Here is a 70,761-nt window from a genome sequence, read left to right on the forward strand (position 1 = left end):
CAGTCTCAGCTCTCTCAGCCTTTTCTCATAGGAGAGATGCCCCAGTCTCCTAATCAGAACAGCTCTTTTCCAGAGCTGCCTTACTGAAGAACAGGACTCAGCACTGCAGATACATCCCACTAGGGCAGACCAGAGGTGAAGGAACACCTCCCAGGACCTGATGAAACCCAGGAGGTTGTTGTGTCCAGACTTTCACCCTGTCTTCAGGGACCTGGACCTCCTGAAGGCAAATCTTATCTGTGCAAATTGAGGCAAAGGCAGCATTGTGCATCTTGGCCATTTTTGTGTCATTTGTCCTGTTCAACACAGGGCCCTTCCTGCTGAGACACATGTAGAAGCCATTCTGGTGGCCTTTCATGTCCCTTAACAGAATCAAGTCCTGGTAGACTTTGCCTTTTCTAATGGTATTCTTGCATGCTCAGACAGCATCTCTGTATTCCTCACAGGTTACCTATCCCTACTCCCACCTCTTGTAATGCTTCCTCTATATGACAGTGTTTTTTGAGGAACTCATTGTCCATGAAGATCTCCTGCCACCTTTGGCTCTCTGCAAGTTAGGATGGACTGATCTTAAGCTTCAAGGAGGGAGTCCTTGAAAAATTAGTAAACTCACTTGGACCTCTCTTCTCTGCAGGCCCATCTTCTATGGGATTCATCTCAGTAGGTCCCTGAGCAGGCCTTTTACCACGAAAAGTGTGAGAATTTCCCTCATAATGTTGTTATCTTAGCACTTTCTTGTTTGGGTGCATATGCTCAAGGTTCCCTTCAGTCCTGCACTGCTGGTTCCAGTCAAAAGTGTGCTTTGGCTATTTCAGCCAACAGGATTTAAGCATCTGAGAACCCCATTGGTACAAACTCTTCCAGACACCCTCTGGACAGAACTGGTGTCAGCCCCTGACAGATTGTCCTAAGAATCCGTATGCAAGATACTGCAGCCATTGACCCAGGCTCAAAGATCTTCAGCACAATATCCTCACCTTTCCTTTCCTTTTGACTCCTCTCAGCTCTAGCCCCAAGGCAAAGCTACAGAGGAAGCAGTACGGGAGCAAAGAGAGAAAATGAGCCTTATACAAAAGTTTTAAATATGCACAATTTCTTACAAATTTACTTAATAAAGCTTGTTCATATCCCTAAGTTGACATGCTTCAGGTGGCTTTTTGGCAGCTGATCAGCCTTTGAATGTCATCTACTTGAAGTGCTGTGTTTTGAACTGTAATTTGGAGGCACCCTTAATTTTTTTGCTGCCTGGAGTAGGTACAATTTTTCCACATGTATTCTCTACTGCTATGTGGTGCCAAGACACCTGTTTTGCTCATGTTGCTGAAGAAAACAAAGATTTAGAAAAATGCATTGAGCAAAGCAAGTAGTGTCTGTATCTGTGCTCGTTGAAGGTTCATCATCTTCTGAGAAACCAGGCTACAAGAGGGGAAGGAAGTAGCTCTCCTGTGCCAGGTCATGCTCTAACTAGAGCTGCTGAGAATTTTTATTGTAAAGGTCAGGGTCATAGATTAAATTTGTAATTGTCAATTCATTGAAAATAAAGGACAAAGCAAATTGTCAAAAAGGACAAGCAAATTGTCTAAGCAAATGTTTCAACTTGATGTGTGTGTGGGACAAAAGTGCTAAAATTGTCAAAGTTTTATTTTGATATTTTTAAATAATAAATTGTGAGACTTAGCTTTATTATGATTTTTAATTGCAAACATTGGAATTAACGCCAATAAAGAGATAGTGAAATAGTAAGAATAAAACTAAACAATTGAAGATGATCTGAATGGAATGCTTGTAATTGCTCTATCTGTGATTTTTTTTAGAGGGGGGGAAAGCAGGGAGGGAATTCTGCCCACAAGAACAGGTCATTGTTTTTTCCCCCTTATTTGGGATGCTATTTTTTTTTTTTCATATGGCTCCAAACCATTTTCTCCTTCACTGTGAGGCTGAATATATATCCAGGGGTGCTACAGTGGGCACTTCAATAACAACAGAGAGTTCTGGCATGGCTAGTATACTCTCTTACTGTGAAAAAACCAAACCAAATCAATCCCAACTCCGAACAATTAAACCTGGGAAGGTCAAAGAACCAGAGTAGTTTAAGGGAGTGAGCTCCCTCCTTTTATGTATAAGGTATTGGACACCCTTTAAGCAATATATTACTGACATCCTTATGAGACCAAAGCAAGCCCCTGGACTATAACTATCCATTTCATGGCATTTATCTTATCAAGTGAAGTGACCAATAATACTAGAAACAAAACCCCCTATGGACATAGTTTTACTGTTAGTGTTACATACATTAGATACTGTCTTAGTTTTAGATACATTAGCACCAATCAGAGACACTCCAAGAGATACAGCTTTTTTTCCTCTTATTATTTAACTAATTTACATATATTATAAAAAGATTTTTTTCTAATGAAATGATTTAATAATTCATCAGTTTTCACATACAGCTTCTTTAAAAAGTCTGTTCTACGGTGACATTTCAGTTAGCACTGATTTTTTCACAATAAAATTATTTCACAGTAAGTACAATATTTAGAAGAACCCAAACCTGCAGAAAGTGCTAGCCCCCAGAAATAACCCTAAAAACATCAAGTGCACTGTACTTGAGATTTTAACTTCTGTGCTACCTCTAAAGTAATTGTACATACATTTCTTCATTGTTTTCAATACATCTGAACAATTTTGGTTTTTTGCTCCATTTTATCACTACACACCACATCCCTATTTTCTCTATCTCTCCTCTAGGTCTGGATTGGTGGAGTTTTTTTCATTCTGTTAGTTTTAATTTATACCTTCTGTATCTATGAGCAATCCCTCTAATGTAAGGAAAGGTCATAATTTAGTCCCTGGACAGTAAAAAATATTGAAAAATGAAAGATGTTAAAGGTTTATTGTATAAAAAAGTATATAGTCTTCTTTCAGCATTTCACTTTTTTTCAAACCATGTAATTTTTATTTGTCTTTTATTACAATATGTCAAAGGTTACACACACTGTATTTCTTTAGTTTGCTGCTACCCCTGTGTTCCCTGAGGGAAAATTTGCACTCATTTCACAAAAGCAGAAGTAAATACAAACCAGAAACCTATGAGAGCTGTTCACTCAGCTCTATGGGGGGATTTGCATGATTTGCCATGTGTTAGCTCAGCAGAACTTTCTATGCTGCCTGTGGCACTGTTTCTAAACTATGACTTGCTTGCTGGGATGATGTGTTTTCCTTTATAAAACAAATAGCTCCTCAAAAAGTAAACAATACATGGAAAAACTAACCAGCTCTGTGGTGTGTCATTCATTGTCTGGCCATGTAATTTGGAATAATCATCCAGTGAGAGTTGAAAGAATTGCTTTTAGCCACACAAAAGCAATCTCATCTTGTTAAAGGAATACTCTGGACTCTCTGGTTTCACTGTGTACTGATAAACCTAGTAGGTCCACACAGGTTTGAGATTACTGAGGAAAAGGCATCTCTTTGTGACACTTGCAGTTTTTGCTCTGTAAATAGCTCAGTGAGTGTTCTCATTTCCAGTGACTGATGATAACTTCCATGGTGATTGCAGTTCAGCCAGCTACCAGAGACACAAGCACACAAGGAGCACTCATATCATCCATTCCTGTGACTCAGTGCCCACATCTGCCAACAGATTTCAGGAGAGGGTAACCTTGGACAATTGGTCCTTTGGAAAACACTCAGAGAGAGTTGTTCTGAAATCTGCCATGACCAGAAGAGAATGTGTAGTTGTAGTTTTTCATATATTGCAGGTCTGCAGTGCTGAGCAGGACATGAATCCTGTAAAACTGAGCCTTTGTTAGGTGCCAAGCCTGTGCCTACTAGTCTGAAGGGGTGTCTAGGTGTTCAGGTAATCACATCCAGGTTCATACTAAGGACCTTCTGCATTTTTCAAGTAGTACAAAAGAGAATGAAAGAAGTTTTAATGGTCAATGAATCACCCGCCACAGTGGAGTTCTTGATTTGAAGTAAGCATACTAAGCTCCATGACCAACACGTTTTTCTAAGCTAAGGCAGTGCTGCTTTAGCTTGGCTGCAGCCTGAATGAGCACAAGCACGCTGAATGCTGTGCTTAGCAGGACCGAGCCTGGATCCCAGTGTCAAACCCATCTGTTGCAACAGGCTGTTACAGAAATACTGGTTTAACCTCCTGCAATAGAATCAGTGCTTGACCTTCTTTAGGGCCCTCCATGTACCAGCCCAGAGCTGTGCTCTGTCCCTGGGTGCCCTCCAGGCTCCTGGAGACAGCCTCTGCTGGAGCCCCCCTCCACAGGCAAGGACTGAGTCAGTGATGCAAGCTCTCGGGGGCAGGATGCAAAGGGAGCATTCCTGATCAGTGCTAGGCACTGAGGCAGAGCTCAGATTCCTGCTGTTGTGTAGCTCCATGTGTAAGACACTCAACTGGCACGTGAGGGACCTCATTCAAACTCTTCTGCTGATTTGGAGCAGCAATTTGACCTCAAGTCACTGTCCCCAGAAGACATATCCCAGCTTCTATGCCATAGGGTAGTTGTCCTAGTGTCTCTGTCAAGGCTCTTTGTGCCAGCTGGGAGAAAACAATGGCTCTCTGTGCACCCAGTGACCACACCTGAATGTTTCTTACACACATGTTCTCAGTCTTTTAAAAAAGCTTAAAGATGTAATATTAAAAAAAAAAAAAAAAAAACAAAAAAACAAAAAAAAAAACAAAAAACCAAGAACACATTTACAAGGAAAATGTTTCTATGTCAATATCTAAGGTATTCTCTGGCGATTTTATTCCCATTCTGCAAAAAATGGCTTTAGTTTGATGTTCTGTGCAATTCCAAGGCAGTACTTCAACTATCCAGACAGACTGAAACCACAAGTTACAGAGCATGCTCATGGAAAACACACAAAAAGCAAAGAAAAATATATCAGCCATTAAAACTCAAGTTTTACTAAAGTTTTTGTAATTTTCATGACTGTACAAATGTTAGGATGAGTTGAACCATTTGACAGCAAAACAACTGAAACAATAAAGTTTGAGTGTGCATACAATTCAGGTAAGAAGTAAGTTTGTTTTCTCCTCTTACCACACATCTGTGATGGCAGGTGCCATGTGGAAGCAAGAGCTGTGTCCTTATATTCTGTTTTTTGTCCCTTTCTAGCTGTTCACAGAAACTGCTTCTTATTGAAAAATGTTTCCATACCCGTTGTTCTTCAAAAACTGCTAAAAAGCCCTTGGTTAAGGACTTTGGTTTTATTTTGTCTTATGAGAAGGGGCTGACTTGACTAATTCAAACCCCCAAAAGACATTTCTGAATTCTGGTTGGAAAGCATTTCCCTCCAATCTAGAGGTATGTTTCCAGCTTAGACATGTTTACACTTGTGCCCAGTCTTTACCTGTGGCTGTTGACTACCTTATACTCTCTACTCCACACTGCTGGCTTCTGCATGTCTCATTTCTCCTGTGCCCCTTCACAGGGGTCACTGGGTGTCACCTCAGGGTTCAGCATGTCACCAGGTGGCAGATGTCAGAATGACAAGCAAGGCGAGCCACTGCCTTGTGACTCACTTATTTACAGCGGATTGCCACTTTAGCTGATTGAATAAAGGGAACGCCTGCAATGGCACGTAATTGTTGTTGCAATAATAGCAATCGACTGCTCATTTTTACCGCATGCCTGCTGTACTTCTCTGCCCTCTTCATATTCCCAAGCACCAAACACCTCGGATAAATAAGACATTAGTATCCAGTTTTAAAAGGGTTGCAAGTGGGGGTACAGGTATTTTAATTTTAGAGTCATGTGGCATCCCCACCTCTGTTTCTCCCTAATTCCTGTCACTCAGACTATGCTGTGCAGTCCTTGTCCTGGATCCTTCTTTTTCTTCCTTACAGCTTTGTGGTTTCAAACTATTTAAAATTGAATGATATAAAGAAGCCCACCTTCAAAAAGTCAGTGTGCTGGGTAATAGGAGGACATCCTTAAGTTCTCTCCATAAACTTCTGTCTTGCAGATGGGATTTATTTGCCACAAAGACATCTGCTTTTTGGGGCTGAGATTTTACTGCCAAACACCGGAACAAAGCTGGTGTGGGACCATACGGAATAGAATCCTTTATAGTTTCCTTGTTCTTAATATAGAAAGTGTTGCAGATACTTGGCAGATCCACTACTTTTTTTTTTTCTTTCTGTTGTCATTTTCATTATTTAAATAGATACATTCAGGCTGCAGATTGCTTTGACAAGTAGATGGAAGAATTTGGTAAATTCCAAAGAACACACATTAGGTATTTGGCAGTATATCCTCAGCAAACAGCTCTAATGCCATCACACCCTGTGTCTGGCCATCCCACCTGATTGTATTTGGAATCACTGGCTCCTTCCAGCCAAGGGGAGCTGAAAGTCTCAAAGACATTTACATTTAGTGTAGATCACAGATGTCTTCTCCAAGTGTGCTCCATGCTATTACTCAAGACCATGGGCATGGGAGTGAAACTCTAGAAAGGAATCCGTTTTAGGAATGGCATTGTTTGGAGCTCAAAGTCAGGCATGACAGGCACTTGCAGGAAACCAAGTCTCTGGCAAGGCAAAATAGGAGGGTTGGAGCTGTTGCTGCCTTTGGCCGTTCATCCCAGCCAAGGCAAAAACGGTCGAAACTGCTGAACCACCGCGGTGCCCAGCTTGGTTTTTCAAGGTAAGCTAGCACTGACTGTGGTTTTGTGGCACCTGCGGCCTCTGTGAATGCACTTTACCTGCCCGACTAACTTCTATTTATGCTCAGGTGCCTTCAGGAGCCCCCCGAGTCCAGGCTTAGGGCAGCACCGAAGCACTGGGGGTACGTCGCACCCTGACCGGCGGGCGGCTCCGCCCTCGCCCCGCTCCTGCCGGGGCAGCACCGGGCGGCTTGGCCGGCGGCGAGGGGCCCGTTCCCCCATTCCCCCGGGCCCGCGGGCGGCCGGTACGTGAGCGGGCGCGCGTCCGGGGGGTGGCACGGGCGCGTGCCCGGGGGAGGTGGCACGGGCGCGTGCCCGGGGGTGCCAGAGCGGGCGGCTCCGCGCGCGCCGCCGCTCGGGCCCAACGGCCCTGGGCCAACGGCCGGCGCGCGCTCCCGGGGCGGGCGGGCGGCGCGAGGGCGCGCGCACGCGTTGCCATGAGACGCGGGCGGCGGGGGAGGGGGGTTACGTGGTGACGTTAATTCTATATGAGCGCGAGCGGCGGGAGCGCGGGTCCTTTCACCGCCGGCCGCGCGGCGCCTCCGCCTCGCTGCTCCTGAGTCACCGCCGCCCGCCGGCCGCGCAGGTACCGCCGGAGCGCGGCTGCCGCCGCCGCCCCGGGCTGGGGGGCACGGGGGGCGCCCGGGGGGCGCTGGGCCCCCCCGCTCTCTCGCGGGGAGGCCGTGGATGCCGGCCCGGCCTAGCGGGGCCCCTGGGCTGGCGGGACGCGGGGGGCCGGCGGTGCCCGTGCCACACCGGGTACCGGCCCGCGGGGCGGCCACGCCGCTGCTCGCCCCCCGGGCCCGCAGCGAGCAGCGCTGCCCGCCGCCTCCCGCGCGTCCCTCCGCTGCGCCCCGCGGAGCGCCCGGGCCGCGCTAGGCCGGGGCCCGTGGCGTGGCCGGCGCTGGGGGGAGGCGGGTCGGCCCCGCAACACGTGGGCGCCCGAGCGGGGCCGCGCCCGGCGCGGCCGGGGACCGGGAGGGCGGCGGGGCCGGAAAGCGGCGCGGGGAGGAGCGGGTGAGCGTCCGGCCGGGCGCGGGGAAGGCGCGGGAGGGGCTCGGTGCCGGAGCGGCGCGGGGCCCCGCGCGGTGAGTGCGCACATGGCGGAGCGGAGCGGCGATGGCAGCGCGCCGTGGCCTTGTGCCGCCTCCCGCGCCTTGTTCCCGCTCCGAGCGGAGCCGCGGCGGGGTGTGCTGTGCTCTTCTGCTGGCAGGGGGACCCAGAGATTCAGCCAGCGGACGGGCTGCTCCCTGCCTCGGGGTACTGTGGTGTCCGGGAGCTCAACATGTCGCTTCTCCGGGCGCCTGTTAGCTGGTATCACCCTGAATAGTGTCCCCAAGGAAGGCTGAGACACTACCTGGAGGATTTAGTAATTACAAGTGGATCTACTATCTTGTGTTCAGCATTCATTTAGATGTATAAAACATACTGTATTCCATATTGAATGTTTAGGGGCCTTACACTATCAATACTTGTGAGACTTTCAATATTGGCTGAAAAACCGACATCGTCTGCTTGCAGAAAAAAACGCAAATCCTTTTTGAAGCAACTGAGATAGTAATAACGCAGCAGCACCTTCCACATTTTATCTCCAAGCTCTGCAGTTAGGTATATGTTTGAAGTCTTGTTGAGATACACTTTGAGTGTATCTCACTCTAGTGAGAGCATTTCATGTTCTACCTCACTTGTGGAGGGTAAGAGAAGTGGGCACAGTGTCTGCAAGGTATGACAAATACTCTCCTTTGCTCAGCACGTCTTGGGATTTTAACATCTGCTGGTAGATGCTACATTAATCAGGCAGGAGATAGTGCCTGATAATTTTAATTACAGTCATGAAATGAAACTTGAGGGAAGAGTTAAGGCCTAAGGCTGTGAACTGCTGAAGGTAGTTTTTGACAAACATTTTGGTAGCTTTTTAGCAGCCTTCCTGCTGAGCCCATTTTACAGTGATACTCTTTAAAGAATGAGAGAATCACTGTACTTTGATTGAAGCAACCTGAGTGGTTTCCAGTCTCTTGCAAATCCAGAAACTATACTAATCCTTAGAGGAACATAGCATTTAAAATATACATACATGGAAATCTAAGTGACTTGGATGCTTCTGTACCAGACAAAAGTTAAGGCCGCTCAGGCTTTGAGTACCTGAAACATTGATAGAAGGGCTTAGAACAGGCCACTGACACCTGAGCTTGTGTGTGTCCCGTGAGAGTGATACATGTTAGCAGTGTTACTGCCCTCCACTTTTTCTGTGCTTTGTGACAAGTCTTGGATGTCGTGTACTCTTGGTTTCTGAGGCCGGAATGTTCGTCCTGTGCACAGGTGGTAGATTGGTGCTTTTCAGAGCTCCTGGTCTTTCTCTGCCTTGGACAGACTAGGGAGTGAATGTTGGGAGCATGCAGAAGTTCTGTGCTGCATCTGTGCTGCCAGCCCAGTGTTTCAAAGTGCCCGATCTGCTGCAGCTCTGCCTGTTTACATCTACACAGCAGTGCTCCCACCATCCTGGTGCATCATCTATCCCCTGCCTCACTCAGAAACTATTCCTGGAAGCAGCTGGGGGACTTGTTATGCTTACTAAACACCCTGGAAAGGGGTGGTGTGGTTTTTTCCTTAGCTTTGAGCATGTGTGCACAAGCGAAACTGAAACCAAGGTGGTGTGGGCATGGTGTTATAAACCTCGGTTAACAGGGTTTTCACAACCCTGAGTGAGACCTGGATCTTCCAGGCTGAGGCCGTGTCCTCTAATAGAGAACTCCACATCTATGAGGAAACTTTGGCTTACCCTGTACATTTGATAAAAACCTCTTTATTCACTAGGCTCCTAAAAGTTAAAACAATGGTAACAAGAAGAGCTTGAGTCATCATGGCAGAAATTGTATTCCTTCAGGGAGTAAAATAATTTGAGGATATTAATTTCAATAGTGAAAAATTTTAGGGCGGGAAATAAGACAAGAATCTTCTATTTTGAATTTTTGTTCTATCCTTTGGTGGAAGCCAGTTTATTCCAGTAGAACATCAGGTATTATGAACATGTCTCTTCACCTTTTTGCTAATGTAGTTGTAATGCAGTTCATATTGAGGTTCTTGTGAAACAGCTGCAAACATGGCACATCTCTAACTAAGGATCTGATTCTAAAGGAAACTGCAGGAATTGGACAGGTTACAGAAAATGGAGATGCAGGTGTTCTTTCAATGCCTGTTTGTTTTTCTGCGTCCCTATACATTCAGTGCAACTTAAGCTCTGGGATTTTCCATGAGCTGGGAGTGCTTTGGTATTTGTGAGGTACAAATAGCCATTTACACAGAAGTCAGAACTTTGCAAACAGAAGCAAGGCTTTTTAATTTGGTTTTATTTTAGTACAGCTGAGGAGTCTTCTCAACTGCTCTGGGCAACTGCATTGCTTTGAGCTTCTCCTTAGGGAGGTGGCTAGTAAATAACAGAGTGGAACTTCTTAGTACGTGTTTAATCCAAGGAGGGGTTGTGATGAGGGGTTTAATACTTATAGGTCAGTTTTCATTTGTAAATTACTTGGCATTCAGAAGTGATTATAATTAGAGCTAATTCAATCTAGCTGATTCTCACTCAGCTCAGAGGTTAGTGCATTTCCTCATCACCCAACATTGTTAATCTGGAGAGTAGGTCTGGTGTCATAATGTATTTGTCTAGAAAACCAGACATGCCTGGAAGGCATCACAGAAGTTGCTTGGGGATTCATTTGATGACCTTCTGAAAAATTAAACTATTTAGAAGCAACGTGTGAGGGCTTTGAGGGCTTCCTACACTAAATTATTATATTATTTTCTGAATCAGCAAAGTTAATGTAGAAGTAAAAATCCTAATTATTGATATACTTGTGTATTTAGCCATAACTTTTGACCTTAAGTTTTCAGGAAGACTTGACATATTGCAGATTAAATCTTCAGTTGCAGTCAATTAAAAAAGTTTTCTGATTTACCTTTGATACTTCAGAATTACTTAAAAATATAAATATTTAAAGATATGAACTTCCTGAAAGATTAATATTTTAAATGAATTTGCATCATCTGCTTAAATGAAGACATTATCTGCATCCTAACTACTTGTCAAAGGTTAAGCTGCAGGTCTTTCCTAGATAGAAAGCTGTTTAAATTTTTAGTACTGGAAAATATGATGCATTTGGGGGCTATGTGCTTAAATGTACATCTGCACAGACATGACTTGCAATGGTGATGTCTCAGTTTAAATCTTAACTTGCCACAATGAATAGACAGTTTGCACATCTACTGTTTCACCTTGTCATTGACAACTATAGAAGAAAGTACTACCAGTTGCTCCTTGGTAGATTTTTATGTTCAATGAAAGCCAATTTTAGATACAAAAGCTGGGTTTTGGATGTACCTATATCTTTGAAGCATTCAATTGATGGGTTTATGTTTATTCTTTTAAAAACTGCCACTACCAAATAACAAACAAGCAATGAGGAAACCTTCACCCAAAACATGAGAGATACTAGAATTAACTGAGTGTTGGAGATTGTGGTTATGAGGTTTGGCAAAGTGGGTGCTTGAAATCTGGAATGGACAAATCCCTAGACTTTTAAGACCCAGGATAGAAACATAAATGTTATCTTTTCTGACCATCTGCACTACAATTGGTTCAATCCACTACTTTATTTAGTTATTGTTTAATATGCAGTGTTTCAAAGAAGAGAGAAGCAGTTCTTTCAGATTTGTTGTGGGATGACTTGCCCACGAGGGAAAGTTTTGGTTTAGTTCAGGCCCTTGTTAAACCTGATAGACATTGAAAAGTCAAGTTGAGGAACACAGGGAGGGTACATGAAAAAAAGTTGTTCATAATGAAACCAAGTTTGAATCAGTTCTTTTTGAACTTCTTGTTAATGTACGTATTTTTGTCATTTCTTGTTGCTCTTCACTCAAATGCTATTAATACAAAATGTGAACAGCTTCTGTTGCTCAGGTATTTATGTTGCTAGGCCCTTAACTGAGCTAGTTCCTCTCTTCCGTGTTGAGCAGTGGATACAGTATTTTCATTAAGGATACATTACTGAAGTGCTGGGTGATCATATTTTGTAATTGTGTGTTTTAGTCACCATGGATTCATTTCAGATCTTGCCACTTTTGCATGTTGAGAAGAAGTCTTCAGTGGACTGCATGTCATTATATATGTCTTTACATAGTAGGTTTTTGATCTTTTGAATTCTAAAGCAGTTGGAATTGCATCTTTTTATTTGTTCTTTTAGATTTAAATACTATTTATTTTGCCTCACTTGACTCACCCTTTTAAGCAGTAGTTAAATCATGATACTACAGTTTTGGAAAGAACTCATCTTTGAATGCAAGTATCAACTGGTATAGTGCTTTATGCTGTTTCTTGTGTGTGCAGGGTGGCTTTATCAGATGCATACTTGCTATGTTTGAGCTGGGGAGATATTCATGACACAGCCTCTTGATTCTTTAACCACCATCTTCAGTGTTTTGGAGGTACCACATACCTCCGTATTGCTGCTGAAGGCAAGATTGAGTGAAATTCACAAGAGAGTATTTCTGAAGATAACTTTGTAAACAGCGCTCAAGTTCCATGATTCAAGTTTTCAGTAGCCCTACCACATGTTTGCAATTGCTTTTTAAATGGCACCTGTATTCATTTGAAAGTGACTGGCTGAAACCATAACCATGGGCATTCCTCTGTTGAGTCTCTACTGCCAATTGTAACATCTCATCCCAATAGCCTCCAAAATGTGTTAAAGTTCTGATTGTGTTCTTTTTTAGTGCACACTAACTTGTTAGTTGAAAACTGTGTACTTTGAAGTTGGTGGTCTAGTAGTGGCCTGGCTTCCATAGGAAAAATACTAAACAGAAGCTAACAAAGAAGTTGCTAAATACATTTAGGAATTTCAGTGGCTTCTTGATTAGTGAATGAATTTAAAATTGCATTCATCAGATGTTCTAGCAAAAAGCACACTTCTGAAGCGTGTACATTTTTTTCAGTATTTTATAACTTTCTTTTCACAGAAGGATGCTTAGATGTTTTTGAAGTCAAATTGGATAAAAACTTGAATGCTGCAGCGTGTGAGTTTTGCAGATAGCAATGTAATTGCCAATATGGTTGTGTTTGATTATGTGGCCATCTAGGCAGCCAATTAATGCTCTTTCCCATTGTTTGATGTTGTGGCACGCACAAGTTTGATTTTCATTAAGCTATTACAGTGCACCCTGCTACCTGAAGAACTTTGTTTAAAGACAATTTTTTTTTTATTACTTTGCCACTTTTTAACAAACTGAATACCTGAAAACATGAACTGTGTTGGGAAATACTGTCATAGGAAATTTCAAATATTTCTTTATACACAAAGACTTTGATTTCAACCCTCTAGGATGGCTGCAGTTCTTCCCATTATCCGTGATGGAAAGTAAAACCATAAAAACCTATAGTAAGTAGTTTGTTTTAAAAAAAAGTAAAGATCCTTGTTAATTTTTCCAGGTTTGTATTTAAACTTGTTACTTACCTAATAATGAAAGATTGTTCTAAGTAGAAACAATTTGTTAGGTTTTCTGCTGCAGAATCTTGGCATTCAGAACAAAGGCAACATTGTGTACTAATTACCCTATTTTTAGAACATGATCACGGAGCTCAGGTCAGTAGCATAGACAAGCATGCAGATGTAGTTTAGTTCTGATTTTAATTTGTAATTTGGTAGTCCATCTCCTTCTTGGTATGGAGGCTCTTTTCTGCTGAAAGAGTAAACAGGCACTATCTAAAATGCAGTAAAAATACTACAGAGAGAGGAGTTCAGTATTTGTTGATTGAATCCTCATTTCCTGATAGAAAAATTAGTTCAGGGGAAAGCTTACAGTGGGGTTCTACATGAATGAAAACAAATCCTGAGGTTACTAATAGCTGAGTAATATTATTACTTTTGTATATGATCTCTTTGCTTTGTTTTGCAGAATTTGACTTTTTTCCCATCAACTGGCATTCTCATACAAGTGTAGAGCACTTCTTAGTTGAAATGTGGAAAATGTGTTTTCATGCTGTAACATGCATACATGTATTGTGCAGAGGCCTGCAAGGACTAATGAAATAGTTGCATTGGCAAATGAAGTTGATGCCTTTACCTCAGGAGTTACTAGGGAGTGCAAAATAATACCACTTGAAGGGGAAAGAGCAGTTTCAGTTGTGTTGTGTTACTTGGTTCAGCATTCTAATGTTTTTAGCATGTTTATTTGTTCTCTACAGTCAGAATCTGGATTTTTCCACATTATCATAAGCCAGATGTATCAGTACAGTGTCACAGTAACTTCAAACTTGCCTAACCCTTTTCATGAGTTATAAAAGGTACTTGCCTGTGACAGCCTCTGTCTCTTGACCCTGCTGATACTCGGTAACTGAAGGTCTAACACAGTACAAAGAAATGCTTTCAACAGTTTTTAACTTTACTGTCATTCAGACATTGATGGAAGGAAGGGAGTATGCATAGCTGAGGAAGAACTACAATACACTTTTCCAGCAGGGTTTACTTTCTCTGACTTGAAGATCATTCAGAAGAGAAACTGGCTGTTTCCTTTATGAAAGGAATGTATCTCTCACACGATGATATGAGTGCTTCCCATCTCGGATATTTAAGCTCACGGGCATAGCTACAAGTCGTTCTTGTAGCTATGTGAGATGCCGCTTCTTGTCTGAATTTCTTGGGCTTTTCCGCTTTGTCAGGACTACATACTTCAGCTTCTGCTAAAGATTCCTATACATCTCCATGCCAGTTAGCATGTCTGCTGTTAACTGTATATGGCACATAGTTTTTGGCACGGAGTTTTTGGCACATAGTGGATGAGTTGGTGCTAGCACAATAAGTTGTGTCAAAATGATGGGATTTGAATTACTGCAAGAGTCCAGTGTCACCTTCTTGTTACTATATTGAGGCACCTGGGTTCCTTGCTTCCACTGACCTTTAACTCCTTAGTCTCTTTATGCAGAACTTTATAGCTTTTATATTAGTATTGTGTTCTTTATTAGATCATACTCCCTTGTTCTGTGCTTATATTTGGGCAGAAAATTTTAATTATCTATTCTAGATTTGCAAATTTAAATAAATTTGGTCAATTTTTGTTCCTACATTAACAGTTAGAAATCTTTTGTTAACAGAATAACTTTGTGGCACTAATAAAGGAATTGTCTCTGGAGAGTTCAGTGGCTGATAAAGTCTTTCATTACACAGATGTGATATGTTGATGTTCTAGCACTGCACTACCCTGCTCATTTGATTGAGATTGATTTTCTTTTGGACCTTCAGCTTTCCTAAGAAGCCATATTTTTTCCTTGAGATGAATGATAATGTGTTTATCTGTTTAACATGTTTATCTGCTGTGTTAATCATAGAAACATGGAATTGTTTAGGTTGAAAAAGGCCTCTCCTCTAAGACTGAGTCCAGCTGTTAACCCAACCCTGCTGTGTTCACTGATTAACTGTGTCCCCAAGTGCCACATCAACACATCTTTTGAGCGCTTCCAGGGATGGTGATTGCACCACTTCCCTAGGCTGCTTGTTGCAGTGCCTGACAACCTTTTCAGTGAAGAAAGTTTTCCTAATATCTCATCTAAACAAGCCCTGGCATAACTTGAGGCCATTTCCTCTCATCCTGTTTGTTAACATTGGGGAAGAGACTACTCCCCACCCAGCTACACCCTGCTTTTGGGTTGTAGCAGGGAGTGATAGGTCTCCCCTCAGGATAGTAATAGGTACAATATCCCTTAGTTTCATGACCAGTTTTCATGCTAGTGGTAATGGATGCATGAATTTGATCTCATAGGTATAAAGGAAACACCCGGTCTTCTGCTTTATTCCCTTTTAAAATGACATTTTTAACCTGATACATTATTCCATTGCTTCTTTGTGTAGAAGAGCTAAATTTTCTCCTAGTTACTATTGAACTGTATGATCTTCTCTCATAATGATTTCCCTATCCCATGATTGCTACCATAGCTTCTACTAACAGTTTTGGAATGAGTGATGCATTTTTTGGGTTGTAGTCCCAAGGCATTTGAAGTGTGAAACTCTATACCATGTACTGTGCACTTTTTAAACAGTCACTCAGTTCTCACAGAATTGTTTAGGTTGGAAAAGACCTTTAAGATCACTATGCAGAGCATCTGAGCTCTTTAAAGTTACAAACTTGTGTTAGAGATTTTGAGCAAAATACCCCAGACAATTGTTTTGGCCATGTGCAGTCAAAGAGTGTTTTCTAATTGATCTCTACAATATTTTAATTTTTGTTTCCTGTATTTATTGATGATGATGTAAGGAGAAATCTTACAAGCTAAGAATTCCAAGTCCTGGAATTCTAGGCAAGAGCATCAGTTAGAAGTAACTTCTAGTGGATATATTGCTCTTGAGTTTCCCAGTCTTTAGTGAGAGTTGAACTTGGCTGGTATGATGTCATTTGTCTGGCACCTTTGGTTTCTGCACACATTGCAAATAGTTTACCAGACTTAATCCTGATGATTTTTTTTAATACAACTAGCTGTCCTCCTGTGTGAGCAGTTTGTCTGGAGAAGGGGAAGAGGTGTTTGCTGAAAGGGGAGGCTGTGGGTTCTGTTTGTGGTGTGGTATGCTCAGAGCTGCTGAACAGCTGAGATGTGTTGTCAGCCTGGCAGCCCTGGGGCTTGTGCAGAAATGCCGATGTTTTGCTGGAGGAGCTGTGTCTCAGGAATGTCTTGCTGCCTCAGCTGACTTGTAGTTCACCTCGCTGTGACCTGCCTTCCTGAGGGCGGGCGGATGTCCGGGTAATCTAATAGCCTGTGCTTACTTGGGACATGTAAAGCTGATCTGAACTAGGAAAGGCTTCTCACCAAAGCCTCTGTCCTAGCTGTAACATGGCTGGTGCCTCTGCAAACTTAGGCTAGTTTCTGTGTGGATAAAGGAAAGATTAGGAAGCACTGAACACTTGGAGTTTGTATTTCTGTCTTCACTTATGCAAAATCACTCAGTGAAGAAACGAAAACCCTTGAAAACTGAAAGCTCACTAATGACTTACTTGAGGATGAACACGTGAACATTCTGCTTGTATCAAACTCCATTTTGTAAAAAAAAATGACAGTTTAACAAGACTGTGTCCTTTAAGCCTAATGAAAATAACAAATTGTCACACAGTTTTGATAAGTTTTAAATTTTAGGGGAGTTTTGCTAATTTTTAGTAGTTCTGGAGGATACACTCAAAACAGTGGGTAAGCTAGTGCTGGATTAAGTCTTCCAACCTTTTGATTTTGATAAAGAATGTGCTTTCTTGTGATGGCAGGCAAGCTTAAGGTACCTGTATGAAAGAGATTTTTAATTTAAACCTATAGGAAATTTGCACTGTACCTTGCTTTTCTGTACTTTTGCTTTCTTTTTGTAGCATGAACTTCCTACGCATTCTCTTTCAAGCCCTGAAGAGATAACTGTTGCTTTTCTTCTGCATATTTTTACAATGAGCAGCAAAACATTGTAAGTAAAGCCAGTGGGTGCCTCTGTATTTGATGCTAATGCATCTACTGCATTCAAACAGTTAGTGGCTGTAGCTGTTCAAGTAAGAGGGAAGTAAAATATTTTACTAAGGTGTATATTTATATTTTTAAGGTTTTTTGCATGCTGGCTTTATGCAGGGGTGTAGACTACTCTTTACCTGTGCTCATAAGCCTCTTCATGCAGTCAGGACTCCTATATTCCAAGCAGTATCTTAGTCCAAAACAGTTACCTAGACACTGAGGCTTGAAGTAACACACCAGGTGTATCCAGGTTTGTTATAATCCTGCAGTGACAACTGGTGAGCTGATATCTCCCTGGCACTACTTCAGGGAGTGATGTTAGTGGTTATGTTGCTCACATGCCAAGGTGTAGCTGCTGTTTATGAAAGTAAATACACCTATGAATGAACTGTGTCTTATGGCAAGTGGATTGATAGGAGTTCTATATTTCAATATTTATTGCTGGGGAGATCCTGCAAAATAAATACTGCAGTGATCTATTAAAATTTTATTGATTGTGGTATGTAGTGTATTTGGAACTCTGAAGACTAGACCAGGACCTTGAGCTGGGCGCTGCTCAGAGATAGTGGAGGTTGTTTGCTCTCAAGGAATGTGTTTTCTCAGTGCTTTTTTGCAGTGTTTTTGTTTCTGTTTGGGTTTTTTTAGCCAGTTGAGCTGTGTTTGCAGAGAAACTTATGGTTAAGTAAATGACAGTAAACAAAATGTGGTGCAACTACATCTCTTCCATGCTAGTGGGTTGCACAGATTAGCCTAAATGTCTGCCAGCATAGTTTTCTTGGCAGTGCCTTGTAGTCTCCTTACTCAAGAACAGTTGTCTAGAGCTGGCAGATAATTGTCATGACAGACACTAGTATCTCCTCAGTTTGCAGAAGAACTCTTCCAACTGTGTACATTCTGATACTGAGTTGTGTAAAAACTGGAGGGAAGATTAAAGGATGGGACATGAAAAAGACTGCTGCAAGGAGAATAGGAAAAATTGGATGAGAGAGAGAAATGCACTGGAGGGAGGCTCTGAAGCTGACAGCTGCTTGATACAGTCTATTTTAATTTCAAAAAAGTCTTTGAAGAATGTTATTCAAACTCTCTGAGTAAACTGGGCCATAATTTGAAACCATACAGTGCTTGCAGGGATTGTTTTAAGAGTCAGGAAGCAGAGGGTGATAACTGCCCATTGCAATGAGGAGAGAGGCACATGCTGGAGTCCCACAGGGTGCTGTAGCAAGATGAATGCCTTTAGCACGGTCAGAAATGATCTTGGAAAGAGGATGAACAGTGAGAGGATGGAGGAAAGTTTGTGATGACAAGTAGTTGTTCAGAGGTTGAAAATAAGGGCCCAGTGAGGAATTCAGTAACAGGAGGCTGCTGGTGAAACTTTCTCTGCTACACAGTTGCATAGTGTAGAAAAATCATTGAACTGGTCTCTGAGCTGAATATTGCACCTGAGAAACTTGAGTGATATCATCAGCTTACCTGCTGGTTCTAGGGAAAATGAGGACTAGTTTCTGAAATAAAAATTTGTTATGACGTTGTCAAATACCTGCACTTCTGATCCAGTGTGTTTTTGCTGAACGTAATTGAAAGCTACAAGTGTTTCTGGGAGAATTCTTACCATGAATTTTTTCCAATGTATTGGCTTTTTTCCAATGTATTGGCTAATGGCCCTTGTTGGAGGTGGGATGGATGCTTCTTAAAGTTTTTAGGCATCATTTGTTTATAGCCACTCTTGTATTCATTTGGGAAAAAATGTTTAAATGAACTGTGGAAGTTGGTCTCTTTCAGAAAACCTCTGAGGTGTTTCAGCTGCTGTTTGATCTAGCCCATTGACTTGGAGAGACCACAGGGTTTGTGCTGCCACTGGTCTCTTGTTTGTTAAAAGAACTACCTCCTGTGTTATGGAAATTAAAGTGTTTTTTGATAGGGAGAACAGAGAAAGGAATTGCTGGTCTCTGCAAGGAGCATCACTATGTTGGATTTGCAGAAAAATGTATGAGAGGCAGGTGAGCTGTGCATCTTGTGCTCTTTTGCACAGCAATACTATCAGTCTTCTTGAAATGCATTAAAAACAAGTTAAGAGGAAGTGTGTAAGGAAAAAGTAGTATATTTTTCATGGATGCAATATTGTGTACATCAAAAATAATGCTAATTGCTACATTGCTCAAGTAAAACAGGGCCCTGTATATGAGAGTTGTAATTGTAGTATGTTGTTTCTGTAGGTCTTCAGTGTATGCTATCTTTGAGAATGATATTCAAAGGAGAGTCTTTTGAATTGTTGCAGGGAATTGTTACATGGGTAAAACTGAAATCACAAGACAAGCAAATGTGATCTGAATAAAATGAGTCAAGAATATTGCTGTAATTCTTCTTACTGAATTGTTAGATTTTCTTTGATTTATTGCAGTGCTCCCATCCTATTTATTAGCAAATACTGTATTATTTTTCTGAAATAGATGGCTTTGGTTCTCTAGTTTTTCTGGATATTAAGGAATTGAATCTTTATTATTACATTCTAGATCTTTATTTGGTGCTATGAAATTGTGGTCCTAAATGAGGTGGACATCAGATGCCTTATTTCCATGTAATTCTTGGGAAGTATTTATGGCACCAGAAAAACTATATTTAGATTATATTTACATAAAATGTGGGAGTTTATTTCTGAAGATTCTAAGATGTTTCTTCATATTGACTGTTAATTACTGGGATTGTGTTTTTGTGTTACACTTCAGTAGATCAAATGCAGTTTTCTCTTTTTCTGGAACACATCCGTGCAACACTTTGCTAAAATTCCCATTTGAATGCATTGTAAGGAGTTGAAATTTCTGAAGGAAATTTCAATTTGTTTAGCTTACAGGAGAGCAGGTAAAATGGAGACTCCAAAGCATTCGTTTCCTTGCTTTCTGGGCCAGCAAATTATTCCTGGTAGTTGGAGCCTCCTGAATTACTGGCAGTTGGTAATAAAAGGAAAGTGTTTTCTTGTGCATAGTATTGTGTTAGACTTCAAGTTACCTGAAAGATCTTTTTGGAGAATATACTCCCAAGTACTGTTTTGCTGGTAGAAAATGTTACTCATTTTATAATATATTTGAGAACATGGGTTCTTCATGGTATGCAAGATTTGCAATAGTCTCAATATTAAATGCTTCTAGTTACTGTGTATGGAATATGTTTATGATTTCACTAAGATATTTTAAAAAATTGTGATCATTCTGAGCATGGGAATTGGTCATGTTAAAAAATTTTATCCTGGCACCTGGCATAATTTTTTTTGTAAAATGTTGCAATATTGTGGCTATTCTGAGGAATGACTTGGATTGGTTTTGTAAAGTTAGGATTAAAAGTAAAGCCATGAAAAGGCGTCTTCATTCTCCAATTGGTTTAGCTGTAAGTATGTTCTGTCTGCAATCAGATGCTGGAAATGATTAAACAGTTACCAGCACCCTTTTTGCTTCAGTTTTTCTCAGGTTATATTCCAATTTTATACTTAGGACTAATTTTCAGTCAGTGATATTAGAACAGTCCTACAATCCGAAACTCAACATGGTGTTTTGCTGGTACTTGGTACTTCAGTTTATGTGACTAGATCTATAGGTTCTAAACCAGAATGAAGTTTTTCAAAATCTCTGTATGTTTTAAAGACTGACAGCTCAAAATGTGCAAGGGAGATGTGCCACGCTTCAGACTAATATATATTTATCACGTTTCATAAAGCTGACATGATTTTGTTTCTTTTAGTATTATGGCATGCGGCCATAGAGTTTATAACTGAAATCTAGTGCTCCTGTTCTAATATGTTTTTTTTCTTTATTTTCCCTAGTGTTTGAAGTCTTGCAGAATGGCAGACGTAGACAAGTAAGTAAAATCTGTCCATGATTTTACTGCAGCTCTGAGTGTGTCCTGTGCTGTACTTGACGTGGCTGGGCTCTCCAGATAGTGGATAGGCAGGGTCTGCACACTGACCTTGAGCACTGTGGCAAGACCTGAGGAGAAAAGCTTATGTTGCTCATGATAAATGGGTTTGTGATCTTAATTGTAAGTAAATAAGAAAGTGGAAGAAGGCATGAGTCAACTTCCTATATTAGTTGGAATTCTGGAGGGGAAAACCAGATAATATTGCCCATTCCTATTGTTTCACTCCATGTAGGGTTCTTTCTATACTTTGAGTGCTCTTATTTTGTGGCATTCAAAGTATAATGTAGGTGATCCTACCCACTCTTAAGGAAGATATGTGGAGCAGAAGGAGGCTTTGACTGGTTGATAAGAGCAGGAGATGGAGTTTTTTATAGAAAGAAACTTTGTAATTCTGGAAAGTTGCTAATTCTGTAAACTGTTCTGGGATTGTCAAGTGTGAAACTTCTGTGAAGACAAAATTGGTTTTGTTTGTCTATTAAGACTCGCTTGTCAAAGGTCAAAAGATGCAACAGTTTGTTTCTACCAACATAACCTCTAGTTTGAGCTTTTTAAGCTCCTTAGAGTATATTATAAAATTAACTACTTGATTGAATGAACTTGTTACTGAATATTTCTAATAGCAAAGAACAGTCAGAACTTGATCAGCAGGATATGGAGGATGTTGAAGAAGTAGAAGAAGAAGAAACTGGCGAAGATGCCAACAGCAAAGGTAATGTTGAAATGAAGAGTTTCTAAACTTCTAAGCGTATGTGCTTTCTAGTTAGTGTGTTAAAAAGTTTTTACTGCAAAAAAAATAGGAAGTGGTAAAACAATTTCAGATGGACAATTGTGTTTAAGTTCTGAAGCAAGGACTTTTTCTTTCAAATTGAGTGATTTTTATTAGTTGCAGTTACTCATTGTAGTCATGTTTAATACCAGGTTCATGCAGTGCCAGCCACCTGTATAATTGGAAAAGACAGGATTATTGTGGATATGTAACAGGATTATTTAAAAACTTAAAACATGAAGTTTTGAGTATAAAAAATTAATGTGTGCATATGTGTGTATGTGTATCTCTTACTTTTGATTAGTTGCTAATAATTTCCTGTTGAGTTGACAGTGAACAGAACAAATCATGCTTAGTGTTACCACTCTTGAAATTAATAAATTCTTTTTTATTCCCCCCTCAACAAATAACGTAAGCACGTATCAGAATACTTGTTTTGTCAGTGCTGAACAGTCTTAATCATGCTTTGTATTTGAAGTGTGGGGGCACAGATGGAATCTAAAGAGCAATTAGCCAAAAGAGAAATAACTAATAATCTCTGCAATAAAATTACTTGGACTGCTGATAGTGCCATGTTTCAAGTTTGCCCAAGCAGAATAATAACATTGAAATAGAACATTTTGCTCAAGATGGTATACTTCGCTAATCTATCGAAAGAAGTGTTTTCAAAACTGGATTGCAAAATTTTGGGGAGCGCTAATTAGCTGAAGTAATTAAATGGCCTACAGTAATTAAATGGTAAGTATTCAGGTGTCCCACAGGAGCCTAGAGATGAATAATGTGTATTTTCAGTGATTTCCCAGTTATTTTAGATGAGAATCAGAGTGGAAATTATACTCTAGAAATCCTATACATAAATCAGATTTTATAAATCAGAAACATATTTTGGTATTAGGGAGGCTTCACACAGTTTTAAACAGTTCTTCTGCATCTGTAATTCTTGCTTGTCTAATTTTCTTTATGCACAATTCTTTCTTTCAAGATTGGTGCCAGAAGATGCACTTTGTGCTTACTTAATCTTCTTTTTTAATTCAGCTCGGCAGTTGACTGTGCAGATGATGCAAAATCCTCAGATTCTTGCAGCCCTTCAGGAAAGACTTGATGGTCTGGTAGGAACATCTGCAGGATATGTAGAAAGGTACAACATTGGTTTAGTATGAGCAGAGTGTTAAAATGGTTCTGTTAAAATGTTTCTTTTAAAATGTTTTCTGAACAGTGTTATCTATGGTTTATGGTCATAAACCACTGTTTATGTAGTTTTATCTGCTCAGATAGCAGAAAAACTGATATAGTCTGTTTGCAGTGCATCTCAGAATTGAAGAGATTTTATTTGAAGTTTCATGAAGAATGCTAATATTTAGCATTTAGTAGCTGATGTTTTCCTCTGCAGTTACAGTATGGCACACTTGTTAGCATACTTTCCTGATCCTTGGAATCTCTTTTGTAGCTTTGCCTTGGTCATGAAACATCAGTTATTTAAACTGGACAGATGCTTGGAGGCCTGGTGTCTCTAGCATAGTAATTTTATGCTTAGACTGTAAGCATTAGCTGATACAGCAATGTTATTAGCAGTACTTCATGTGGTTTTCTCAGTATCAAAACTTGCTATAAATTCTTGCCAAAATTTTCTGTAGTTGATCTGCATTTATGAGGCATGCAGTAATTGCTTTCCTTTTGCACATTTGTAGTGCAGTGTCTCATTTAGCAAACCAGTTCTGGCTCACTTTGGGTCAGACAGTGTGTTTAAAGACAGTGCTATTAGCTGCTGCAGTCAGTGAAACAAAGCAGCAAATTTTGAAGAGTAAATATCTAAGCGAAAAATAACAACTGTCTTGAACTTTTTCATGAAACCAAACAAATTAATGGTGAGACCTTTCTTAGTTGTACTCAATACTGTGATTTTACTTTGTAACTCATTAATAATGTAGAACTTGTTTTTAGAAGGAAGATTTATTGCACAAATTTCTCTCATGATTTACCCAGGTGTCTGGAATACTCTGGTTTTAACTGTGGTTGAGCCTCAGTTCAAGAGTTTGTGCTAAGGATTTCAATGTCATTGGTGGAAGTGGTTGCAGCTTTGATTTAAACTTTCTAAATCTTAAAACAGAGTGTAAAATGTGTTGTGGTACAAGTTGGTTAACTTGCAAGGGGTCTGGCTAAGGAGAGATCAATATGTCCTTAAAATGCAGTGTTGGTAACAGTTCTGTCACTGAATTTTTCAGCTTGCCTAAAGTTGTTAAAAGACGTGTGAATGCTCTCAAGAATCTTCAAGTTCAGTGTGCACAGATAGAAGCAAAGTTCTATGAGGAAGTTCATGAGCTGGAAAGAAAGTATGCTGCACTCTATCAGCCCTTATTTGACAAGGTATTTTAGTGCTACTCTGATTTGTACTTTAAAGCTTCATCTAAAATACAGCAAGGGATTATAAAAACCAGAACACTTACTCATGTTCCAAATTACTTTGGTCTCATATGTGTGCCTTCAATTCAATTGATACAATTTTGCCATTGAAGTGAATATAACTAAGATTGAGAGAGTGAAAAGTTAAGTCTGTTCCATAGTTACCAAAATGACTTCAGTATATCAAACCTCATTTTAATTGAGCAAATGTCAGATGATACTGTAACTTTTCTGGGACTTTGGTGTTTATTTTAGTGTGTTGTAAACCTCCTAACTGCTGAATCAATCTTCTAGAGCCATAAGAAAAGGTAGATAGTTAATGTATTACTAATTGTGTAATTTAGGATTAGGAATTTATTGGTTAGGGCATTGCTGATTGCAATGACTAGGAAATGAAAAACTATTCTTGGTTTAATCTTCCAGCGAAGTGAAATCATCAATGCCATTTATGAACCTACAGAAGAGGAATGTGAATGGAAAGCAGATGCTGACGAAGAAATTTCAGTGAGTATCTTAATTAGTTCTCATCAATGTCTCAAGCTTTAGCATGAAACAAGAGGTTTGTAATGATTATTTGCTATTAGTAATGATGCTAATTCTTAATGGTTGCTTAAACATCCACATGACACTGATATCAACAAAGAACTGATGAACCTTATGATGAACCTCTTAAAATTAAGGAAACCAAATATTTTTATTTTATCAAGGATGAGATGAAAGAGAAAGCTAAGCTTGAAGAAGAAAAAAAAGATGAAGAAAAAGAAGACCCTAAAGGAATCCCTGAGTTTTGGCTGACAGTATTCAAGAATGTGGACTTACTCAGTGATATGGTTCAGGTAGGCAGTGGTCTAGCTTTGTTTAAAGTTGCATTGGTAATTAATCCAAGTGTCTTTAAGAAAGCAGTGGAAACACTTTGATACTCTATATGTCTGTTGGAGAGCTATTGCTATGGAACTGTTACTTGGATGTCATCTCTGTTAACTTTTCAAGTGAGAGTACAGAGTACTGAAATACCTCCCTGCTGTTTTATTTCTTGAACCTATTCTACGATACTAAGGAATTTTTGGTGTTTATAGAAGTGTGTGTGACAAGTGTGTTAGACAGGACTAAAAATTGTATGTGGTGTTAGCGTGGGTTTTGGTTGTGTACTGTACTGGGGACTCTGTAACAGCCATTGTTGCCATCTGCTGGTCATGTTCATGGAAGTATTTCAGTGTTGTTACAAGGTTTTTTTTTTTTAAGTCAAACTTGTTCTAAACATGGCTTTTTATCTCTGTGAGGCCTTAAATCTGTGTGTAATTGAATGTTATGAAAATTAAATACACTGTGTTTTCTCTACAGGAACATGATGAACCTATCCTGAAATACTTAAAAGATATAAAAGTGAAATTTTCAGAAGTTGGACAACCTATGGTTAGTTTGACTTATTAAACAAGATTACTTTTATGTTATCTTAAGAATTATTTGTATTTTAGCAACATGGTCTGTGATAGCCAATTGTCTTGTGGAAATCATGAGAAAATATACAGCTGCTGCTTCTGAGAAAGCAGTACAAGGTCTAGTGCTAATCTTGCATCACCCTGTGAATGAGTGTATACTGAATTTAGCCTTCAGCTTCTGATGAGATTTGCCTTAACAGCTGATAATTTAGGTTTCACCATTGCATTTTGATACCTTTGGGTACTTTTTGTGTAACTGCTGTAATTTCATATATTTCCCTGGCAGAAATCAGACCATTTTCTAAGTTAAAATATTTTTAAATTTGGAAATTCTCCCTATACGTTAGTAGCAGGAAATCTGTGTGCTGGGAGATCTGTCATTACTGCCAGCAGTACAATAACTAGAAAGTGCAAGATCAAGTAAATGAAAAGATTTTAAGATCTTTGTACAACTTGGGTGGCAAATTCTAGAATAAGTTATGCGTGTATTGGAGAAAGGTGTATTCTGTTGCATGTGTACTGCTTGGATTTAGGTGTTAAGAATTTAAAGGTGTTTGTAAATAATTAAAGTTACTGTTCTGCAATTCTTTTTAAGAGTTTCACATTAGAATTTCACTTTGAACCAAACGACTACTTCACAAATGAAGTGTTGACAAAGACGTATAGAATGAGGTCAGAGCCAGATGATTCTGATCCCTTTTCCTTTGACGGACCAGAAATCATGGGTTGTACAGGGTAAGTGCTAATAGATACTATTAAGGCAAGCAATATAGCAGCTTTGTCCTTAGCATTATCCAGCTGTAGAGTTTTACAGCATCTTGGGGAGATGCTGGAAAAGATACTTCCCCTAGTAACTTGGGAACAGCTAGGTTTGATATGAGGTTTTTTGTTGTTACCAATAACTTCAATACAATATAGAAAAACATTATTTGTATTGCGTAATTTATAAGCATATATATTATATAAGCATATAAATAAAAATATAGTCAATATTTGTTTAGAACTACTGTTCTGCAGTCGCTAAAGGGGAATTGAAATCTTTTAGTATCTTTTAGTAGGCCTGTATACCTTTTGCTAGAATTTGATTGCTTTTATAAATACTTTTGTATTTCTGACATGCTGCATTTTGGGGAATTTATATCAGATTTATTTTTTATATTGCAGTTATCCATTTTGTTTTATAAGCGTTGAATGTTTGCCTTTGAATTTCTGTCTATTTGAGAAATGGAGAATAGTCCTCATAATTCCAGGTTACTCTTTTTAAAAAGCTGTCACACTGCTTTCTTAGTGAAATCTCCTGTTTTAAATTAGTTAAGTAATTTTTTCTGCTACGTTTCCCTTTTTTGTGAACAGAGGGATGAGAGAAAACTATGTTGTACATAACTATTCTTATGAGTACACTTGGGCCTGTTCAGTAACTTTTGTGTTCATGTCTCCACAGTGTTCTGACTGTTCTTCTGAGTGATAACAACTGAGTTACAGACTATCACTGCATAGTCAGTGTTGGTTTTGCTCTAAAATTAATCTCCAGTTGCTCATACTGACTTTTTGCCTCTTTATTTCCCAGTCACTTAACATATTTTCCTAAGTCCTGTAAGATTTAATTTTAAATGCTTGGGTAGCTTTGATTAAACTGTTTTGTCTTCCCCAGTTTGGACTGATTGGCAAATCATGAATCTTGACAGGGTTTGGTGTGAGTTGCCACTGCTTCTATAAAAATTATTAACTCCTAGTCCTTGTTTTCTCTTGTAGCTAGGATGGCCCCTTCTTGTCCCAAAGCAACTCACTGAATTCCTTTGAGTCTGTAAAAGAATCTAATCCAGAAACTTCTGCAAATGCAGTTACTTTCACTGATGTGACTTTTCATTTACTTGTCACCAGAATGCTTTGACTGTTAGGGAAGCCTGTAGGCATGATTTTGCTCTGTAAGCAGAATAGAGTTAAAAAAACCAAAACCCAAACAAATGAATATAACACAAGATGACAAAACCCCCACAAACAACTCAAAATCAGCCAAAACCTACATGCTTGTTTGATGCATTGTTTTAGGGGCTTACTGGTTATAATGATGGATGTGGTGAACTTTGGCATATTACTAATATGCCCAAATATGACATTGCTTTACAATGGATGGGAGGCTCTAAAATTGGTGCAGTACTAGCTGTTGATAGAAAACTAGGCACTATTTGGTAGCTAATGAAAATTAGCATTTCAGAGATTGAGTGGAGAAGGAAAAAATTCTGGATGGAAATAATCCTAAAATATTAGCCTGTTACTCTCGTTCTCAACCGATAAACTAATGAAAAGATAGGACTAAATAAATACTAACTTAATATTCTTTCTTCCCTCTATCTCTTGCAGTTGTGATAGTCTCAGTAGATACTCGTAACAAGGGGAATGGTATTAAGCTGCAGGTGGTTGTGGGTTTTTTCCCTGTAATTTGGCTTTTTTTTTACTCTTTAGTTGCCAAATAGACTGGAAAAAAGGAAAGAATGTTACTTTGAAAACCATTAAGAAGAAGCAAAAACATAAGGGCCGTGGAACAGTCAGGACAGTTACAAAAACTGTTTCCAATGACTCTTTCTTCAACTTCTTCAGTCCTCCTGAAGGTAAACTAAACACTAGTAATATAACACTAGTTAATGCTACATGTATTAACTTTAGATGTAGAATGTATCTCACTCACTTCTGCTTTTTTTTTTTCCTACAGTTCCTGAAAGTGGAGATCTGGTAAGTTGGCTTATTTAAAAAAATAATGATGGCGTGTTTATGGAATTTTAAAATTTGTTAAACAGCCTCAGCTTTAACTGCTTCTGTCTTTAACTGAGACTATTTATGAAGACTAGTATGTATTTCAGTTTTCTTTTTCAGGAGGAATGTTTGAGTTGGATGGTAGAGTTTAGTTTAGTCAACTTTAATAGCTTATGTTTCCTGAAAGCTACCTTGTGGATTGTTAACAGTTGTAGAAATGTAGTGATCTACGTTATTAGTCTTTGATCTAATGGGTGGTGTAAGTCTCTCCCTTCAGGTGTTCTTTGGATGATTTTATCTAATGGCTGAATGTATCGAGTTTGTGTTTTATTCTGTTAATAATTTCTCAAGCTGTTAACTCTTGAAAGTAATAAAACAGGAACAGAAAACTGCAAGAGCCTGCTTTTCTGTGTGCTCACTGTGGTAATAACCCATCATTTTTGTAACGAGAAAAACTACCAAAAATACTTAACAGTAGGGAATATATTATGCAGTTTGAGTGAGAAATACGAAATTAAAGCTTCCAGAGGCATGCTGTTAGAACTCTAGTTGGCATGGACACCAAAACTGTATGTTCATAACATTTAGAAAAACAAAAAGTAATTGCTCAGATGGGAGACAGCAGAACACTTGGTATGAAAACAAGAGGAGTGAAAGCTTCAGATTGGATCAGAGAGCGTTTTTAAGTGTTCAAGTGCTTCAGTAGTGGCTTTGTCTAATGGGAATCAAGGGGATACACTGTAGGAATCAGAAGTAGGTTGTAAAATCTTTATTGTGATAGGCTTACCTGGCTATTGTTCACTTATTTAAGAGTATTGTGCATATGAACTGAAAGTCTATGGGAGATATTAAATAATCTTTATACTTGGAATAAAAGAAACTCCAGAATGGTATATAATTAGGCTTTCTGAAGCAGCAGCTCCTCCCTGTATAATGTAGGTGGGCTGTTCAGAGTGTCGAGCTTGGCTCCTCAGGTTTAGTTCTCTAAAGCAGCTCCTGGAACAAAAAAATCAGTAATGGGATCTGTGTAAATCTGACCACATCAAAACCATGTAACTTGTGTGTATGTATCAAAAGTAGTTACCATCTTATAGTTTAGAAAATAATACTGTTTTCTGCAGGATGATGATTCCGAGGCAATCCTTGCTGCAGACTTTGAAATAGGTCACTTCTTGCGTGAACGTATAGTGCCCCGGTCAGTACTGTACTTCACTGGAGAAGCTATTGAAGATGATGATGATGATGTAAGTATAATATTCATGCAGAACACTAAAAATCTTCAAATAATGCTGTTTCATGCTTGGGTAATTTCTTACATTGGTATCTTTAGAATGGGATGTTAGTTGCAGCAGACCTTCCTAGATTGTTGAGGAAGAGCAGTATAAAAATAATTCTTCTTTGAAGTAGTGACTGCAGAGTTTTTTGGCAAAAGCAGTGGTAGAAGCTGATCATCTAGAGGATGTCATAGTAGCATTTTGTATTTAAGGCATTCCTAGAGAAGTGTACCCAATACTTTGTGGAACTGTAATGAACTGCCAGAGAACAAATGAGACTTTTTCTAGAGGCTAAGCCTGTTCTTTGTGCTTACAGTGACATTGGGCTATGAAGTTTTCAAGTCTCGTCCTTTCAAAAGTACTCTCTTACTTTAAGAAAAAAAGCTGGATAAGCACATTCAAAGCATGCCAAAATAATCAAAGCAAATTCTGCAAAAGCTTAAGTGTTTTAAAAGAGCTAAGCTTGAAATTGTCAAAACGTGAGACCTCAGAACTTTATACAGGTATAAAAGATTTTTTCTGTTGCTGCCTTGGCTAAACAAGGACGGTTTGACTGTTAAGATGGCTTAGATATATGCCATCTTAAAAATAAATGTTTAGAATCTAAACTGTTGTCCCTCGTTGCAAAGGCTTGGCTCGGGCTGTGGAGGAGGGAGGTACTGACATACTGACAGGACGGGCTGCTTTGGGCTCCGCTGTCCCCTGCTGTCCCCCAGTGGTACCGCAGGGTAATCAGCTCCTCCCGGGCTGCATGGAACGGGGACAGTCTGCTCTGCCGGAGCTCACCGGGGGAAGTTGAACATTGCTCATGCTGATGCAAAAAGTGTTTTTAAATCTGACAGACACAGGAGCTTCTTGGTTCAAATTAAAAGAGACTAGATTAAGATTAGGTTGGATGAGACTCTGAGCAACCTGGTCTAGTGGAAGGTTTCCCTGCCCATGGCAGGGTGGTTAGAGCTGATGACCCTCAAGGCCCCGTCCACCCCAAACCATTGTATGATTCTCTTAAGATCACAATATGGAGTGGTCTCTGGCATCTACTTGAGCTATAGATAGCTGCATTTATGGTATTATCAAAACTATTTATTTTCTTTTCTAGTATGATGAAGAAGGTGAAGAGGCAGATGATGAGGTAAGATGACAGATGCCCCTGATTCAAATAGTTTACGTGTTGTAGTTTGTTATCTAGAATAAGACTTCCTTTAGTTTTTGAGTGCTGTGGACGCTAAGAATTACTTCTGAAATAAGATAGAGCATACTGTTTGGTGGCTCTCAGATGAATAATTTAAAAAAACCCAAAAAACAAAACAGACAACCAGCAAGACAACAGCAACAAAAAACACAAACCAAGCTAAGACAACGTTCAAGGTATCTTAAAAATTAAGCTGCCACTGATTTCAAAAGATACACATTATTGGAGGATAAACTAATACAATATGTATAACATAAAGTGGTAATGGATGTATTTCTGAGTACAGTTTAATCTTAATTTTCATGAAAATGGCTCCAGAAGCTGAATGTGGTTAAGCTAGAGAAATATTAAGTGTTTTTTTTCAGGAGGGAGAAGAAGAAGCAGATGAAGAAAATGATCCTGATTATGAACCAAAAGTAAGGAATTAAAATGAATGTTTAAAGTTTGTGTACGCATAGAGACATTTAAAATTTTATGTATGTTGAATCTTGATTTTAGATTAAGTATTTAACCAATAGTTCCTATGGGTGAGCATGTTTTGTTTTGAGGCTGTTTCGGGCCTGATTCTGACAGAATAGAATTGGTAGAGAAACCAAAAGTTCTTTCTCCAGGAGTCATTTTGTAAAAGTAACTTTTGGCTTTGAGCATTGAGGTTAGTCAGGCTTGGTTTTCTATAAACTTGTCTTGCACCAATTTGCTGCCTAATGAACATTGCAAAATGGTTGTAAGGACATGGAGAGAATTGTGTCATCCGGCTTCAGTTTTTGGGGACTTGCTACAAGCTGGCTCTGGCACAGGTTTTCCCAGCAGAATACAAAATACGCACTTTCATGTTAGGTCAATGGCAAATCTTTCATTGTTTGAGGTAGCAGAAGTCAAGGTTCAGCAATGCATCTACAGCCAAGTCCTAAAATGTGAACAGCCAAGAGCAACTGGAAGCTTTCTGATTCCATGAGAAGGGAAAAATCATTAATCAGGCTGGAAAAACAATTGTGAGCCACTCAATTTATAGCTTTTTGATAGCTGAGAGAAAGGAGCCTCTGGCCACATGAAAGCATCTGATGTGGCAGGTGAAAGTTGCAGTCATGAAGTCTGAAGTGCTCCAAAATGCCTGCTGTTAAAAGGGCTTGTCATTTCAAATTAGTGTTTTTCAGTAGGAATGGCTTGAGCTGCTATCAAAGTATTGTTGAGAAAATTACATTAATCTTATTAGCTTTGTACATAGAAAGGCAGGGTACAAACTTGTGATCAAAATGTGCAGCCATCTTGGTGATGTTTGATCTGCTATAGTGTATTCAGATTGGTTCCTAGTCAAGAAAGTTTTGAAATCCAAATGAAACAGCTGCAAGTTGGACTTATTTCCACCATTTCAGATTGCTTTTCTCCGTGAAACAAAACTGAGAAAGGGCTAGACTAGGCTCAGAGAGCTGCTCAAAGGCTGGAGATAGGAGTAGTGTTATAGTGGTGTACCAGCTGATCTCAGGCTGTAAGCCAGCTGAATTTATTGAAGCACTGTGCTCCTAGAATAGCTATCCAGACCAAGGAAGGTGATGGAGTAAAAACTGCAACTGAACTCTGCCCCTCCCAAAAACTTTCTTGAATTCCCATATTACTGTGACATATTAATGGCTGCCTGTTTCACGAACAGAAGTTTTCCATGTTAGAATTTTTAAACTGGAATTTATTGCAAAAGATGCTTCCAGGGCATTAGGAACTGTGATTTGGCATTTCATTGCATTGCTGTACAGTGTCTTCTGGCATAAGGCCGTGCTCTTGTTACCACCCATAGGAAATTTCTTTTGTCTCAAACTGTGAAGAGGGTCTGCATGCTTCTTCTGAGCTTGGTTGTTTGTTACTGCACCTCACTCTTCTCCTTTTTCCAGTTACAGTGTCTTTTAGAGTACTTCACCACACTTAGTTCTGAACAGGTTTTTATTCTGGATTGTATCCTGATGTGCCAACAAAGCCAGAATAAATGCAGTGTGGATATTGCTGCATCCAATGACAGTAGTGTTGCAAATGCTAGACAATTAGTGCAAGGAATAAGATGGAAGAACTTTAGAAGAATATTGCAGCTTGAGAAAGCATGCTTAGCAATATTGATAGTTCTTCTTAAATACTGTTTCTCTAAACTGTATTTCCTTTTTTTTCAACAGAAGGATCAAAACCCAGCAGAATGCAAGCAGCAGTGAAGCAGTGTGTCTGTGGCCTTGAGGATTACCTGCACTGTAATAGCCTAAACACAACTATTAGTTACTTACAGCCTTATGTTTTGTATCTTGGTAGAATTAAGTAACCAATTTGTTAAAAAAAGAAATCAAACACTTAAGAACCAGTTTAAAATGTAGGTTCAATCTACCTAGCATTTTAACAGTATAATTTTCTGCCAATATGTAGAATGCAGTAAATGCCCTAAAGCATGAATGTTAATTCATTGCTACATAGTTTGGTTCTTGTGAAGTCTTTGTCATGTAGCTATTAGACTGCAGCTGTGAAGATGATCAGAACTGTTAACTGAGACCAATATTTGTTTAGAGAAAACTCTCTCCTGAAGAACCAACCAAAGTATTTTTTCAGCCCAGTAGTCTGAATGGGTTTAAGTCTGCTTGCACTAGCTGTGCCTTCATTACTTTGTTATAGAAATGGCAGTGACTTGTACTAACGGAGATGATGATGCATTTTGAATTTGACTACTTGAGAAGACTAGTATAACTTGTTTTAATTTCCTGATGAGATCACATTCATAACTGTCAGCTTGTTTATGCTATGGGTTTTGTATTTTATGTGACATAGTGATCTACAAAAGAAACCTAGTCATCATATTAGGGTTATTGTTTACCACAGGGGTGTGAATAAAACCTTGTATTTTAAGAAGCTAGTCTTGTTTTATTACTTGTGTATCTGCATGTGTAAACTGGTAATGCATATCTTACATGCTGCAGTTCATGTTTTACTAGAAAAAAAAGCTGATAATTACTGAAAAGTAAATTATATAGCATTTGAAAAACAAACACAATAGTTTGGAAAATTTGATCCATACTTTGCACTTGCAGTGTGATACTTGTGAATCTGAGCTCAGTGTTTCAGTGATTGGTCCACACTGCCATTTTAGAGAAGACAAGTTCTTAGAAGTGGGGCTAGATCTGATAAAGGACTTCGGTGCTGCTGTGCCTGACCCTAAGGCATTGCCTATTAGTATGAAATCTGGAGTGAAGTGCCTTGGATTTTCAGTCTGTGTAGATGGAGCTAGGTGGTCCTGAGCAAAGCATGCCCTGCAGTCAAAGGGAGTGCTGGCAACACATGGCTGTATTCTAGTTTGTCCTCACTGTATCAAACATCTATGAGGAAACCAACCCAAAGAAATTCTGCTTTCTTCACCTAATGTTCTGTTCACTGTGCTTGTGTTTGCACATTCTGGTTCATACTTTGTCCATATTGGATATTTTTGTCAGTTGAAACACATGGGCTAGAAGATCTTTCTCGTCTCATTCTTACCTTGCCTGTAGCCTAGCAGTGGAAGTGCTTGGTGAGATGTGTACTTAAACATACTGAGATGAAAGAGGCTATGAACTGATGTATTCTGAGTTTTGCTGGTCAATAGCATGCTAGTATAGTCCATGCTGTCTTGTCCTTTACACAACTAAATATATATTCTAATCTTCTAAGCAAGTAGATAGCTTTTTCAGGGATGGAATAGTCCTTGTAGTGTTGGAAATTGATCTATTTCTGCAGTAGCTACTGGTTTTTGTGCCACTTACACACTTAGCCATAAAGGTTTTAAAAGAGCAGGACAAGGAGGAGGCAATGATCACATGAGGATAGGGCTGATGGAAGAGTTTCTGTAGCATGTCTCTTTGCTGGAGGGTAAGTAATACAGAGTGAAGCTTATCCCAAGTGCTGTTCTAAATCCTCAGCCCCCCTCAAGAAGATGTGGGTCTAGTGTCCTCTGACTAAAATGTTTTAGTTTTTTTATTGATTTTGCTTTTTAATTCCTTGAAGGCGTAAATACCACACTGCTTCATTTCAGAATCCCTGTCAGGCTTCTCTTCAGGTATCTGTGGATTTGGGAGAAGGAGCTCATTATCTATAGCTGTATGTAAAGCAGGACCATTGAAGCTGTGATCTTAGGTGGTTTTTAGGTAACAGATTATAGCATAGAAAAAAGCAGTTATGAAAGGTTAACAAATACTCTCAGTAGCTATGTGTTAAAGTAGATATGGTTGTGTTTTTTGTGCTATCAGAATATGCTTATGCTTATCCTTTATCCTTGACCCTGCCAGGTGTTTGGGTTTCACATGATCTCTTCTCTAAACATCTCCCAAGATTAGGTTTCAGCTTGAGCACATGTAGAGACCAAACTGTGATGGTATGTTCTGAGCGTGAGAAATCATTAGGATGGGGCTTTGGAGTTCATACATCTGGATATGGGAAGTCTCTGAAGTCCTTACTTAGATCTAGCCCAGTTTTGCTAACAGCATCTGGTAACTGTATTTTTAAAAGAAAATGAACTGTTAAAAGTAAGTTTCAAAATTCACTACTTAACAAATTTGGCTTGCTTTTTGATTACTTTCTCATTTAACACCTTCATAACATGCAATGGGATACAATATTTGAAAAGGGGAGTTGTTAGATGCACACCTGCAGCCTGCAAGATCCGGGGTCATGAATACATCCTATTGACAGATTTTGGTAAGCTTCACTCCAGATTGACATGCTAGTTCTAAATCAGCAGTTCTTGTGCTCTCCAGACTGCAGCAAAAAGAAGAATATAAATGAGGTGCCAGTTCTTATGGCATTGGTTAAATTAAAACTGTTCTGGTGCTTACTGTAGTTTTGTTATTAATGACACTCTTGTTTAGCAGTTCTGAAAGGCAGTATGTAGCAGGAACATTAAACTTTCAACATTGATTGGAGTGTCGTGACTCATTCTTTTCACTTTTCATTTATACCAGGTGTAGAGAATCTCCTCCTTTAATATTTGAGGAGGGTAATTTACCTTGTTAACAGGCTCTGACTGGGAAAATGTGTCACTGAAATAGGAACTGCTGTCTTTGGCAGCAGTTGCAGAAATGTACCATAATTTAACAGCTGTGTAAATAGGGTCTTCTGTCCAGTTTTATTTGCTGTATGAGAGGGAGAATTATTTGGGGGGGGGAAAGTGGGAGGTGGGTGAGGAAAGAGGAGAGAATTAAGTGAGACTTTGGATGACAGGGAAGGGGTTTTTGGGGCTTATGCTTGATGGAGATGGAGGCTTCTTTGCAATTCTTTCATAATTGCTCTTTGCAATCTAGATTAGATTAGAACTGAGGAGTTTGCCTGTCTGAAACAACTTTGTTCATGTTAAAAAAAGTAAAAAAATACAGCATCCTGAAATAAAGGAGCCCAGATTTAAGCTTAGCATTCCAAAGTTTTAATTTTTGGAGTTAGAAGTGTTAGAAGTTTACTTTTTGGTGCAGTTACAAGTGTTACCTTGGATTATTTGAACACTGGGCATAGCAACACTTCTTACTAGTGTCTCCTAGCTTCATAAGCTTGGATGCTCTTCTGGGTTATTGAGATTGATGTTCCTGAAACTAATAGCTGATACTGTAATTTTGCAATGTTTTGCTTTTTAAGTGGAAAAAGCCAGCAGAATATAGAAAACTGGAGAGAATTAATGTGTTCACCTTCAAGCTGATACTCAAAACTTTCCCTGTGTTTCAGGGCCCATTGTTAACGTGATGTGGAAATTGATAGGAAACATATATGCAGATGAATGATTAACCCTTCTGCTAAAGGTTTCCTATTTCCAAAGGTGTTTATGCAGCAGTTGTTTCCCAAATGCCTTCATTTGGGCCGAGGATTGTGCTGTGACACTCTCAGCAGCTTAAGGAAGCAAAATACGACACCCTTCAGTACAAAAGGGACAGCCTGATAATGAAAGCATAAATAGCCTTGATGGTCTGCTAGGTTGGGTCCAGAGCCACATGGATGTTGGAGTAGGTAGACTCAGCTTTACAGCGCTTTCTCTTTTTTTCTGTACAGATTTGGTCTTCTCTAATCCAAGATTTTTACAGGTCAGAGAAGTTGCAACCACATCTCCATTTTCATTTCTTAATAGTTGCTCAGTAACCTGTTCGAGGTTCCCCACAACATCAAGAGGATGTTGAAAGAATTTACTTTTAATTGGTAATGCTTGCCTAAATTGAGCATAAATTATCTACTGAAAATAATACAGTCTTCTATACACTAACAAGAAGAGGTAGAAATTTGTCTATGTGGCATTTGTCTCATTGCTCTTAAAAATCCCCTTGTCAGACCTTTGCTCAGGCCTGGTAGTGTTTCACATGTGCTCTGCATCTCAACTTTTGTAGGAAAGTCAGTCAGAGTGAGTAAAGCAGAAAAGATAGGGTACACCAGGCACAGATAAGCTGTTTATTCCATATTTTTCTGTGCCTGTGTACACCAGGGACAGGCACACAAGGTTTGAGAGGCTATGGCAGAAGGGCTCTTGTGTTCACAGGTGTCTGACTAAAGCTTGTGAATTGTCAACACAAGTTGGTTCTGCAGCTGCAGGAGGGGCTGAGTCCTGAACTTTCTCTTATGGGCTTTGCTTCTGTGTGCCCGAGTGTTGGCAAGTATTTGCTCAAATTTACATTTGCCCTGTAGTGGAGAAACTGTTCTGAACTCATAGCATATTTTACTGCAGTGGTCAAATTTGAGAACCTTAAAAGCTCGTTTACAGCCTAGTTTGTCTCTACAATGTGTGAGCTTAAGTTGGAGTATTTTTGGAAAACCACTGCCTTGGAAGTGCTGCAAAGGACTTTGAAAAAGCCAGGCTGGAGAAGCTGCTATGCCAGTAGCTGGTGAATTGCCTACAGTTTATTTATTTGGTACTTCCAGGGGTTTTAGGGAATGCTAAGACCTGGCACAGTGTGGTTGTTAGTTATGGTAAATGTTTCATTTATGCTTCATTTACTCAGGGGTATATACAGGTATCTGTGAGATGGAGTTGCTGACAGGAAAGGTCTACACCCAAGGTCACATTTTCAGACTGTAGTGTTTTAGGTTTGACAGTAGGAGGCATCTTCACATCAGCTATTTCTGGAATAGCTGCAGAACCTGCCTAGTATTTACTGAAACTTCAATAATGGTAGCGGATGTGAAGCATTTTATATAAATGCAATGGTTTAAATATGTATTTCAAGAGAAGTAATGTAAAATCTCAGTGTGATATTGTAGTGTGCCTAGCTGTTGAATGTGGTTTCTCAAAATAGTAATGCAAGAAACATTTGCAGAAGTTCAGTTGTGACTTGCAGCTAGGAAAACAAAGTTTGTTATTCTTTACTGGCAAATTCTGCACAGTATTTTATTTTATGGAACTGTCAGTATTTCATCTGCACTAGTCTTGTAGCTTTTGACTGATCTGGATTTTTTGGTCAAACATAGTGTGTTTTAAATGGCTGTTGATATTTGTTGGCTTATAGAGTACAAATTTAAATGGATGTTTTGTGTGTTTGCTTCTGACCACATGCTTAGGTGAATTTCACCAGGAATAAAGAATGCTGTGAGTCTGTATATTAGAGTATGTCCATCAGTGTTTGGAGTTGGGTTCAAAATCTGACATTCAGTGCTTTGTCATGGAAAGGTGAAATAGAATGAATTGTCTCTTTCTCCTGTATGTTTGATGAAAATACTGGCCTTCCACACTAGTCTCCATTTTTTCATATGATTAATTGCAGTTTACTGTCAGTTACTGAGAATGAGAAAAAGCTCACTTTAAATTATACAGATAGAGGTTGTGTATTCATGTCCTTAGTGTTACAGTGCAGTGTTGTGGGGTGGGGGCAGAGTTTTTTGAGTGCTGTTACAGTGTAACATGGCACTCTCAAATCAAATGTGAGTTTCCTCACTACTGGTTAGTGCATTTACCTGGAATCAAATGGCTGCTCGCTTGCAGCAGTGGAGCAGCAACCAAAACTGAACAGGTGAATTGTTAGAAATTGGTCTTCTGTAGGTTTAGCCTAGTGTCCTATGCCTTACATAAACTCAGTATTTTATTAAGCTGCTCTATATAGGTGAATGCATTTTAACCAGTTTGCTTTAGTAGGAGAGTTTCAAGATAGTGTGTCACATGAGCAGAGATCTCATCAGGAGCAAATTAACTCAAACTATTTTTGAGACACCTTGTATTTAGACACAGATATTTGTGCAAGGAATTTAGGTTCAAATGGCTGTGAACTGCTGGTGGAGGCAATTGGTGAATGGTATTCAGATCTTTTGAAAATTAGCATTTGCCTCTGTTAAAATAGGCATAAAATGGTTGTGAGAATGAACTGTATCTTACAGTTTATCCATTCAGCTCTAAGGAGAAGGGACTATTCTTTATATAAATGGATGGTTTAGGATATTGATTTCCTTTTCTGCCTAATTTATGGCTAGTCAAGTTGCCTTTGTTCCTGAGTGTTTTCCAGTTACCTTGAAAATGGTAAACCAGCTAAATTTTAATTGCTTTTATTGCCTTAAACTGTTTACCCCTCAGCAATTTATCAAAATTACCTTTGAACTTCAAGAGGAAAAGATTATAAGAGGAAACCCTTTTAAAAATGTTATCAGAGATAAACTCCATTGATGCTATCATCATTCTTGATTTTTTTTTCTCTAATCTGTTAGAACACAGGACATGCTGCAGCATGATCTGCTTCCTAGCTGACAAGATTGATGTGAGGAGTGTTTTTTTATGGCCATGATAAATGTATGTTTAAAAACAGTGCTCTCAGACATAGTATGAAACTTCTAGCATTCAGTTTACATTGGCTTTGTCAGCCAAATTCAGCTATGTGGGATTTTGATTTACATCTAATACATCAGAGGATTAAGAATGAAATAGTTTCATATTAACCTTAGGTCACTTTACTTTTTTACTCATTTATTCAAAAGCTAACCTCGGGGGATAATCCAAACAATAAGCAAATGTGTGGCAAAAAAGCAGAGTGATAAAAAGCTCTTAGCTGCTTGCCAGTTTGATTTTGTTTGGTTGGTTTATTTTTTCCCCAAGTCTGTTTTTGCAATTTCCATGCATTGAGGTCCTGCTGTTTCCTTAGGGCAGTGGTACAGATATCTTTCTTTAGACATTATTCAAACTGCTGCAGAAGGTAAAGATTTATTTTATATGTACAGTTGAAGCTGCTTCTCCCCAGGCCAGGGTAGGAATCAAGCTCTTGTATCGGTTATTGCTTTCTTTTGTTTAATGGGGCGATGATCGCTTAAATATCAGGGTTCCGCTGGAAACTGGCAGTCTTTTACTGGGCTTGAATCGAAAACATGCAGAAGAGGACCCTTTACTGCTCTTGCCCAAGGAGGCAGGATGAGGAACTACATTTCAACTAAATAGTGCGGGAACACCCCGAGGAAGGCAAAGGAGCACTTTGGGGCATTTGCCGTGTCCTGGTAATCTCCGTGTATCATTCTAGCGCTGGTTAATACAGCGGGGATCCCCTTCCCTCCGCAGCCGTGCGGTGCCGTAGCCCCGGGCGGGGAGCCGGGCCGGGCTCGCTGCCGGGGAGCGCAGTCCCCGCCCCGTCCCGCCCCGCCCGGCGGGCGGCCCCGCCGCTCCTCCGGCTCCGCCGCTCGCTCCGCGCTGGGCTTCCCCGCGGCCGGCGGGCGGGAGGAGCCGCTCTTTCCGCTGGGTGTCACTCTGGGGTGGGAGAGGCGCATTCAAAAGCGGGAGGGGAGGGAAAAGCCCGCCGACAACCCCGGCCGCCCGCACCGGCAGCGCCCGCCGCTCGCCACGCCGCGGCACGGGCGGCAGCCGCTCCGCTTCCTGCGGGCCGGGGCGCTCCCGGCCCTCCGCCTCGGAGCCGGCGCCCGGCGGAGAGTGCTCGGCTGGTGCCGCCTGCACCCCGAGCCCAGCCCCTGCGGGCGGAGGCCGTCGAACCCTTCCAGAAGGATGCTGGAGAGCGGCTGTAAGGCGGTGAAGGAGGGCATGCTGGAGAAGAGGAGCGACGGGCTGCTGCAGCTCTGGAAGAAGAAGCGCTGTATCCTCACCGAGGAGGGGGTGCTCCTCATCCCCCCGAAGCACCCCCCGCCGCCGCAGCAGCAGCAGCAGCCGGCCGAGCCGGCGGCCAAGATCAAGGAGCTTCACTTCTCCAACATGAAGACGGTGGACTGTGTGGAGCGGAAGGGCAAGTACGTGTACTTCACGGTGGTGATGGCCGAGGGGAAAGAGATCGACTTTCGGTGCGCACAGGAGCAGGGCTGGAACGCGGCGATCACGCTGCAGATGGTGCAGTACAAGAACCGCCAGGCCATCCTGGCCGTGCGCTCCACCCGGCAGAAGCAGCAGCACCTGGCGGCGCCCCACGGGTCGCGGCTCCGCGGCGCCTCCAACTCCGCCTAGCGCAGGTACGGACTCGGCTCCGCCGCTCCGGCTCCGCGGGGCTGCCCGCCCCGGCCGCCTCTTCGCCTGACGGGTGCCCTGTGTGCTCTCTTCTCGCTGCAGGTCACGGTCAAGGAGCGCTGCCGAGAAGACGGACAGAGCGCGTTCGTGGCGGACCTGCCCCAGGGGCTCAGAAACTGGGCGGACGCCGGAGGTGCGGGTAGAGCGGAGAGAAGCGGCTCAAGAGCCCGAGCCTCAGCCTGCTGCTGGTGCTTTGCCGCCCTCGGTGCCGACAAGCATTTCAAATCCATTATTTATGAACCTTGGAAAGGATCCTTTGGTGCGATGGGACTTCTAGGAGACATGATGTACTGTAACTTTATTTTAATGTATTTTATTTTATTTATTAGGGTTGTTTTCTTTTGGTTTTGTTTTCCTTTTTTTTTTTTTTTTTTTTTTTAAGGCTTATTTGCAAGACATTTCTGAATGTAGGCAGTATCAAAAAAGTAAAGAAAAAAAACAATATGCATGTAAGCTCCCTGAAAGAATGGAGAAGTTCTGGGTACTTTGACTGTGTGCAATTTGACAAAAAGTTATTCATCTTTTACCCAAAATACACTGTATTCCACCAGCATGGAAAATGTCATGTGTGTTTCAAAATTTGGCTGAAACCTGTACTGCATATGAAACCTATTTTCTCTAATGAGAACGACACTTATAGTCTGGGGCTTAATTGATTTTTTTTTTAATATTAGACGTGGTGGAAGATGATAAAAAGTTATTCATGTTTGGCTATTCAAAAAAGCAATGTTGCTTGTCATTCTGGGATTGAAACCAACCTGTTTAGTGTATGAGCGGAAGGAATCTGACCAACTTCTTTTGTGCTACAGGAATCTGAGCTGGATTCCAGCTGTCTGTGTGGTGTGCTTGCTCCTATCCTAGGCTGGTGGGCCAGGACTGGGAAGTGTTCATGAATGTTTCTTAGCTTCCAAGTTCAGGGCTCCCTCTGCACGCTCAGTTTTCAGAGTGATCTGGATTCTCAACTCATGTTGCATTTTCATGGCGGTTTTTTAATGTCTTGCATTAAAGCAGTCTGTAGTTTATAATTTTATGTATGTTTTAGCGTGCAAATGGATTATTTTGGTCACAGTTTTTATAAGCTGAAAGTTGCTCTCTAGCTGAGATGAACTAGATTAATTTTGGTGTTTAGCACTGTCAGATGTTGAGAGAGGCGTGCCATCTTGCCTCTAAAAATGTTGATGAAGCCATGAAGTTGGAAAACAAAGGGCTAATTGCACAGCTGGTGTGTGTTTCTCTGCCTCTTAGAAGTCAGTGGGACTGGGCTGCCGATGCTGGTTGGAGTTCCTTGCCCAGTGCAGAGGAGGCAGTCGGGCACGGGCAGTGACATTTCCAGGACAGGGCCCTTCTGACGGTGGCTGCCTCACCTCGGGTGCTGCTGCTGCCCAGGTTCTCGGGTTTAAATGAAAGGGGGAGGTTGCAAGTAGGACAGAGCGATGTGGCCCATTATCTCTGGTTCAAGGTAAAATGTCAATGCCATGGAGATATTTATTTCAGTTAGTGTGGTGAGGAAAATGGCTTTTGGCCCCTTTACAATTTACATTAATATAAACAAAATCTTTTAAAGCTACACATCCAACGCTTTTTGTGTAAATGAGCAAGAGCCTTACATTCTTGGTGCAAGCTTGTTTCTGTCAGTGTTTAAAGCAAAAAGCTGATGTGATGCTCAAAGGGAGAAGTTAGCATTCACTATGGTGTCCATCGGTCCCTTCCTCTGCACTCTAAGATTAAGTTCAGTCCTGTAAGGGAGTAAGTTGAGGTCTGTGCTAGCCCTTGTCTTTTGTTCCCTCCTCCAGGTGTCAGGGTCACAGATCTGGACAAGTAAAGCATGGTATGGTGCAGATCAAAGCCCTGACAATGCTCTGTAGATACTCCCGAGCGCTTCTTTTCAACCTGGCCCTCGCCAGGGCTGCGTGGTGAACTTGGGGTGGTGGATTGCAGCTGTCCTAACTAACTAAGTCACTGTTTGGCCATTAATTGAAATTGAAGGTGCCCCTCATCTTCTAGGATTAGGTTCGCTGGCTTGGCAATCATAACACTCAATTTCTACTTCTCTGTACATCTGCCATTATCATTCTGCTAACGCTTGGATGTTAGAGCTGCAAGGGGATTCTCTAATGAGCTAGTCAGAGACTCACAAAATAGACTGTAATCTGGCTCCTCTCTTTACAGTGATTAACTACAGTTTACTGAGAAACTAATCCATCTTTTCAGGTATACAGGTGTATTGCTGATCTCACCTACTAAAATGCATTTTAGCCTACTGAAGGATAAATGTAACTGATGAGAATTAATTCCTATTTGATCAGAGACACATGTATTTCTCTGAGAGAGGCAGTTATTCTTGTCCTCGGTGGATGCAAGCCTCTATATGCCACAAAAGTCTGTGGATGTAGTCTAAAGCTGAAATTTTACTGTTCTTCTGGAACTACTTGTATCATTTTAGTGAGAAAATTAACATGAAGGTATGAGGAAACTATGTTAATTTCAAATTTGCTATTCTTTTTCACTGGTTAAAGTCAATACCCCGCTGTCATGTTTCTTGTTTCAAGTTGGTCTAAAGGAGGATCCGAAAACCTTTTGGACTGATGTAGTTCAACAAACTTTTGTTCCTTGTCATTGCCTGCTGTGTTGCCTGTTTGGAAACTTTGGTGTCAGCCAGCCTCCTAGTGTGAGAGGTGGTCACATCACAAAATCTACCTTGATACCTCCAGCTTGAGTGGGTGGGATGGGTGTAAGGATCAAACTTTTCCCTTGTGTCTCCAAACTGTCTCCTGGAAACTGAATGGGAACAAATTGGCTGGGGTTCCCTGGGGACAGTTGGACCATGTGGCTCATGCCCTGTCAGTGTAATAAGGCTAAATTGTCTGATGGGGACAGTCTGACAGCTTTCTCACACTCTGAATTCCATGGTGTGTGGGGACTTTAGGGCTTTGGGGTTTTTTTTTTTGGTTGTGTTTTTTTTTTTTTTTTTTTTTTTTTTTTTTTTTTTTTGTTTTTGTTGTTTTTGTTTTGTTTTTGTTTTGTTTTTTTTTCTTTGACTGATAGTAATTTTAGACCAAGAAATTGTTTGATGTTATAAGAGGTACTTCTGGGTTTTTTTTTCATCTTGCCCCTCTATTACTACATAGTCTTCATTTGAACATCTGGATTTAATACTGTCTGTTACTGCATTGTAAGCAATGGCTATGAAAATAGGTTCAGCACAGCATGCTCCATCTTATTGGAGCTTTGCAGATAAATAAATTAAGTTGTCCTTTCTCTTCCAAAAAAAAAAGAAAAAACCCGGAAAGCAATCTGACAGCACGTGGCTGAAGTAAATTAATTACAGAATAAACAAAAATGCTGGTAAAACACACACAGGCAAATGCTTGATATAGATAGCAAAAGTGGGAACAGCATTCATAAAAAGGTTAAAATTACTTGTAATAAAAAAGAAAAAAAGTAATCAAGGGGTGGATTTAGCAAGAAAATCCAAGCTGTGGTGACCAAGACAATTTAGGAACTGGGGGAAAAGGAAGATCAAATGGATGCTGTTTCTGTGACATCCTGAAGTAATTCCTCTTTTTTAAGGTTCATGGTATTCAGATGCCAGCTTCTGAATTATAGCTGCAGTGATGTACGAAATGTTTTCTAGCATATCCTCTTGTGAGCAGAAATACCAGTGTCGTCAAAAAAAAATTTGTGTGTAAATATGACTCATAAATGATTTCTGAAAGATTTATTTTTCATATTTTTCAAGATACATTCCATTTCAAATAAAGAGGTATCTATTGAAAGAGCTCTCAATATGTTGGAAGAATGGTTGTTTGGTGGGCTATTTGTGATCATTAAAGCCTGGTATAAGCTTTTTCAATGTCTTAAGCTCAGTCTAAGAGCCTAAGAGGAACATTTTGAACCTGGGTAGGTACTCTGTGAAGACCCACTCAGATGCTCCAATTAATCTTTATATATATAGCACCATGATAAGATTCAGAGTCCTCAGTTTTGCTTCTTGCAGTGTGTGATGTGTGAGCACCCACACCAAGTGTAGCTGATTTCTGTAACACTCAGTGTCACAGTTCATGTACAGCAGGTCTTTGGGGCACAGAATTCAGGCTCATCACTGTCACCTGTAAATGCCTTGCTCTGTGTGACATTAGGAGGCCTTAAATGTGCCTTGTTTCTCTTTTTCTCAGATCTTAAGCACTATGATTGAATTGCAAGTAACCTGAAATTAATCCAGAAAAAAACCACTTCCACCATCTGGCATAAACCCTGACCTGTTCTTTTCTAGCTTCATGGGAAAAGAAATTAGGTGTAACAAGAAACATGTGCTGTTCTGGGCTCTCTGTAGTGATGCAGCTGCTCAGATGTCTTGGACTCCCCTGATATGTATTTGTATGGTAGCAGGTCCTCATTTCCAAGCATCTGCTGAAGGTGTATTACTTTCAGGGACACAGGGTGCATTGACCTAGACATGTTGGTGCTGTTTGCCTTCACTGGGGAGATGTCAGTAACCTCTTCCATAAGAAGGCTTTTATTGTAAAAAGTACAAGTTCTCTTTTCAATAGCAAACACCCTAAAATATAGGCATTTGAACTTAATATTGATATGCAAATTATAGCTTCAAGATCTGACCTCTCACAAGTGCTGGTGCTCAGCAGCTTTGAAAAGTCAGTTAAGCATCTCTAAATTTATTATCTATTCAAGGACCCACTGTTCCTTACAGCTGTTGGAGGTATCCCTTATAAGCTTTTAATAGCAGTGGTAAGTGTCTTTGTAAGGACATAAATATAGAACAAGAGTTTTATAATTGGTGGTTGTTTCTGCTCCAGCACCAATGGTGATATCTTCACAAAGGTACATCAATACATGCTTCTCTGCTTTAACTTTTAATTAAGAGGATGTGAAATAAGACTGCTTATGTATTTGTGGTCCATATGAAATGGTCCTAGAAAATAGGTCGTTATTTTCCTAACAGGGGATGTTGTCTTATTAGCATTTTCTCTTAAGTTTTTTCTCATCTGAAGTACAATATGGGGTACAGAGAGATTATCTGGATCTGATTCAAAGTTCATTGAAATCAACCAGAATTTTTCCAGACTGGGACAGATGTTGGCCTTTTTCACAAATGGTGGCTGCTTCTCTTTTGTTTTAAAACCCCAGAAGCAAGACCTTTGCCCATGATCTGTGTCAGTATCGATGGTGTGTGATTAGGGTAACACTGACATTCTGCCCTTTCATATTTCCCAATTAAATGACGGGGAGAGGAAGATGAAATAGAGCCTATGCTTTTTGAGCAAAACAAAATACAAAGGAAGGCCAATCTAAATGTGTGTGTGTCCTCCTTCCCCCAGATGAAATCTAGACCAGAATGCAATTTCACTGAATTCACAGCACACCTCAAACTGAACTATTTTCTTTGTAATTGAACCCAAACCAGAATTCAATGAAAGCCTTTACTCCTCTGAGTGCTTGTTTCTATCAGGAACAACTCAGTCCTTTTTAGAAAGTGCCAAATTACTTCCACACCTATCCACATTTTTAAAAAAATTAAATTAAGCATCATAAAAATTTTTAGCTTAAGTCTTTTATATATTTGAAATAAGCGTTAAAAAAATAAAAGTCATGAACAGTACCATGGGTGTTTGTTCTGGTTTTTTCTGCCTTTCCAGTGTGGGATTTTTGATGTGTTAAGTAAGGACCCTGGTACACGCTTCTCACAGTGTTGCTTTGTGCCTTCTGTGCTGAAGATGAGCAGAGGTGCCTTTGGGCCTACTGAGAGCTGAACATCCTCAGGGTGTCCTGGCACCCAAAGGAGCTGGGAGCTGCTTGGGACCTCAGCATGAGGCTCAGTTACTTGTGGAGTCTTGGCCCAATGGTGCACAGTGAATCTACAAGGAAAGGGACATCAGCTCCTCTATGAAGCACTGGGAAGTGAGGCTGTACTGCCAGCTGGAGTCTGCATGGATCTTGTGCCTGGTTCCATTGCAGTACCTACAAGTTTTCCTCAGGAGACTTGTAGAAAAAGCCAGGGGTGAGGTTTCTGTGCTTAAGTGCTTGGGGTTTTTTTGGTTTTGTTTAGGCTTTTAGAAAAACATCAAAGCAGAGATGTGTATCCCAGTAGAGGCTCATCACAGGAAATTTAAATTAGCCACTCTTGCAGCCTTTCCTGGTCTTCTCTTAGATGTCTCTGGCTATGCCAGCCACCAGGGCAGGGGAAATGATTGTTTGAATGGGGGTTAGATTTACCTTTTTTGTTGTATTGTGCTATGACTACAGTGGATTTCTGATAAACAAAATTTCTAATGACCCTGCTTCCTAATCTTTGCCTTGCAATAGTTTGTGAGCAACCATAGTAGATTAACTAAACCAGAAAATATGTATAGAATGACTAACCATTACAATGAAGCGTACAGCCCTCTGTGGTCAGCAGAATATTTCAATTGAGACAATTTACTCCATGTTTTGTAAGGCTTCCAGCGAGATGAAGAAATCACTGCTTTTGTTTTTAAGATCTTGTCTGTGTTTTGTAAATATTTCTGATATTTATGACTGTACATATGGCTTCAATTGTAACTTAGGCTCAAGAGCTGGGCTGCATACCATCTAGGAGGAGCTTATTTCATTATTGTTCATTTTTGTCAGGTTTTGAGGATCAGCCTTTAGGAACTTTTGTACCTACAAAGGTAAAAGTATAGCAGTGAACCTGCAGCTCAGAGAGCACATGCAACCTGTGCTTGGGTTGGGTGCCAGAGCCAGGGTCCTTTGAGGGAATAGCTCTCCATGTTGCTGTGTGCTTTGGAGCTGGGCCTGGGATGATAATTCTCTGTGCCAGCAATAGCACCTCTCTGCAAGGCCCTCAGCCCACTTGTATATCATATCTCTGTTTTGGAGAAGAGGAAACTCGGGACCGGAGAGCTGCTGCTGCCTGCCCAAGGTCATGCCTTGGGAGCCAGAGAGCAGTGTTCCATCCATACCAGGCTCCCTGTCCCTGTGTGAGAAGGGCTGCCTCTCACAGCACAGCCTGCTTCATTTCCTGGGCTTGGTAGACACCTTCCAGTGTCCAATCCCCCTGCCAGTGCCACGGCTCCTTGGATGGAGCCCTCAATGGGTGACTGCCTTGCCATCTAAGTTCCAGCCCGTAAGATTCATTGTATTGCAGTTACTTGCTCCTCGGAGACAAGAGCAAGGCAGAAACACTTGGGCTTCACTTGGGATTTAGCAGAATCTTGGATGACTTCAGATTATTAAATCAGCTTCTGGCTATTCCCAGCACTAGGCATTGTGCAAACGGCGTACTAGGGATCTGTGAGTTGTTCCCTATTTCCTGAGCAATTAAGCTCCTCTCTTTACTGTGGATTACAAGGACAAAGAGAGGTTATCAGTCCCATAATAACTTGAAAGGACTCTGTAGATATGAATCCAGTGTTAACGCAGCTTTTCCAGCCTGATACCTGCTTTGACTAAAACACAGAAAATAAAGGGGGGGAGAAATAATTTTCTTTCTCTACTATTCTCTGTCATTTAACCACTTCACTCAGAAAGAGGGAGCTTTGAGAGAAGTCCCTTTAGTCAGAGACACTCATCCCAATCTTGTTTTTCTAGCAGGAAAAACCTAAACTGACTAGTGGACAAAATTGTAGGAACCAACCCACTTATCCTAGCTTGCTGCTGGATGGTGATGGGGCTGTGTGAGTGGATCTTTGTGGGCTTTCACAACAGCTCCTTCAGCCATCTGTGGACCTGAAAACTCCTTGACTTTTCCTGTGCCAGCAGCTACTGCAATATGCAGATGACTTTGCATAGGGGCTTTTCTTGTATGCAGATGAACACATGAAAAATTACTGTTCTTTTTTAAAAGAAAAAAAGTCAGCCTTGAACTGGAAAAGCTATTCTTTATTGTTTGCTTCGGAGGCTGCTGCTACTCTCAGCCAGTCAGAGAGCTGTGCCTCCAGCTGAGTTAAATGTGTACTGGCTGCTTTTTTCATTTTTATCACAGATTGTTAATATTTCCTGTTCCACTAAGCCACGTTTCCCTGGTACTCTTTCCTAGTGCTTGGCTCCTAAACAAAGTCACAGCTCTTGTCACAAGGCAGCGGGCTGCATACTTATCCTTTATGTGAGTGTTGACTGAGGGCTCAGCAGTAGGGAAGTAATGCTGACAGCTCTGCTCCAGGACAGCAGATTGTCAGCATTCCTCACCAGGGCACCCAGCTGGCCTGGGAAAAGGCTGCTGTTTTGGGGGTGGGGGCTGGGCCTTTAAAATAAACTGCCTGTCCTTCCAGAACTGAGGAAGATGGAGAGGGATGGTCAGTTGGCCTCTTTCTGGTCAGAGGGAGGGTCAGACCTATGCATCTGCAGAACCCATAGTGAACACTGCGATTCTGCAGGCACGAGCTGAGTTGTTGGGTGCAAAGAGAGAGGGGTATCTGATGGCTGAGATGGCAGTAAGACACCACAACACAATGCTCATGTATTTATGGTCCATATTAAATGGTCCTAGAAATAGGCCATTATTTTCTTATAATTGTTCCTAATTATGAACAATTAGCCATTTTCCCCCTCCACCCCCCTCCTCATTAAGAGAAAAGTGTAGCTTGCATTAGTGGAGAGGATGACAGGTGGGCCTGTTCCTGTGCTGAAGATTAGCCCAGGCAGTTGGGAGCAGCAGCTGCAAAGGAGAACTCAGCTTCTGCTGCCCCAGGGAAGCTGCTACAGTCACTCCCAAGCAATTTGGAAAGTGTTCCCGTGTGTTTTCCTGAGGGCTTAAGAAGCTTGCAGTCCTGGCCCACAGATGGCTGGAGTTGTGAAACTGCAGCCATGGGGCAATCAGCTGCCTGCCACCCTGCCTTCATCCTTAGTCATCTGGGAAGAAGGCTGAGGAGGGGCTCCCCAGACAGGAGCTGCCTCCCAGAGGGACTTGGGGCAGCCAGATGGGTGGGCTCTGGACCCACCTCTGTCCTTCTGCTAGGTACATCTGACCAGAGGAGCCTTCCTGGGCCACACTTGCTCCAAAGGCCTCTGCCCCACAGAACAAGCTTTGTCATGGATGCCATTGAAGGCACTTGCCAGCCCCCTGGGCTGTGTCATGCCACTGGCTTGCTGGCAGCTTCACCTGTGCTGCCATTCCTCACCAGGGTGCTGTGAGCTCTAACACTGCAATGAGCAGCTGGGTGAGGTCTGAAAGCTTCACAGGGCTCTGCAGAACACCTTTTACCTGCAGTTCTGGTGCTGATAAGCTCAGAAACAGCTGCAATGACATGTTCTTGAATTGGGCTGCGGGAAGTTGGTGCTCTGAGCTGAAGGTGCAAGGTAAACATACCTTGAGGACAGAGCTCCCCAGGGCTGGGTGCTAGTCATCCCAGGGGTGGGACGATAGCATCCATGCTTGGTGGCACTTGCAGGGTTGGGGTTTTCCTAGTTTTTCCCTAATTCTGCTGGTTTCAGCCACAGAGCCACCTACCAAAGGGTATTTTCTTCTCAAAAGAAATTCTAAATAACTTAATCAATTTTCCTGACTGTAGAAAATCCTCAGCAATGTCTTTTGCTGCTGAAACATGGTGCAAAAGGGTGAATGCTTATGCAAGTAACCTTAATATAATATTTCATTTTTGTCTGGGCAATGGCAGAGATCTAACACCATGCAAAGCTTGCATAAAAGTAAAGGTTATATGTATTTGCAAATCTGTCATGCCTACAAACATCATTTTGCTGCCTTTGATTTCCTAATATTTTAATTTAACTGAATCTAAGCAGATTTAATGGTTAATTTTCAGAATATTCTCTTAAGGATTTTTTTTCACTCAAAGTTGAAACTTTAAATCAAGCTGAATTTGGGAGAAGTAATTTACTTTTGCTCAGCTCTGGATATGCTTTGTCTTTCTTCAGCCTCCTTTTTCTTTTCCTCATCCTTGAGCGTGCAGCGTTTTGTGGGACCTGCGATGAGAGCAGCTGCTCCCATACCCACTCTGTGCCCCTTGCTGATGCGTCTCCTAAAGCTATGGTAGCCCTGGAGCAGCAACAGCTGTGTCCTCTGCTCAGTCTCTATGCAGCCATCCTCCACTAGATTTGCCCTTGTAAAATGAAATTCTGGCGTAGCTGGAGCTTGCTCTGAATTCAGCTGTCACCGTCTGCACTGAACTGGCCCAGGGGTACTTGGAGGCAAAGCCCTACAGCAGCACTCTGCACCAGTGTCCTTCAGGAAGGTCTTTTAATGCCACACCTCTGCTGCAGTCACTGGAAAGCATTCACAGACATTAAGGGGATGGGATGGGTCTCCCCCTCTCCCAGCTGCCAGCATTGCTTTCCACATGTGATTGATTAAGGTGAGAGCTGGTTTGCCTTTGCCGCCATCACCACTGCCCTTGTGCTGCAGGCAGGAGTTACGGGGCACTGAAAAGCAGGAATGGTCTGAGAGCACAGGGTATTTTTGTGATACTCCTAATGGGTCTGCCAGTACTCTGTGTGTGGCCTTTCTCCAGTCCAGACCTCACAGAGCTGCTGTAAAATCCAGTACCTCACTGACCTGTGGCCTGGGAGAGGTCAGGGTGGCAAGGTTTGTATGTACCACTTGGAAAAGAAAAATGCTTTTATAACACAGAATTCCCAGTTTGTGAGGCAATGCAAGCCAGGTCTTGTTTAGTATGATTCTTATGCAGGTGCCTGACTTCTGATTGCACTGATAGCATTCTCTGGAGCCGGCAGGGTTAGCCCAGATTTAGGGCCACTCATGAGGGCCACCCCTCTTCCTGTGCACAAAGGGGAGGATATATACCAGGATACAGCTGTTTTCAGCTCCCAGATGTTGACTACATGGCATTGCAAAGCTGTATCTTAAATTTACTACTGCTGGTCTATTTAGCAGTGTTGCTATAGATGCTACAATGCCAGTGGGCTAAATAGCTCAGAACTGCAGCAAACTGTATTAATTGCTGTCCACTCTCAACCCATGAAATCCTCAGCTTTTATAAATCCTGTCTCTTTTTCTCCAGCCCTCTACATCCTTTACTAGCTTTCTGAAGAGGAAAGCTCAGTTTTTGTATACTTCGCCTCCCTTCTCCAAGAAACCTTGCTCTTAATTTTGTCAGCAGCTTCAAAGAGATCTCCAGCCCCCAGGTTTGCACATAACCTACTCAGGGATGTTCAGTTCCTTCATGTTCACAGAACACATGCAAGTGTGCTGCTAGGAATGAGGAAAAATTAGTCTATTCAGCAGCCAGAGATGCTCAGTAGCTGCCCACCCTTGACAAGCTGTCACATCTTGCAGCTCAGGACAAAGGAAAGGTTTGAATTTTTCATATTGGATGATTTCAAAACCCTTGGGTCTGTTCCGTTGGAGAAATTAACCCCTGTGTTTCAGCGTGCATGGAAGTGTGCACAGCAGCGGAAATCCTGCACCCCATGGGTGTGATGGAGCACAGAGGGCTCACAGCAGGTGCCAGAGCCCAGCTGCCCACAGAGGAGGTGAGTCCCTGACAGAGACATCAGGATTCCTCCTCTCTGGTGACCTGGCACCCTGCAAGGCTATTCTGCAGAGGTTGGGTTTGTTGCTGGCACGTTGATGGAAAGTGGATGGTGCAGGGGCTGCATAACTCACCCTCCTTCCTCTGACTTACAGCCTGGCCTCCTTGGCAATCTGATCTCAGGCTGGCCCAGGGGAAGGACACACCGTACTTTAACATTTGTTCTTCAGCCTGAGCATTACCCAGGGGCACAGGGAGTGCCCCGGGCCTTTGGTGGGAGCGACATATTAGTGAAATGGCTTGAGACACAGTGCCCTCAAACACAGCCGCTCCATGAAAGGTCTGCAGGATATGGGACACCAAGGCCTCTCCCTGCCCCTCCCTGGCCTCGTAACCAGATAGAGCCCATTTCTGAGGGAGTCTTTCTAGGAGACTTCAAAACACCCTGGTGGAAGCTTTAGTGGAGACCAGACCTGGCTTTCCTCAGGTGGGCACCACCCACGGAGATCCCTTCAGCCCCAGGTGAACATGTTTCTGCTGCAGCCACCTTTGCCATGCTAACAGCAGTGATTAAACTGTTCCAAAAATTTAGAACAGCTAAAGTGAATGGGGCATTCAGGAAAATAAAGAATAAAGCTCCAGAGATGTAATTATGGCACTGTTGAAATCTGTGTCAGAATGTCACTGACTTCACTGAAGGACTTGCCTCTTCAGGAAATATGTGATCAAAATGGGAAGCTTGAGATTTTTTTATATCAAAAGCTTCTTGGGAATATGTTGATATGAAAAATATGTTTAAAAAAAAATCAGTTACATTTGTCATAGTTTGCCATAGGTACTCAGGTATTGGGAGGAGACTTAGGAACCCAAAGAGAAAGGTACCAGATATTTGAGTATTCACCCTCTGATAAGATGATTTCTGAGAAATGAGTCCTGTTGGTCCCAGAAGGAACTCCAGCGCTTGTTTAGATAATGAAGAAAGAGCTTCACTGGCACATGGTACCCAGTTATGCACCCATGAAGGGACAACTGGCCTAGGTCCCAGTCTTCACCAGCCATTTCAACACAGTTCCAGTTTCCCAATTGTCTCTGGGAATTCAACATTTGTCAGTGGCAACAAAATAGGTATTGTTCAATAATGATGAAAGTTTGCTATCTTTCTCTTTACTTACATTTCTCTGCAGGATGCTGCAGTTGAGAATGTGCTTTGAGAACATCAGAGAGGAAGGTAAACCTCTGTCATACTGGCAGAGATGGGTCTACATGGCACCAAGAGGCTGGAATGCTGCTCTTAGTCACTGGCTCCCCAGAACTCTTAAACCACGAAGCCTGGCTTATCTCGGTACCTCTGCCTGCTTGCCAACCGCTGCCTAAGAATTCTTTTCACTGTGCAGCATAAATAATTACTGAGCTGTCTTCTCCTCTGCTGCTCCCCCTGCCTCTGAGCCAGCCCTTGCCACGAGAGTTGTATTTATGCTGTTGCTGAGTCTGCCTGCAAGCCCTGACAAGCTGTCCCACGCAGCCTGCAGGAAAGCTGTGCAGGGGGGTGCTTGCCACCAGGAACACCAGGGAGGAGGAGGTGGCACTGTCCCACCCACATGGCTGCCTGGGGATGCTCTGCCAGGCAGCTGCTGCTCCTGGGCAGCCAGCACCCTGTGCCCCCTGCACTTGGGGTGGATTCACAGCTGCTGCCTCCTATGCAAAAACATTGCCACTGCTGGGGGAAAAACGTGGAAGTCCAAATTTGTCACAGGGCACGGGGAGCAGGAGCAGGTCCTTAACGTGCCTTTGCATGGTCCTACATGCCCCACCCTACCTGCAAGTCTGTGCCCTTGTGCTGTCACATGTAGGACTGGGTGGTCAGGAGCTGGCTGCCTGGGGGAAAGCCAGGGCAATGCTGGCGCGCTGCCACCCCAAACTCCAGCACAGCACTGCCCATGCAGCCTGCCACACTGGGGGCTGGCTGCCAGCCCCACTGCAGGCTGGCCAGAGCTATGTGCTGCAGCTGGGGCCACCCCAACGCTTCAACTTGAAGAGAAGTCCCACCTGTAAAGCCTGCAGCTTTCCCTGTGGGTGCACATTGGCTGTTATCCCATCTGTCCACTCCCTGTGTCCCAAGGTGGAGGTCCTGTTATATCTGGTACCTGAAGAGCAGCTTGTACCTAGATGCCATATCATTAGAGGCAGCTCTCACTAAAGGACAGTGAGCACTTTGCCATTATTCTCTTCCTCCGTGGCAACTCCTCACAGAAGTGGACTTAAAACCGAGGAGCAAGTCTCTTTTCCCAGGTCTGGGTGATATTCCTACTAGTTTAATTAGACATTTCTGGTGATAGCTGCATGAGGCATGCTGCAGGACCTGGAATAATGCTCTGCTGAACAGAGTTGGAGCCCAAGATGGTGTGATAAAGAAGTAAAAAGTCTTGATCCTTTTGCCCATCTTTTATTTGGAGTGAAATAAATTCTGGGATGCTTAAACTGGGAAGTTTCAATGAGAGGTCTTCCTAGAAGTGGGGAGGACCTCCTTGTTGTAGTGTGTTCTGTTAGTTTGTTTAATTGCTCCCCTATTTTCTGTATTGCTCCCCCATTTTCTGTAATGGTTCTGCCCTCACCAGTTTTTCCCGCCATTGTGTTGTCAATTATTCAGTTGCCCTAGTAACTCCTGCCACTGTCACTGTCAGTCCCTTGAGTTATATAATTTCCCCTCCCCTCATTCCCTTTTAAGTAGACTTGTTTCTCCTCCCTGGGCCCAGTCAATCACCCCCCACTCCACCTAGTTTACCAGAATCTTCTCCTCTTGGGGAGGCATGATTGGCTAGGGCTCCGGGGCCCCTCCCTTACATTGTATCTACTGGTTTTCCCTTAATGTCTATTATCTTAAGTTCACTCCCTTATCTTCCCGTATTGGTCCTCTGTAAACCCCTCCCTTGCATACCTCCCCCCTTTATAACCCTGTTGCACCCCTTGTTCGGGATCATTCTCTGGTTGACACGTTGGGTTCTACAATAAATCTGACAGTCCCCAGCGAGTGTCCAGACTCCTCTATCTCGTTGGCATAGCAGCGAATCCGTCCGCAGTGAGCACAGCCCGAGGCCATTGATGCCAAGGGGTGCTCGTCCAGTTGCAGTGGGCTGTTGGTCACCCCTCCTGCTAGTCGGACTCTCAACCTAAGACCACCGCCTCGCTGCACCTCCTGGGTCATGAGGATGGTTCTGAAGGGAGACAAAGAGGTATCCATCCTTCCCTTTTGCATTTGCCTCCCATCTGCTGCACCCACTCCTGAGACAGGAGCTTGAGCTTTGAGTGCTTTGGGTCCCAGCCCCTCATCACTTTATGATTATGCAACAGGTCGATGACAGGCTGCAAACCCAAGGCTGGGCATCCTGTGTCCTGAGGAAGTTGCAAATAAAAAAGCAATATTATTCTTTAATGACTGCTGACTTGGCACTGTGAATCCCATAGACTGGGTGTGGCATGAAGGATATCAGTTTTGTTAAGTATGTCTATTTTTCTATGAGACATTGACTTCATGTATCTGCAAAGAGGATACTGAGGGATTTCATCCAGCTCTGACCCTTCTTTTTCAACCTCCCCTGTTCTGAGTCACCTTCTCCTTGCCTAATTTGTCTGTTTTGCCCCAGTTATGTTCTCCTGTGAGTGTGCCTGGATCACAGCAAACATCTCCACCATTAGCAGAGGCAAGGAAGTCGTTGCGTTATGTTGCCGTCAGTGGATGGTTTATCTAGTTGCAATTCCCATGGCTCCAGCTCTGGGAGTGCTTATACACAGACCTCATTTTGCAGGGGTGGCAAGGGGAAAGGTCAGTATTCATGAATCATTTCCTCCTGGCTGTGGCAACAAGGTTGGTTTGTCGAGTGAGTCATGGAAGAGCAGCCTGGAGAGGCAACGATCTCCAAGCAAAAGACCTTCAGATCCTTAGTTACCCTTGAACACTGCAGCCAAGTTACCATCATCATTTCACATCCCCAGCCACAAATACCTTTAGTTACTTAAAATGCTCTGAAGGTATCATCTACCATGTCTGTGAGAAATCTTGTTCTTTCCAGAAGTATGGCAAGGACTCAAGTATATGACTGCCCGATGGCTAATCAATTATCATAGGGCAAAAAGACAGAAGGAAGCCTATCACTCATTCCTTTGTTATAAAGGTGGACTTGTGTTTGTGTGCATGTCTCCATGCCTTTGTTATGGAGAGGGAGAGGTTTCCCAAAGGGAAGTGACCTGATGAAACAGAGTAGTTAGGGCTGGATTGATTACCACTTGGAACGAGGTTACCATGTTAGTGCAGAAGTGATTCTGCTGCAGGGTTTTATCTTTGTATTAACACTGAGAAGCCAGTGTAGTACTGCTGTGTTATGAGCTACAAAAACTTGGAACAAGCCCATCCCCACAATGCAAAGCATAAAAAATGGAATGATTGAGATGCTGAGAGAAGTTGTACATGATCCACCTCAACACTTTTGAAATAGCATCAGCAAATTACTGCCCAAAAAATGCATCCTCTCACTCAAGAGATCCAGTTTTAGTGCAGACTTCCAGGGAAAACATTTAGTTGCCTGTATTAAAATATTTTCCAGAAGAGCTGCCCAGCTGCAAGCTCTAAAATGTTCAGAACTTCCTCCAGAGTAGAGCTATTTATTTTTGCTGCCCTGTTTCCCCCGTGCTCTCTATTGCTGCCATTAGGACTGTTTGGAGCTTCAGTGGTGAGTCAGGCTCCTTCTTCACCAGCTCCTTTAGAGGTTTCCAGCCTGCCCTTTTGTCTAGGCACGTGGGGGGCTGGCAGTGCCAGGACAGGTGCAGAGAGCAGGGCTGAGTTTTCTCCAGTGTTTGTCGGAGTCCAGACACATTTGGTGGAACAGAGCCTGGCCAGTCCTAGAACTGTCCCTGCTGCAGGTGCCTGGTCCCTTTTGGCTGTCAGACATCTGAGAGGGAAGCATGTCCTTTCCATCCCCACGCTGGTGTGGGAGTGTTCCTGCAGAAGCTGGAGCCAATATCTCCCTGCTTGTCCAGTCAGAGGGCACAGGTCTGAGGGGCTAAGGGTGGAGGGGGAGCATGTCAGCTGGTGGTGGCTCCTGGGTGAGCCACTTCCAAATAATATTGCCAGCTGTTTCTCTGACAGGGCATCCATCTGAACATCATCCTGGAGCCACACAGGACCTTCTGCTCGGCCTTTCTCACTGCCACCACAAGGCCATGGCCCTACAGCAATAATTGTTGTCTGAAGACAGGAGATGTAATTAAAAGGGAGATGAGCTACCAGGGGATAACACATGGTGTGCTCCCTCTCTGAAGGCAGAGAAGGCAGTGAGGAGAGGGCTTGGGCTGGGCTGTGCAAGGGCTGGGAGACTCAGGACCCTGCCAAGCTGCTTCCAAGCATGGTGCTTGCTGCACTGAGCATAGGGGAACGTCTGGCACCTCTGGTTGCCCTTGCACTACATACATTCCTTGCAGGAATATCTCATCTTTGGCCAAAGAGCTTCCATTTACCATGACCTTGAGGGCTCTCAGCAGGAGAAGGACCCTGGCAGCTGAGGGTTTGCACTGTTACTGATGGGATGACACAAGCTGAACCTGCCTGGGGATCCTGCCTGCCTTGTCAGCTGGTGGTGCTTGAGACTGCCAGGAAACAATTGTGCTTGTGCATTATGGCTTTCCCACTGCAGCAGGGCTTGGCTGGGCATCTTCTGCAGCACATCCCTGTGTAGGGATGGTGTCCACCGAGCCAGCGTGGCCACAGGAACAGCGTGGCTGCTGGCAGTCTCGGCTGCGTGATGAGCTATGAGCTGTTGGCACTGCAACCCTGACTGAGGCAGCCTCCAGAGTCTGACCATGTAGTGGGAAAGGAGGCTTTATTTAGGAATGGAAAGCATAAAATGAGGTACCCACCTCTGGCCTCCTGCAAATGATGCCATTGTGACTTGAGCAGCTGAGCTGGTCTTGCTGCCACCATGCTGGCTGTGACTGACACTGGCAGCATGAGGTCTCAGCATTTCATGCATCTGAAGGCCCAATCATTTTTTCTGAAAGCAGTCCATAGCCACCTCTGACCACCACAGAAACACAATAGTTGTCTTAATATTGCAATGAAACAAATAAACGGATTATTTTTCTCTCCAAGATAGCATTGGCCAGTTAAGTCAAAGAAAACACCTCACAGATACATTAGAAACCAAAGACAGTCTTAAAATTAAGCATTAAATTAGCTGTCATTGTAAGAAAGTAGAGATAACAGTGAGAAAGACTCTAACATTGATAAATTGTCCTTAAGATATTTACAGACAATCTTCAACAGCAAAAAAGTCTCCTTGGTTCTGCAAAAATGTTAACTGTATTTGTATACTTCCTGCCTCCAACCCAATCAACATTACCACCTGTGATTTTTCTGTAGGGGGGTAAACTCAGCCCAAAGGTTCAATTTTCTTTGTTGTGGGGTTCTGTTCTGTTTTTAAAGAGTTTTCAGCTGGTTGTAAAAGGGTTTTTGGTTGGAGTGAGAGAGTGGGTTTTAGGGGTGTTGGTTATCAAATACCATTACCAGCACAATAGTTTTTTTAGTATTTACACGTATCATTAAGGACATATACATATTTAATCACTTATGTCATTTTCCCTCCAATATGCAGAAAATTGCTTCCTCTCAAAGGTCTGCTACTCATTGATGTGAGTTCCGCATGGTAAAATAACTCTTAGGTCAAAGCTTAATTCAGCAATGTAAAACAAATTAAAAAAATAAGAACTGCAGTCTTTCCAAGTGAATGAGTAACAAGAGTAATGGTGAATGCTTTTAGTGCTGGTGGCTGCACCATGATTAGCAAAGAGGCACAGTAATGGTCAATTGTCAATCCCAAATCACAACAGGAATTGTCACATATGCAGGCAGGTATTGTTCATCCTCAGGGATTCAGGGCAGTGTGGAACAGTATTAACAAATATAATCCCTCCATTCAGTTTAGTACTTGAAGTCTTTCTCATGTATCTTCAGTACCTTCAGAACAGCTAGCTAATTCACAGGAAAGGCCTGAATGTGAAACACATGTTTCAGCAGAGTTTTAAATCCTCACAGTCAACATTTGGCTGGCTTTTTTTATTTCCCTCAGGAGCTTATTGATACTGTTGTTCAGTACACAGTAACCCTTGGAGGGTTTTGCTTCCTTTGTGCCTGCTGAAAGGGTTTGCCTTACTGACTGATCAGCTGTAATCGAGCAAGGGATATGAGATAATTTTGAAGTTGCACAGAACTTTTCCAGGTTGGATTCTGCTCAGTTGCTGGGCACTACAGTCTTCCACTGGGTATCCACACTGTCCACAAGACAGTAGCATGAAGTGCCTGGAATTCAAAAATTCTTCCGTCATTTTTGCCCTAGTCACATCTATTTGGCACATTTTTCTTTACATGCCTTGATAGTGAATCCCCTGATTTAAACAAAATATTCAAGACTTTGTACTTCAAATATGTTACTAGCATTGAGGAGATGTGTATGGTCATGATCAGCACTGTCTTATCTATTCTGTATCATCACTGTTTGGATCACCCATGTGTGTGTAAGTCAATGAGAGGGCTTTTTCCAACTTTCTTTTTTTGGCTTCTTGTCTTTCTTTGCTTGAAGTTTCTTGTCATAAACCTATTTAGGGAAGGCAGGGTGAAATGCTCCACCTGTCCTTAGAACAACTCTCAGGGGTGTGTTGTCTTACTCCTGAGTGTGAATTGAGGCCATTCAAACACTTGGCATTGGCCTTGGGGAGAGGCAGGAGATGGGTACATGTGTCCAGACTGAAAGTCAAAGGGTTCTGAGCTATCAAATCTGTCTTTCTTTTAGGTGTGAAGAGCAGGATCTTACTCCCAGAACTCGAGTGCCATTTTCTGTACTGTATGAAGTACCCACTTATGTGTGTGTTTCCCCTGTGAAATGGTTGCTTTTCTTGCTGTCCCCACCTTCTGCCTCCCAACACATTGTCAGAAGAAAGCCCAGAGATAAGTGCTCAAGCATTTCCTGAGCTTATAACTCTGTCTCCTGAGGGACAGTTGATCTGATCCATTTGAAAGATTGAGTACCAAGTGTCATTCTGTCTCTTACATACATACTGACTGAAATTTTGAATGTTTTTTACAGCACTGAATAAAACACATAAAGTGCTCCTCTCTCTGCAACTGCCTGGTGGCAGGGGCACTTTTGCTATATATATTGTGTATCTTATATCTAAATATAATGATATTCTACATATATATACATAAACACACAGAGCATATATTTAAAAACCATTAGTAGCTGTTTTCAGCTTTTTGGGGACGTGAGGAGCTTCTGTCATCCATGAGGCTTGTAGGACTCAAGCAATGGTTTAAAACTCATGGTATGTGGATAATTGAAGTATCTTAAATTGGACTACAGGACAAAAGCAAAAGCCACTAGACTTAAAAGTTTCTACACAGGGCTCTACATATCATGGACTGGAAAAATATTATGGGACTGACAGTTATAAGAGGTTGAAATGCATTGGTCTGTGACCTTGTTTCTGGTGCTTGGTAAGTGTACCCAGACTACTCAAAGAAGAGGCCCTGGGGCAACTGATGCATATATTTAAAAGGAGATTCCTCCCAATTATCCTCCTGCTACTAAGCCTTGTCCCATGGTTGTCAATCCTTTACTTATATTCTACCTGCCTATTTTCACCCATCCACTTATATGGAAGCTATTTAGGTTTCCTGTAAGACAAAAAGAAAAACTCAGCTCTTAAGCTGAAGTTGTGCCAAATCTTATTTCCAGCCAGCAAATCTTTTCTTCTTTTATTTTGATTTTTTTTTTATCCCAGCCCAGTATATTGTTTCATTGCATGAAGAAAATGTTATTACAGTGGGTTCACAGAACACCTGTTGCATAAATCTTGGTGATTTTCAGAATGTGAACTCCTGCTGGCAGAGACAGCTGTGTCTCACATTAAACACAGAGTATAAGGTATCCAAGGAGGAAGGAGAGAAAAAAAGGGCTTAAGATAAGCAAAAAACAGTACATCAGTGGCCAGAATCTGTTGTCAAGATTTATAAGCTAAATGAGTTACAGTTGAAGAGGATATTAAAAGAAAGCCATTCTATTCCTAGAAGACAAAATGTGTTTTCTCAGAGGGATTCCCAGAGGACTTTTCATTTCTGACAGCAGACAGAGCAGACAGCTGGTCCACATAAAAATGTACATGGTAATTAACCTATCCCTCCCATTAATATTTACCAAGACCCAGAAAATATTTAACAAGCAGAGACATTGCTGAGGAATACTGACAAAATTTGAGGGGCTTCCTTGCACTGTGCCAAATTCTTCTAACTTGCTATTCAAGGCTCTGTCTTGTTGGTTCAGCAACAAGTCCCTGGCACAAGGAAGGAATGTAAGGAGCGCTGCCCTAATCAGCGGAACTTTGCAAATCTTGGGGTATGTTTTTTCTATGCAGTTCAGTCTCCTCCTCCTCTCCAGCACAAATTCTGCAGCCTGGTGACAGGAGCAGGGCCACCAAGTCAGCTGGCTGCTAGCCCTCCAGACTGCCCCATTCTGTGTGAGTTGTCCCCTGAAGGAGGGTGCTCAAGCCCTGGCTGTGGTGGCTTGGAGTCCCAGCATTGGTGTTCTCTGGCAGAAGTGAGATGTAAAGGCTCCCTCCACCCACATTTTGCTTCACACCTTGCAAGGCCATGGGGCTGTCCCTCACCTGGACTCTGGGTTGGAGATAAGGACAGGACTCCCTAGCCCTGCCAAGGAATTGATATTTCCAGCACCTTCCACAGCAGTATGGTGTGAACCCCATGGGACATCTAAAACCTAGGAACCAAATTTAAGTTGAAAGAGTTAACTCAGCACAAGGAGCTGCTGTCAGAAACAAACACATCATAGTAACAAAACAACTCTCGGAGGCAGCAGTGGAAATTTTGTCTATGCACAAAGGGGAATTAGGTCTTCAGGAAACAGTCTTAGAAGCAAATTAGAATAACTCTCTAGGAAGGAGTGATGGTATGAGAGAGGTCAATGTTTGCAACTAGATCAGAGTGGACTTTTTCCTTCAGTGTTTGATTATTTGTCCTATTACTTAGATCACGTCAAGTTTATTCAAGCATAGTCCTAGTGTTCTCCAAAAGCTTATCCCAAATATTTTAATTCACTTATTTCTCTCATCCGCTTCCCTTTCCTCTTCCACTTCACTATTACAGATGTCAGATCAACAAATAAAGTGTGTGGGCAGAACAATGAAACTATTCTCTTGTAAAAAAAGAAGAGATTATTTCATTCTCCTGCTATTAACTTTAAAAGAAAAGGCCTTTTGTACCTTTTATACAAGTGTGTGCAATGATACGTTTGTGTACCTCATCTCCTTAACTTCAGAGGAAATGATTCATGAAGAACAGTATAGGGTTGTAAAGGCTCTGGGTATACCCTGAAATTCCTCTTACCTCATAACTGTTTTCAAGTAAGAAATAATAATTCCTGAGCTTAATGTGACGCAAGTAACCTGGACTGAACTACTTCCACTCTACTCCAGAATCCTGACTGGGCTGAGAAAGGGTCTGAGCAGTTGTCCATCTATTTATATACATTACCTGATTTTCCTTATTCTCCACATTAAATTTTTTATTGTGAGAATAGGGAAATGGGAGGGAAAAGGGAGAAGAAAAAACTAGCTAGATTGAGAGAGGAAAAACTGGGATTTTTTTAGAAAAAAAGATGTTAATATTTTTCCTGATGTGTATTATCTATCCAGAGAAATTAATAAGAAAATCAATAACTATTTTGATGTAAGCTATCAATTTTTTTTTTTGTGCCAGAAATTTTGTTATTGCTACTGTAAACTTTGACAATAAGAACACGTATACTGTGGCACTGAAAACACGAATCATATTTTTCTAATCAGAAGATGCCATGATTTTTTCTCATATCTTGAATTATTGTCTCTCCATTCTTGGCATGGAATGTGGGCTGCTATGAGTATTTCAGCACCACTCTGCCTTTCATGAGGGCATGTTTCATATGGGGCCAGCTGGGTTTGGTGCCAGACCTTTCAGGCAGTTTATCAGTGCAAGGACAACAAAATCCTGCTGAACATGGCAGCCGCTCTTCCAGTCATGGTGCCCCTCTCCACAGGCCTCTGCTCTGTGACCTCTCTCTGCAGCAGCTCGCACTACCTGCTTGGCCATCCTGGCACGTGGAAGAGCTGATGTGTCTCCAGAGGAAGAGGGTTTAGACTGGCCAAGAATGCTGGCTCTGTGCTGGTACCAGCGGCAGCTGTGCTGTGAGGATTCAGCCCTCTGAGGGGCACAGCTCTGGTGCCGCCATGGAGCAGGCCGGGCACGGCTCCTCTGCTGGCACCGGGCCCTGCGCGGCTCCTGGGCATGAGTCACACGGCCCACGTCCCTGATAAGGACGGACATTACTCATCAGAATGCCACGGACCCCATGCGGCAAAAGTGTCACCACAGGCTATTTTGAAAATGTTATCTCATGCTCATTTCCTTGTGCATCAGGCCTTGGTGCATCAGCAATGGGCTGCTAAAATAGGAGGTTATTTGTTTCCAGGAAAGATCTTCTGCTACTCACTGTCTTTCAGTGGGCTTTGTTTGTGCACGACCACCTGTAATAAGGACTGAATTTCATTCAGGGATTCAGTAGGACTGAAGGAAGCTGATGGTAGCCTGCCTCGGAACGCAGAGCTGCTCACCAAGTCCAGTGGCAAGAGCTCAGCCTGTCCTGCCAACATGCATGGGCGCTTTCTCCTGCACCCAGCTTTCACTGGGGGTTACCACTTCTGCCCAGGTTTTGTTTAGAGGATTGTTTAATCCACCACAGTTCATTTCTTCTCTTGTTTCAGATTTTGATGCCATTCAGGTCATGACCAGTATTCATATTAGCTCAGTACTGGGGTTTTAATTAAACACTGGCCTGTGTGATTGATTATAGTTTTGCAAACAATCTCAGGAATAAGGGGAAGGAATGAAATCAACTTTATTAGAGGCCAGATTTTGACATCCTTCTGGTGAAAAATAATGAAGTCTTTGAATAGTCCTGTTACTTTCCTTTAATTTATTTCTGTGGATCTTCTTTCAGGGCAAGACTTTGTGCAACATAATCTGGACCTTTATGATTTAATCTCTTCTGCTGACAAGGAACCTTTACTGCTCAAATCCTCCAAGTATTTTGAATATTTCATAGCTTGTCTCAGTTCTGATAGCTCTATCTTCCCTTAAAATGTGACTAGAATTTGCCTGCTCCATCACAAAGTTAGATCTATCGTTCTTTCAAAGCTTTTCCTAAGTTCTTGAAGAGGTCACTGATAGTGTGTTACATCTTCTAGAGAAAACCAGTTGTCTGAAAACTATTTTACACCAATATTTAAGCACATAAATATACAACTACATTGCAGACCAATGACCAGTTTGTGTTTAGCTTAGAGTTATTATAATATTTTAATTTATTCTGGCCTTTTTGCACTCAGGAAAACACTGCCCACTAAACATCTCTGTCCACTGGAAAATACTGCACAGTTTTCATTGTGTTGAGTATTTGTGGGTCTGATGTAAAAGTGAGTCTGGTATGCCTGAGAATACTCTCCTGGCATGTGTATCCTACAAGTCTTTGTGATGGCACCGTGTGACAAAACCTTTCCTGAGAGGCTCCACCAGGCAGGAAGGCACAGGGGAGGTAAATGTAGTGCCTGAGGTCAGGCTGGCAGCTAAAGAGGGAAAGCAGAGGCACATCTAGGTGGGCTGGTGGGATGTGGACAAGACAAAGATGAGATACCCAGAAGGAAGAATTTGGGTGCAAGGAGCTGGAACTGAAGACACAGTGAGCTTGGACATCTGCATAGAAACACAGACATGGAGAGGGGCTTCATGTAGATGAATATTCTCTGCTGGGAGTTTTACCCATGGTTTATCTCACACCTTATGAAGAAGAATTTCCTCAGCTTTTCAAATTCGATTTCTTTGAGAAGAATAGAAAATTCTGAAGTCTTGAAATAAAATGCATTGCCATAAAAGAAAGTTTTGAGCCAAGCCACAGAGGAAACATATTTCTATATTAACATATAAAACAGCTGAGAAGCTCTAGTGTTGAGAGCTGACCTATAAATGATGTGTGGATGTTTGAAGACAAGTGCTGATTCAGTCCTTGCAAGCAGATGGTTTGCAGGAGAAACTCTTGGCTGTGTTCTGGACTGTTCTGTGTGTCTCATCTGCTGCCTGTAAGTAAAGCTAAATTCTTCCTTCCTTGCTTCCTCATAGGAAGAGGACACAGCTAAGGAAGGGCCAGTTTGAAGCCTTGGCTAAGGGTTGGGGAGGTGGTGGTGTTGGTGGTGCTGTTTCTTTTAATCCGTGGAAATAGTACAAATTGAGGTTAAAATAGAAGCCTTTAAATCAATGGTATTTATCTTTACTCTTCAGATTTAATTTTAAGTCTTTTATTTGAACTTACTTCCTTATTAATTTTCATGGCATGGTAGAGGTTGGAGGAAGTTATCTGTCTAAAGGAGCAGAGGGAAGTATTTTTTCACCCATGTTTGCTGCTTTAAATTCTCTTCCCTGTAAACAAGGCCATTTTGAGTATATTCTTCTGAGGCAGTGGTCAGCCTTTCGAGGCTGGATTTGGTTCAAAATAAGTATATGAACAAAACTTTTGGGGTTTGTTTCTTTTTTTTTTTCCCAACTGAAGAGAATTGGTGTTTTGCAGTGTTCCTTGACATCTTTTCATCCCTGTTCTCTCAGATACACCCTGGGTCTTTTCCTCTCCTGCTCTGGTTTCACATTCATGCCCATGGCAGAAGCACTCAGCAGGATGCAGAGCATTCAGAAGACGTGAGCAGACTTGATGCTTTCTTAGCCCAAAGAGACATATTCACCATTGACTGAATCCCATTAGCTTAATGCATTACGCCCATTAACTTTTGCTATGCTGTCTTGGGTGCTTGACACAGTGCATGACACCAAATCCATTTTCTAGAGTTGTAAATGCAAATCAGTGATCCTGATGGTCACGTTCCAGTGACATTTGTATAGATGAGCACTACAGCCTGATTTCTATATCTGCTATTGTTGCCTTTGAATTTTCTAACATAGTAGCATGCATGGCCTGAAAAGGAGATTTTCTGGGAATTTAAGACAGCAAGAAAATTTTAGAATTGGCATCTGATGGAATTAACGTAGTAAATTTTATTCTATAATTGTATAGATGGTTATTTTTCTATATATTTTTATGCAGTTGTATGCAACACGAAAGTTCTGCAATGATTACATTTGCTGTGATCTCAGCAGCAATCATTTTGATCATCACAGGAGGATGGTATCCCACTGTCAGCTCACAGCCTGCTCTCACTTACAGAGACAAGCCAATATTTCAAATTTTTTACCAGTGTAAAAATTAAGTCAGGCCATGTGAATTGATAAACCATGCCATCAGCTGGTGTTGGTGATGGAGCAAAGCTAAAGTGCCAAGCCGCAGCTGCCATGTGCCCTCAGGGGGAAGTCCAGCCTTGTTTGTTTGCCCATGTTCCTGGTTGTGGGAGTCCTTCCTTGCCCTATCCCACCAGTGACCCTTGCCATGCCTGTTCTCCCCAGCCTCTCACTTCTACTGGGCCTCCCCTATGACTGCACTTCTCTCCCTTTTCAAAGTGAAATAATATTTTTCAAATTTCAAGCTGCCACCATAGCTAGAGGTACACTTAACAAGCAGGTCTTTAACCAAGGGTGAGAAGGCACAGTAAGATGCAGTGGATAAAAGCAGGAGGCAGACCCCTTCAGAGTAGAAATCTGGCACACCTGTAACCAGGCAGGAGAGAGGCTTGGGGGAGCAGGGCACCCTGAGGTGCCACAGGTTGCTGTGCCTGTAGGTTCCTGTTTGTGGCCCTGAGGCATGTGGCATGGCCAGGGATGTGCTGCAGAGTGACTGCCCAGGTCACAGGGAGCACAGGAGCTCCCTCTCCCCTGCCACATTCCTGTTGTCACTGAATGTACTGCTGGTCACCCCCAGGCTGGCCCCTGAGCTCCCTGTGGACAGCTAAAGTGTGCTCACTGCCCTGTGCTGAGGAGCAGCAGTGAGGTGCTGAGCACTGCCCTGATCCTGCAGGAGGAGCAGGCAGGATCTCACAGATTTTGGCACTACCTCGGTGCAAGCAATAGAGCCTGCAGAGGAATGCTCATGTTCCAAAAAACGGTGCTCTTAAGCTATGTGCCAGGAGGCTCAGGACTTCAGCTCCATCCAGGGCAGGAATCCAAAAAGACCAGAAGAGACTGCAGCCCCTATCATAAATTCCTGGCAATGAAAAAAAAGTTCCTAATTTGGAGACTTGGTACTATTATTATCATTCATCTCATCTCAAAATTAATTTTTATGGGGAAATACTGGAGCTGAATCCTTTCTCTTTGTTTCTAAATAAGCAATATTGAAGAGGAGGAAGCACGTAGCAGGTTGCACAAGCAGTTTGTGCAGCAGTCAGACACCCCTGTAGGAGAGCACTGCATTGCTCTCTCATACACACACACACACAGACACAGACATTCATTGACAGAGTCATTCCTAACAGATTACAGAATGTGTTTCTGTGTCAGCTCTTGTATTTTTAGCATTTATGTTTGTGATACTGATTTTCTATCCTGCTGTGCAGAGGAGACATTATAAAAGCATCAGCCTTTTGGGGATGCAGAAGTATTTCCCTGTCTTTCTTCTCATACAGTACACTGTTTTCAAAATAATAACAAACAGATATTTCTTACCTCTCAGACCTACTGTTTGGGTTTTACAGAAAATAGGTAACTTGCAGGGAAAGCTAGGACTCTATATGCTCCTTCAGACTGCAGTTATTTCCTTATAATTAAAAAAATTAGGTCCCTTGCTGTTTCTTTCCTCCAGGATAATTATTTAATGTAAATGAGCTGTTCTTGCACAGACACTGCCTCTCTTTCTCGGGCTTTTCATCTCTGCCAGGGCTGATTAAAAAGCCCGTCTATGACTGAGAGCTCAGCTCATGTTTGGGAATAAAACTGAAATCTAATGTTGCAATTGCAGCAGCATAAATGGCTTCTTTGTGCTCCTGCTCACATGTCTGAATGCTGAAACCTGGCTGCCCTGGAGGCTCACCCCTGTGGGTCAGGAGGCCAGGATGTGCCCCTCTCCTGTGGCAGAGCCACTGCTGGGCACAAGCCCTGCCCCAGAGGGAAACCCAGTCCAGCCTGGAGCGTCTGCCTGGGCCCACCAGGGTCTCTTATTCTATTTTCCCACTTGAACAAGGGGCTGGGGGAGCTGTTGCCTGCCTAATTGTAAAACCTGTTTTATATGTTTTCCTTGTCCTGATAGCAGGTTAGTGTTACAAGACAAACTGGAGAGCTGCCCTCAGGCTACATTTGGTAGACAGTTTCCAGTTTAAGGACATTTTAAGCACAGAGTGTTTAGCAGAGGTTGTTAAATAGCAGAGGATAGCTTCACAAAACCCATCTGTATTCTCTCCCCACGCTCCCTCCTGTGTGTTATCCTCAGTCTCACAGTGCCCTGCGATCCCTGTCTTGTAGGCAAGGAACCTTCTGATTCCCACTCTCCTTGCACAATTCTATGGAGTTTCCTGCAGACTGCAGCAGTACTGCCAGGAGCTTGTGGGAGCTGCTTTCCTTACCTGCCTCCCTCTCCATTTTGAACCTCTCCAGAGAGGACAGTGCCCATGGGGAATCAGATCCCCGTGACTGTGTGTGAGGAAGAGATGTAAGGGACAGTTAAGGGACCAGAATTCCTCTGAATCAAGTCCCCACAGATTTGGAGAATAACCCCTCTCAGCCACTTACTTCAGATGGCTCCTCACTGTGTAGTTAGGTGTGGAAAGAGTGCATGAACAAAGGGCTTTGTCCTGCTCTCATGAGAACAGTCCTGATGAGTCCAGTTGAAGGGTGGACCTTAATGGTATTCATTTAATCACCACAGAGTGGTTTGTGTTGTAAGGGACCTTAAAGACCTTAAGTTCCACCCCCTCTGCCATAGGCAGGGACACTTTCTACTAGACCAGGTTGCTCCCATCCAACCTGGCCTTGAGCACTTCCAGGGATGGGGCACACACAGCTGCTCTGGGCAACTGCTTCTGGTGCCTCACCACCATCACAGTAAAGAATTTCATCCTAATAGCTGATCTAAACCTGCCCACCTTCAGTTTAAGGCATTCCCTCATCCTCTCTCATTACAGGTCCCTGCAAAAAGTCCCTCATCAGCTCTCTTGTAGCATCCTTCAGGTTATGGAAAGTGCAACAACGTCTCCTTGAAACCTCCCTTTCTCCACCCTGAACAGGCACAACTCTCTCAGCCTGTCTTGTAAGAGGCGTGCTCCTGTCCTTTGATGAACAAATCAAATCGTCAAATTTGATCATCGTGTTGTGAGACCCGGGGTGGCAGGAATGCTGAGAGAGGTAAAGGACTTTGCTTTTGATGCAATGGGAGTCAAGCCTGGGGTCATATTTTGGGGTGATTTGCTTAAAGCAAGACTGTAGTGTTCACAGGTGACTTCTCCCCTTCATTCACCCTGATGTTCTCAGTCAGGTACCAGGTCTCCTGTGGACACTGTGATTGGTCTGCATTCACCAATCTCACATGGGAAAGCGGCCTGGTAAAAAAAGAGAGACAAAAGAACAGTATTTCCAGTTCTCAATGCTCATATGGTGGTTACTATACAGTAACTACTACATTTTGCAAGCAACAACAGCAACAAAAAAGAATATAAGAGCTTTTTCTTTTCTTTCCAGATTTCCTTGTCACAAGACCTTCTCACTAGGAAATGAGGGGATTTTAATTCTCCTGTGCTGGAGGACAGCTTCTAAGGGAGGCTGTAACTGGAGATTTCTTTTGTGAACAAATGGATGCATTTGGGGAACATGAACAGTCCTTATGTCAGGACACTTTTACCACGGAGATGAAATTTCTGACATTATTGAA

The 70,761-nt window shown here is 42.0% G+C and overlaps 3 protein-coding genes across 4 annotated transcripts; 2 read left to right on the plus strand and 1 right to left on the minus strand.

Annotated features, from left to right (window-relative positions):
* Positions 1-6,761: 6,761 nt before the first annotated feature.
* LOC131558298 (basic proline-rich protein-like) lies at positions 6,762-8,195 on the minus strand. Its single transcript, XM_058805946.1, has 3 exons — positions 8,160-8,195; positions 7,278-7,893; positions 6,762-7,171 (listed from the first exon to the last, which is right to left on the minus strand). Exons 1-3 carry the CDS (start codon positions 8,193-8,195, stop codon positions 6,762-6,764), a joined length of 1,062 nt encoding a protein of 353 aa, XP_058661929.1.
* On the plus strand, positions 7,152-35,842 carry NAP1L1 (nucleosome assembly protein 1 like 1). Of its 2 annotated transcripts, XM_058806119.1 has the most exons (15): positions 7,152-7,273; positions 21,018-21,052; positions 21,733-21,821; positions 22,914-23,016; positions 24,101-24,242; positions 24,702-24,782; positions 24,986-25,114; positions 25,620-25,691; positions 26,313-26,452; positions 28,181-28,326; positions 28,428-28,447; positions 29,590-29,712; positions 30,842-30,874; positions 31,300-31,350; positions 33,091-35,842. In XM_058806119.1, exons 2-15 carry the CDS (start codon positions 21,036-21,038, stop codon positions 33,124-33,126), a joined length of 1,182 nt encoding a protein of 393 aa, XP_058662102.1. In that variant the 5' UTR covers positions 7,152-7,273; positions 21,018-21,035; the 3' UTR covers positions 33,127-35,842. The 2 variants fall into 2 exon arrangements, with proteins under 2 accessions (XP_058662102.1, XP_058662104.1); XM_058806121.1 differs by lacking the exon at positions 31,300-31,350.
* Positions 35,843-40,672: 4,830 nt separating this feature from the next.
* PHLDA1 (pleckstrin homology like domain family A member 1) lies at positions 40,673-41,699 on the plus strand. The gene is made up of 2 exons (XM_058805845.1): positions 40,673-41,317; positions 41,415-41,699. Exon 1 carries the CDS (start codon positions 40,863-40,865, stop codon positions 41,310-41,312), a length of 450 nt encoding a protein of 149 aa, XP_058661828.1. The 5' UTR covers positions 40,673-40,862; the 3' UTR covers positions 41,313-41,317; positions 41,415-41,699.
* Positions 41,700-70,761: the final 29,062 nt, after the last annotated feature.

This window comes from Ammospiza caudacuta, chromosome 5 (genome assembly GCF_027887145.1).
Source record: "Ammospiza caudacuta isolate bAmmCau1 chromosome 5, bAmmCau1.pri, whole genome shotgun sequence".
Taxonomy (NCBI): domain Eukaryota; kingdom Metazoa; phylum Chordata; class Aves; order Passeriformes; family Passerellidae; genus Ammospiza; species Ammospiza caudacuta.

Bases quoted from the DNA above. Each gene is read 5' to 3' on its own strand.
- LOC131558298 (XM_058805946.1), bottom strand. From the start codon at position 8,195: ATGTCGGTTTTTCAGCCAATATTGAAAGTCTCACAA. The intron at 7,894-8,159 runs GTATTGATAGTG...TCCCCCTGCCAG, and splicing joins CAATATTGAAAGTCTCACAA to CAGAAGAGCACAGCACACCC. The intron at 7,172-7,277 runs GTACCTGCGCGG...GCGCTCATATAG, and splicing joins GCGGCAGCCGCGCTCCGGCG to AATTAACGTCACCACGTAAC.
- NAP1L1 (XM_058806119.1), top strand. The intron at 28,448-29,589 runs GTAAGTTGGCTT...TGTTTTCTGCAG, and splicing joins TTCCTGAAAGTGGAGATCTG to GATGATGATTCCGAGGCAAT. The intron at 31,351-33,090 runs GTAAGGAATTAA...TTTTTTCAACAG, and splicing joins ATCCTGATTATGAACCAAAA to AAGGATCAAAACCCAGCAGA.
- PHLDA1 (XM_058805845.1), top strand. From the start codon at position 40,863: ATGCTGGAGAGCGGCTGTAAGGCGGTGAAGGAGGGCATGCTGGAGAAG.